The sequence below is a fragment of the Myxocyprinus asiaticus genome, chromosome 25, assembly GCF_019703515.2.
Source record: "Myxocyprinus asiaticus isolate MX2 ecotype Aquarium Trade chromosome 25, UBuf_Myxa_2, whole genome shotgun sequence".
In the NCBI taxonomy this organism is placed as follows: Eukaryota; Metazoa; Chordata; class Actinopteri; order Cypriniformes; family Catostomidae; genus Myxocyprinus; species Myxocyprinus asiaticus.
The window spans coordinates 2,230,831-2,302,919 of NC_059368.1; the positions used below are offsets into that span (position 1 = coordinate 2,230,831).

The window sequence follows — 72,089 nt, forward strand, 5'->3', positions numbered from 1 at the left end:
GGAGTTATGGCACTGTTTTGGTTCAGTTCTGGCAAAAAAGATATGTACCAGATTTTGGCCGTCATTCACTTCTGAGCTGGGCCACATTCCAGCTGATTCATCCTCCGCCACCCGGATTGAGGTGAGTCACTACGCCACCACGAGGACTTAGAGCGCATTGGGAATTGGGCATTCCAAATTGGGGAGAAAAGGGGAGAAAATCAAAAAATGCAGAGATGTAGAAATGTACATGTAGAGATGAACATTATATTAAACATTGATTGTATTTAATTGCATACATCGATAACAGATCTAGTTTGACATACTGTATGTAAACGATGGGGTATGGGGGTATTAATATAAACAGCCCTTTAATATAAATATAACTTTCATGAATGAATGCTTTGGGAATGCATATGCTTTTTAAAGCTGAAACAAATCTTCTTGAATCTGAGAAAGAGACACAATAAACTGACAGAGAGAGAGAGAGAGAGGCCTAGTTTAACAAGAGTATCAGGTGAATTGTAACACGATCAGTTTAGACTTGGGAGCAAAACACAAACACACAGCCTCGCTCTCTCTCTCTCTCTCTCTCTCTCTTTCTCTTTCTCCTTTTCCCAGAATAACTGTGAGGCTCTTTCTGGATTCACTTCCTGCTAAACGTAAAGCACAACTGCATCCTGAGTTTCCTGCACTGAATCAGAACAGACTGGTCTCACTTCCAGAGGATATCTCCTCTTTTAACATTGTACCGTTGAGGTGTATTTGCTCTGGGTGAGGATTGTGTGATTACAGGTGTCTGGTGGTTGTGGAACAGATGTAAATCATGTTAGGGTTTATATAGAGCGTAACAGTCTGGTTCCAGATTTAAAAATCCCATTCATTTTCTCCATATTAGAATGAATGCGGTCTCTAGGGCGTTGTTAACCAGGTCCCTGGCTAGATATTCTGGCTCTAGTTCCTTTTTCAATGTAAGTGCTTAGTTTCCATTTCACTAACTTGTTTGGTGTGAATTATCGTATGGGGAGTGTCATTGTGGTAATTTGCTGAATAGGCCCATTTTAATTGGGATCATTTGCATATTAGATCTGCGCTGTCATTGTTTCTCAAAACACCATATATGCAAGAATGCATATTTAACTAAGAGAAACAGAGCATGACTTCCATGCAGGCACGTAATGCTACTTGGTTCACATGTATTGTATTTTGCATTCAGTTTGTACACTCACATTTTAGTGCACTGTGACACATTAGAACTAAACTGAATATAAACATCAATTGAATGGATGTATAATCTAGTAATGTTTTCAGATGAATTCTCTCTGAGGTTGTGTTGGTCTAGAAATCCTATTCAAATCCATTCAAACGGCAGACGCAGCCAATCAAGACACAAGCAATGCTTCTCTTGAGTCCATGTAATCCTTTTACAACTTAGATTACTCTACACAATGGGAAGGGATTTGTAACCAGCATTGCAGATTAATAACTAAGCGTCATGTCTGGAGGAAACCAGGCACCTCTCATCACCTGCACAATACCATCCCAACGGTGAAGTATGGTGGTGGCAGCATTATGCTGTGGGGGTGTTTTTCAGCAGCAGGGACTGGGGGACTGGTCAGGGTTGAAGGAAAGCTGAACGCAGAAAAATACAGAGATATCCTTAATGAAAATCTGGTCCAGAGCGCTCAGGACCTCAGATTGGGCCGAAGGTTCACCTTCCAACAGGACAATGACCTTAAGCACAAAGCCAAGACAACACAAGAGTGGCTTAGGGACAACTCGGTGAATGTCCTTGAGTTGACCAGTCAGAGCCCAGACTTGAACCCAATCGAACATCTCTGGAGAGATCTGAAAATGTCTGTCCACTGACGGTCCCCATTCAACCTGAGAGAGCTTGAGAGGATCTGCAGAGAAGAATGGCAGAAAATCCCCAAATCCAGGCATGCGAAGTTTGTCGCATCATACCCAAAAAGACTTAAGGCTGTAATCGCTGCCAAAGATGCCTCAACTAAGTACAGAGCTAAAGGTCTGAATACTTACGTCAATGCGATATTTCAGTTTTTTCGTTTTAATAAATTTGCAGAGTTATCAAAAATCTGTTTTTTGCTTTGTAATTATGGGGTATGGAGTGTAGATTGATGTGAAAAAAAAAAGAACATTTAAAGCATTTTAGCATAAAGCTGCAACATAACAAAATGTGAAAGAAAATGAAGGGGTCTGAATACTTTCTGAATTAACTGTATCTCCTTTTAAATGGGTCATGACATACTCTTTTGTTTTTTATAATTCTATTATCTTCCATGATGTCCACTTACAATGTTAGTAAAGTTTGTTTTGCACCAAAATTGCACAAACATAATTTAGTAATATATAATAATTTTCCACCCTGTCTCTGGCCCTCTGTCTAAAACGCTCGGTTTTAAGCACTCTGGCCCTTTAAAACTTCAAAGTAAACACCCACTGTTATGATTGGCTAACATCGTGCAGCCTCTCAAATACAGCCATATTTGAAACTCAATCGGAAGAATATGAACAAGCTCCACAACATTATAAAACTAAATTTCAGGGTTTACACATAACGTACACCAATACATTGCATCCGAATAAATTAAACTGTTCAGTCAAGTACAGTGGTGCCATAAACTATCATACAGTCATGACATTTGAAATATTCGTGAATTAAACTGTTTACCTATGGTTATGCGTTGGGTCCAATAGAGTTTTTAACTGCCCCATCTTTAATAATGCTCATTCAATAACAGTTCCTTTGTAAAGCTTGATTCATGAACTGATTGGTTCACAAGCAATCCACTCTGATATCAGACGAAAAAAAAACATACAACCCATGCTGAAATGTTCTGAAAATGCAAATGTAATACAATCCACGGTGACGTTGAGTGCTTCAACAGGCCAAAGCAGAGACGCTGGTCTTCACATCTCACATCTTCGTGTTTGTTTACAAACGGCATGTTTTTCTCCTAGTGGCGGTAGCAGAAGAATGAGACACGTTTTTAAAAGTTGCACTTGTACCGCTCCTAAAACGTGGCGCACATCGCAGGAAATGTTGCATTAGCAAATACATAAAAAGCATAAGCACATGTTGAAATTAATATGAACCAAGATTAATAAATACTGTAAAAGTATTGTTCGTTGTTAGTTCATGTTAACTAATGTTAACAAAAACAACCTTATTGTAAAGTGTTACCCATGTTCTCAATGCAATACATCAATTCTTATTTCTTTCTTTTGATTTTGGGGTGAAACATGACCTGAACATGTTCTTGACAGGTTTCGTCAGATTCACGTATGTACATTATGTGAAGCAAAATCTGCAAATTTGAAGCTAAAGTCTATGTTTGTGTTTGTGCATTTAAAAAGGAAAGGGAAGTGAGTCTGTTAGGCTGCGTTCAACTCCTCTCCTCCCTCGCCACAGGCGACACAGGAAAAAACAGAACATGGTTGTTGTAAAAGTGTGCTGGGAAACTTCTGAAAAAATCAGAAAAATCTGATATGTGAATTTAGACCTCTGAAAATCATTTACCCTAAAACATGCATTCAGTTACAGTATGAAACTAACACCACACAGAGGTCTTTTAAGTTTCAACTTAAAATGTGTTGGGTGGAAATATAAAATAGACTCAAATGTGTAGATCGTTGACATACAGTAAGAGTATAGAGCTATAAAATGAGTGTGGATGTAATAGCTCGAGATCATATGCTCTTGGAAGAATTTGATGGGAAATATTTGAGTTCATAAGGATATTTCTAGTTTTTGATTGCAGACTTTATATCGTGAGCTAATGTGAGCATAGTTTGAGACATTGTTGAGATCTTCACTCACAAGCTACGTTTGCTGCCCATTTAATTTCATTGTGATAGGAGAAACAGTTCAGATATTGAAGAGAACTAATTTGTGATTTTTCTTTCTTTCTTAGGCAATAATGAAATGCATTTCTTATAGGCTCAGAAAGAGTTTTGCATATAGTTCTGATTCTGTTTGGTGACACTGAGAAGTTATCGGTGGTAAGATCTGTGTGTTTGATGTATATCATGCTGGGGCATGCAGTAATTGCGTTCAGAAATGTCCCCAGAGCACTTTCTCTCTCTCTTCTGTCAGAGTGTGCAATCGGTCAGATCCTCATTCACACAGCTAGATGTGAAATACTGCAGCTGGATATGCAAAACTATGCACTGCACATGGTCCAAAATTAACTTTCTGCATCACCTGCCAATGAGGGGAGAATTAAAGGAATAGTGCTGCCAAAAATGATAATTCACAAACGAAGATTTTTTTGCTGGATATACAATGTTTGTTAGTCTATACAATGCAAGTGAATGGAGTCCAGCACTTTCAAGCTCCAAAAAGAACATAAAGGCAGCATATAAAGGTAATCCATACAACTCCAGTGGTTTAATCCATGTCTTCTGAAGAATTACAATCGGTCTGGGTGAGAAACAGACAAAAATGTAAGTCCATATTCACTATAAACTTTGACATCCGCAGGTCTCCTCAGCACGTTCATAAGAGAGGCTCGTTCTCACACTTCCTCGCATTTGACCCATTTGATGCAGCATTGCCAGATTTGCAGTATTCATGCCCAGTTGGGTTATTTTGAAAATGCGGACATGAGTTAAAGGATCATTTACTCACCCTCATGCCATCCCAGATGTACACTATATTGCCAAAAGTATTCGCTCATTTGCCTTTAGACGCATATGAACTTAAGTGACATCTCATTCTTAATCCATAGGGTTTAATATGACGTCGGCCCACCCTTTGCAGCTATAACAGCTTCAACTCTACTGGGAAGGCTTTCCACAAGGTTTAGGAGTGTGTTTATGGGAATTTTTGACCATTCTTCCAGAAGCGCATTTGTGAGGTCAGACACTGATGTTGGACGAGAAGGCCTGGCTCACAGTCTTCGCTCTAATTCATCCCAAAGGTGCTCTATCGGGTTGAGGTCAGGACTCTGTGCAGGCCAGTCAAGTTCTTCCACACCAAACTCGCTCATCCATGTCTTTATGGACCTTGCTTTGTGCACTGGTGCGCAGTCATGTTGGAACAGGAAGGGGCCATCCCCAAACTGTTCTCACAAAGTTGGGAGCATGGAATTGTCCAAAATCTCTTGGTATGCTGAAGCATTCAGAGTTCCTTTCACTGGAACTAAGGGGCCAAGCCCAGCTCCTGAAAAACAACCCCGCACCATAATCCCCCTCCACCAAACTTCACAGTTGGCACAATGCAGTCAGACAAGTACCGTTCTCCTGGCAACCGCCAAACCCAGACTCGTCCATCAGATTGCCAGATGGAGAAGCGTGATTCGTCACTCCAGAGAACGCGTCTCCACTGCTCTAGAGTCCAGTGGCAGCGTGCTTTACACCACTGCATCCGACGCTTTGCATTGCACTTGGTGATGTATGGCTTGGATGCAGCTGCTCGGCCATGGAAACCCATTCCATGAAGCTCTCTACGCACTGTTCTTGAGCTAATCTGAAGGCCACATGAACTTTGGAGGTCTGTAGCGATTGACTCTGCAGAAAGTTGGCGACCTCTGCGCACTATGCGCCTCAGCATCCGCTGACCCCGCTCTGTCATTTTACGTGGCCTACCACTTCGTGGCTGAGTTGCTGTCATTCCCAATCGCTTCCACTTTGTTACAATACCACTGACAGTTGACTGTGGAATATTTAGTAGCGAGGAAATTGCACAGGTGGCATCCTATCACAGTACCACGCTGGAATTCACTGAGCTCCTGAGAGCGGCCCATTCTTTCACAAATGTTTGTAGAAGTAGTCTGCATGCCTAGGTGCTTCATTTTATACACCTGTGGCCATGGAAGTGATTGGAACACCTGAATTCAATTATTTGGATGGGTGAGCGAATACTTTTGGCAATATAGTGTATATGACTTTCTTTCTTCTGCAGAACACAAATGAAGATTTTTAGGAGAATATTTAATCTCTGTAGGTCCATACAATGCAAGTGAATGGTGATCTGAACTTTGAAGCTCCATAAAGGCAGCATAAAAGTAATCTATAAGACTCTAGTGGTTTAATCCATGTCTTCAGAAGTGATATGATAGGTGTGGGTGAGAAACGGATCAACTTTGAATTCCTTTTTCACTATAAATGTCCACTTTTAATTTCACATTCTTTTGTTTTTGGCAATTCGCATTCTTCGTGCATATCGCCACCTACTGGTCAGGGAGGAGAATTTATAGTTTGTGTTCAGCAGAAGAAAGAAAGTCATACACATCCGGCATGGCATGAGGGTGAGTAAATGATGAGAGAATTTTCATTTGTAGGTGAACTATCCTTTTAGATGAGAGTCACGGGTTGAGTTTTTTCATAAACTTATCAAATGTTCTGCCGTCATCAAAAACGTTGATGGTAAACACTAGAAAATGAATGTGCAACATCTCATTGATTCACCATGATACCAGGATTGAAGACCTGAAATATGTAGTAATATTTGCATGATGCGGGATGAGGCGAGACTTTGCCACTTGGTAAAAATGCACCTGTCACAAAAACATGAAGAGATGTAATTGTTTATTTTTATTTATATTTTGCTGGCTTAATGCAAAGAAAATTTAACGTTTCAAAACAGTTCTGAGGAAAAAAAACTTAGACATTAGATTAACCACTGATATTAAAATTTCCACTTAGGGTAAAAGTCATTCAAAGATGTATGAGTCATTTGTCTTTGCTTCCAGGTGCAGTTTGCATGATCGAATACCCTTATGTAGCACGCAAGAGTGTCTGTATTTACTACAACCAGAATGCAGTTTATGACCTCTTGTTCCAGATAGATCTTCAAGAGCCACAACACACCCCACCCCACCCCACAAGAGGGCAACTTAAAAGTGCACTCATTTCAGAAGACAAAAAGACATGTTGTTCATTAAGATTACAGGCTGTACCTGTATTGATATTTGAAGCATAATGTGCATGCATTAATGTCCTTTATAAACATGTTTAACCTCTCACATATCTTTCTACTGCAGCTACTGCACAAGTGCCAGAGGTGCTTCAAGCTCAGCATTCAGAGCATCTCCGATTGTAAGACAGAAACTGACTGCAGGGGTATTTAGACAGACAGACTTGTAGACCCAGAACTAACAGTGATGGCACACACAATTCAGTGCTTCACATTCATTTAGAGTCTCAACAGTGTTTGAGCTCTGGAGTGTGCAGAGAAAAAGCAAAGCACCTGCAGGCATGTACAGTAGGAAGTGTATACAAACAGTGTGCTATAAACATTAGTGCAGCTCTGAGCTGGAGATTCATGACAAGAAAAAAATGTCATATATTTGTTTTTATTGTAAAAACAGATGAATCTCATGACAACATGTCCAGGTTACATTTCACCCCAAACAAGTCACAAAAAGAGAATAACATTTTACATTTTGATTTCTGGTTGCAATTGTGTGTTTGCATGCACACCAATACACTGAGAACTACCATACAGTGTGTACTGTGTGTATATACAGTATATATATATATATACAGTATACAGGTGCATCCCAATAAATTAGAATGTCGTGGAAAAGTTCATTTATTTCAGTAATTCAACTCAAATTGTGAAACTCGTGTATTAAATAAATTCAATGCACACAGACTGAAGTAGTTTAAGTCTTTGGTTCTTTTAATTGTGATGATTTTGGCTCACATTTAACAAAAACCCACCAATTCACTATCTCAAAAAATTAGAATATGGTGACATGCCAATCAGCTAATCAACTCAAAACACCTGCAAAGGTTTCCTGAGCCTTCAAAATGGTCTCTCAGTTTGGTTCACTAGGCTACACAATCATGGGGAAGACTGCTGATCTGACAGTTGTCCAGAAGACAATCATTGACACCCTTCACAAGGAGGGTAAGCCACAAACATTCATTGCCAAAGAAGCTGGCTGTTCACAGAGTGCTGTACCCAAGCATGTTAACAGAAAGTTGAGTGGAAGGAAAAAGTGTGGAAGAAAAAGATGCACAACAAACCGAGAGAACCGCAGCCTTATGATTGTCAAGCAAAATCGATTCAAGAATTTGGGTGAACTTCACAAGGAATGGACTGAGGCTGGGGTCAAGGCATCAAGAGCCACCACACACAGACATGTCAAGGAATTTGGCTACAGTTGTCGTATTCCTCTTGTTAAGCCACTCCTGAACCGCAGACAACGTCAGAGGCGTCTTACCTGGGCTAAGGAGAAGAAGAACTGGACTGTTGCCCAGTGGTCCAAAGTCCTCTTTTCAGATGAGAGCAAGTTTTGTATTTCATTTGGAAACCAAGGTCCTAGAGTCTGGAGGAAGGGTGGAGAAGCTCATAGCCCAAGTTGCTTGAAGTCCAGTGTTAAGTTTCCACAGTCTGTGATGATTTGGGGTGCAATGTCATCTGCTGGTGTTGGTCCATTGTGTTTTTTGAAAACCAAAGTCACTGCACCCGTTTACCAAGAAATTTTGGAGCACTTCATGCTTCCTTCTGCTGACCAGCTTTTTAAAGATGCTGATTTCATTTTCCAGCAGGATTTGGCACCTGCCCACACTGCCAAAAGCACCAAAAGTTGGTTAAATGACCATGGTGTTGGTGTGCTTGACTGGCCAGCAAACTCACCAGACCTGAACCCCATAGAGAATCTATGGGGTATTGTCAAGAGGAAAATGAGAAACAAGGGACCAAAAAATGCAGATGAGCTGAAGGCCACTGTCTAAGAAACCTGGGCTTCCATACCACCTCAGCAGTGCCACAAACTGGTCACCTCCATGCCACGCCGAATTGAGGCAGTAATTAAAGCAAAAGGAGCCCCTACCAAGTATTGAGTACATATTCAGTAAATGAACATACTTTCCAGAAGGCCAACAATTCACTAAAAATGTTTTTTTTATTGGTCTTATGATGTATTCTAATTTTTTGAGATAGTGAATTGGTGGGTTTTTGTTAAATGTGAGCCAAAATCATCACAATTAAAAGAACCAAAGACTTAAACTACTTCAGTCTGTGTGCATTGAATTTATTTAATACACGAGTTTCACAATTTGAGTTGAATTACTGAAATAAATGAACTTTTCCACAACATTCTAATTTATTGAGATGCACCTGTATATACTCAAAAGTAAAGCATCGGATGCCATATACAGTAGCCTATTGAGAATATGAGAGGAAAATATTTTGCATATCAAAATGCAAAACATCTTAATAGTCCTAAAAACAGTCTTAATTTTCTTAATGCGAAATGTGAAATCTTATTCTCTTCTTGATATATAAATTCAGCAAAAAAAGAAACGTCCTCTCACTTTCAACTGCTTTTATTTTCAGCAAACTTAACATGTGTAAATATATGTATGAACATAAAAGATTCAACAACTAAGACATAAACTGAACAAGTTTCACAGACATGTGACTAACAGAAATGGAATAATGTGTCCCTGAACAAAGGGGGGGTCAAAATCAAAAGTAACAGTCAGTATCTGGTGTGGCCACCAGCTGCATTAAGTACTGCAGTGCATCTCCTCCTCATGGACTGCACCAGATTTGCTAGTTCTTGCTGTGAGATGTTACCCCACTCTTCAAGGCACTTGCAAGTTCCCGGACATTTCTGGGGGGAATGGCCCTAGCCCTCACCCTCCGATCCAACAGGTCCCAGACGTGCTCAATGGGATTGAGATCCGGGCTCTTCGCTGGCCATGGCAGAACACTGACATTCCTGTCTTGCAGGAAATCACGCACAGAACGAGCAGTATCGCTGGTGGCATTGTCATGCTGGAGGGTCATGTCAGGATGAGCCTGCAGGAAGGGTACCACATGAGGGAGGAGGATGTCTTCCCTGTAACACACAGCGTTGAGATTGCCTTCAAACTCAATGACAACAAGCTCAGTCCGATGATGCTGCGACACACCGCCCCAGACCATGACGGATCCTCCACCTCCAAATCGATCCCGCACCGGAGTACAGGCCTCATGGTAACGCTCATTCCTTCGATGATAAACGCGAGTCCGACCATCACCCCTGGTGAGACAAAACCACGACTCGTCAGTGACGAGCACTTTTTGCCAGTCCTGTCTGGTCCAGTGAAGGTGGGTTTATGCCCATAGGCGACGTTGCTGCCGGTGATGTCTGGTAAGGACCTGCCTTACAACAGGCCTACAAGCCCTCAGTCCAGCCTCTCTCAGCCTATTGCGGACAGTCTGAGCACTGATGGAGGGATTGTGCGTTCCTGGTGTAACTCGGGCAGTTGTTGTTGCCATCCTGTACCTGTCCCGCAGGTGTGATAGTCGGATGTACCGATCCTGAGCAGGTGTTGTTACACGTGGTCTGCCACTGCGAGGACGATCAGCTGTCCTTCCTGTCTCCCTGTAGCGCTGTCTTAGGTGTCTCACAGTACGGACATTGCAATTTATTGCCCTGGCCACATCTGCAGTCCTCATACCTCCATGCAGCATGCCTAAGGCACGTTCACGCAGATGAGCAGAGACGCTGGGTATCTTTCTTTTGGTGTTTTTCAGAGTCAGTAGAAAGGTCTCTTTACCGATTAATCTATAAGATTACACTTTTTTTTACATGCAAATGTGAACTGCTTTTTTTAAATGATACTTAAATAATTTGTGACCTTACCCCGATAAAAGCATTTGAGGCGTTTTCATTGACTTACATGCTTATTAACCCTCCAATACGGTTTGGTAATTTTTTTTATCTAAATCACTTTTTCTGATGTGGTTCCTTTATCTGAGCAGTACAAGACTTGAACAAATAAAAAAAAAATTATGGACTTGATAAGTCGAAGTAGTCGCAAAAAAAAGCCTTTACTCTTCGCGGTCAAAATTGACCGACCTAAGGTAATGTATGCAAGACTGAAAAACAGAGCAATTTTTAACATTTGGTTTTTTATTTATATAATAGGCCACAGTGTTGGGTTAGTTACTCAAAAAAGTAATTAATTACTAACTACTAATTGCATCTTCTACAGTGTAATTAGATTGCAGTCTTATTACTAATTACTTTCTAAAACCCAATCTCGACCAGATGAAAAATACAAGGATAGACATGAAACTGTTCTTTGAATTCTTTCAAATAAATCATATAAAATCAAATTAATTATTCATGAACTGGTCAAAGAATTTAAAGGGTCAGCGTTAAATTAGAAAACATTTTAACATTCACTATTGTTTTATATAGAATTGTTCTAGAGTCTCTATACAGTATTTATCACAATTATATCAGAAGTAACTGTAATTAAATTACTGAAAAATTAATTGTAATCCCTTACTTTACTAATTACTTAGTAATGCATTACACCCAACACTGCTAGGCTATATATATGTCAGCCACACTGCAGAACAAACAGACACAGAAATGAAGGTGTGAGACTATAAAACATGAAGAATGCAAAACATATATACACACACACAGAAATGAATGAACTGGTGACACTATTACAAAGAGCAATATTTTTTTTAATTTTGTCAAATACAATCTATCAATCAGCCACAATGCTGAACACACACACACACACACACACACACACATAAGAGGGTAAGACCTTAACACACCCACACATACAGAAATAAATGGGTGAGACTAACACAGCCAGAAAGCAATAAAGTAAGCGGACCTTCTTTAACAGAGTAGGAGGGTTAAGCATAATTAGTGTAAGATCGTGCATGTAAAAGCACTCAATTGTCAAAAGTGATTTTCATTACAGTAATATTTTTAGTTAAATCATCATAAACTGAAGCTAGAACAACAAATACAACCATGATGTTTAAATACGCTATATGGACAAAAGTATGCACACTCAAACTCCACACCAATATGTGCTTGTTGAACATTTGATTTCAGAGTAATTGGTATCAAGAGAGATTTAGTCCTCCCTAATACATTTCTGAGAAGGTTTTCAACTAGATGTTGGACCATGTCTGCAGAGATTTGATCTCATTTAGATGCAAAATCATCAGTGAGGTCAGGTGAGGACTTCCTCAAGTGGTTGGCACAAATTTGAAAGCACAAAATTCTCTAGAATATCATTGTATGAACTTGCATAAAGATTTGACTTCTCTGGAATAAAGAGCTTGAGCCAAATGCATTCATTAGAAGGGAGTGTCCACATACTGGCTTTGTAGAATATACAATAGAAATAAAAAAAATAGCCTATATCAATATATTTTTTGTACTACTGTAATGAGAATTTGGGTTGAAATTGTGCTTAATTGTCATTTAAATGATGTCAGAATGCAAACAATCCTAATGCTCTTAAAAATAGTCTTCATTATCTTAATGGAAAAAAATAACATTTCTTTTTATTGTGACCCGGATGCATTCTTGACAATGAGTAACCTGCCTTGTGCCCCTGTCTCTAGTATATGCTCAATATTTACAATAATGGCCTTATTTAGATTTTTAATCTTTGTCCCTTTGATAAAATTTAGAAGAATGTTAACGCCTCTCTTTTTTTCCCATACAATGATAGTGAATGGTGACTAAAGGCTAACATTCTGACTAATTTCTCCTTTTTCGGGTTTGGAACGACATGAGGATGAGTAAATGATTACAGAATTTTCAGTAATACCTTTCAGTAAGGTTCTGTTCGTTAATGTGTTATGTTTGGATCATGAACTTATAATGAATACGATTTATTTCCCAGCATTTATTAATCTTGTTGAATGTTAATTTATGAAAAATAATATTGTTTGTTCGTGTTAGTTTATATTGCATCAACTAATGTAAACATATACAACTTCGAATTTTAAAAATATATTAGTATGTTTTGAAATTGAATTAATGTGTTGTAAAAGTAAACTTAATTTTCTAAGATTTACGCATTTAAATTTCATAACAAAATTCCATCAAATTGAATTGAGCACTCTTTAAGAAAAATACAATAATTATTTAAAAACGTAAATATCTGGGGGCCTGGGTAGCTCAGCGAGTAAAGACGCTGACTATCACCCCTTGAGTCGTGAGTTTGAATCCAGGGTGTGCTGAGTGACTCCAGCCAGGTCTCCTAAGCAACCAAATTGGCCCGGTTGCTAGGGAAGGTAGAGTCACATGGGGTAACCTCCTCGTGGTCACAATTAGTGGTTTTTGCATTCAATGGGGCGTGTGGTAATTTGTGTGTGGATCGCAGAGAGTAGCATGAGCCTCCACATGCTGTGAGTCTCCGCGGTGTCATGCACAACGAGTCACGTGATAAGATGCGCGGATTGAGGTAAGTAACAGCGCCACCACGAGGACCTACTAAGTAGTGGGAATTGGACATTCCAAATTGGGGAGAATAGGGGATAAAAAAATAAATAAGTAAATATTTTAGAATTTATTAATTTAATTTGATGGAATTTTGTTCTGAAATTTAAATGCGTAAATCCTTTTATAGGCTACATTTGTGTGTGTGTGTGTGTGTGTGTGTGTGTGTGTGTGTGTGTGTGTATTGTTCTTTGTTAGTTCATGTTAATTAATGAAGTTAACAAATACAACCTTACTGTAAAGTGTCAAATTTTTTATATTTATTTTGTGGTGAAATATGACCTGGAGTGATCTACAATCACTCATACAATAATAGCCATATTTTTTAATTAATCCCTTTGATTTTTTGTTTTTTGTTTTTTGGAAGAATGTTGATGCTGCTCTTTTTCCATACAGTGCCTAACATCTCTTTTTGTATTCCAAGAAGGAATAAAAGTCCGACGGGTTTGGAACAACATCAGGGTGAGTAAATGAAGACAGAATTTATTTAATTTATTTTTTCATTCTATGCCTTTTACCTCTGTTTTTTACTCTGTATTTTTATTTTATTTTACACAGTTTGATTTCATAGTTAAAAGTACTTGTTTACTCCATTTGCACGATAGTTATTTTACAGTATTATATGTATTGCGCTACTTTTTTGTCACTGTAATAAAACGCACTGAATTGAAAATGCCTCAAGGGATGCAAGACGTAGTGTTGTGCCAAAAACATTTGGAGCTGATCGGTAGGCGTGGACTTCAGATCTCCAAAACGAGCGCTCTTCCTAGTTGAGTTTCACTCCAGTGCGTTCGCTCGGAGTCGCGGATATCCACGTCGTTACGCACGGATTCACCCGGACCTGCGTATCAGTTCTCGAGTTTGCTCGGTTTCCACGTCAGCCTTGCAAACTTTGCCATTTTATCTGGATAACTCGAGCGCAGTCATGAGTATGTACGGCTCGCAGCGCGGACTCAACATGACGGTTCGCCGCACCGGATCCCGGAGCGATGTGAACGCGCCCGCGTATCCGTATGCGCGCAACGAGGTGGTGGTGCAGCGGGGGAAGAATGAATACGTGCAGGAATTTGTGGAGACAGGACAAAGCCACAATTTCTCCAGACAGTCCATAAGCGCCGGTCAAGTGTGAGTATTCATCCTTGTTAGACGTCATGGTGTCCATGTTGCGCATTCAACATGTTCATACAATTAAGTCCAGATGAACAACGAATTAGTTTAAGATAGCCTATTTCACAACACCATTCACCTACAGAACAAGTGCACTTAGTAGTTTTGTTTACGAAAATGATGGCTGCCTGATTTAGGCCTCTTCATTTCAGCTCTAATGGCACTTTTAACTAAAGTTGAGAAATAAGGGTCATGCAGAACTGGGGACAGACAGAATAGGCGCTTAATGAAGTTTGAGCTTTTCTCTAAAATAAATTCTGTTTAGTGGTGTAGCCAGGTGTATTGTGCTCTGTGCATGTAACATAATCCCTGCTGATACTCAGTAGCGCCTTTGTTTTCCTTTCCACAAGAGTTGACAGTGTACTTTTGGTTCTTCAGGTATCATGCAAGGGTGAAAAACTCCCATGAACTCTCTGCAAATCTATTGAGAAATGATTTCACAATCTCATGTGAGAAGTTAATGCCTGCGTATCCAGGCGCTCTGCTTCTGTTCTTGAGTCATCTGGCAGCTACTGGCCATAAAAGTGAATTATTACTCTCTCTAGTGCATTCATTTGCATGTTCTTGATTCCAGTGAGACACATTTGCACATCTGAGATCATTTAGATCTATCTGCTTTCTGTTTATTTACTGTTGTAATTTTATGTGTGCTGCCGGTGCACCAAAACATTCATTCTGGTCCAACTTAATGTCACTAAGAAATTCTGTACTCAAGATCTTAAACCTTTCATACATGATTCAGATTAAAATAGTTCACATTAATAATGGCTCCAATATTATGTCATATTTCTCTGGTTGTCTTCTTATAATACACATTGTTTCTGAATGATTATTTTTCCACAGTTGTTTTGTTGCAGGTTCACAGTTTTCCAAATTTTTACTGTACACTTCTCGGCTGCAGTTGTAACTATTTAAGTCATTTTATTACTTTAAAATCACTTTATCGCTTGTTTAAAGAACACTAAACCTTTTAAAGGTATAATACAGTACTTTAATGAATATAAATTCATATAGATAAAAAAATAATCTGAAAACCAGTTGCTTTTAAATTAAATGCACCAGGTAAAGTAAAAGTTAAAATAAAAGTGCATTTGCTTTATATTGTTATACATTTTGCTCAGCTGGTGAATCGAGTGAATGTCATAATTGTCTTTGATTGTTGCTTAGTAAAATATCTGTAACTATAACCTGACAAAAGTTTGTCAGAAATAAAAAATAGCTGAAAATTTTTATTGAATCTGCAGAGCTCAATTCCGGCATTTTATACCTCTTTTTTTGTTTTGGGTACATTTCTTTAAAAATTAATCCACTACAAATTACTTTAAAAATTGCAGTTAAAAATTGTAATTAAATAACATTACATTTTTGCCTATGTAATTAGTAATCTAATTACTTTACCTTTAAGATACCGTCTGAAACTTTTCACAGAAAAGTTTGTTTTTTGCTCAGCGAGGTCTATATTTCCTCGCACACCCTTCAGCTGTCACAGAAATGCAAACAGACACAGGTTAACAATTCATATTTCAAATGTATTATACATAAATAATCTTAAGTAAATGAGTACCTTAATTGCAAGTCAGTAACTGTAATGTAATTATAAGAATTTAAAATGAAATGTATTACACTACTTTTGACCAAAAAGTAATTAGATTACAGTACAGTAACTAATTACTTTGTAATCAGATTACACCCAACACTGCCTTGGACAGTTTACTCAAGCACAGCTACTTGAGTACAAATAATTTACCACTTTAAATACCACTACAGTTAAAGCACATTTTTACTGTGTAGACAGCAGTATACTTGAGATTTATTTGAGACAACATCTGTAAGATCAGGTGCAAAAAGTTGAGATACGAGAATCATATTCTGTGGTGTTTGTGCACTGGAGATCTGCACCGGCTGGTTTTGCGTCTTTGCAGTCAGAGCTCGAGAGGTGGAATGCATTGCCGTAAATCAGCGAAGAAAAAGCTGTTAGTACTGTAACCACAATGAATCATCTGTTGTTCCAATAGATTTATTTTTACTGAAATTTGCAGCATCATGCCCTCGGATTGGGTCAAAGTGTAGCAGGGCTTTTTTATGGATGTCAAATGCACTGAAATATTTTCAATCAACATGAAATGCCTTTTGAAACCCATTTTACTTCTGTAATCTGATGTATTGTGATGAAGCAGGATATTCAACAGGATAAGTGCAGGGTGGGACTTGATTTTGTCCATTAGGACTTGATTGGATGGTGTAAAGCGTCTATAACGGGGTTGAAAATTAAGAGGGAAAAGGAAAGTCGTTTCCAAGGTGGAGCACGTTATATTTTGATGAGAGCTCACAAAGACAAACATGTTCTTCTTTAGAATTACATGCACTGATGCATCATGCACAATAACACCAGGAATGTGTATTAAGAAATTAAATGGGGTCACAATGATTTCACGATGTCTGTTACTCCCTAATGCACTTTATAGCAGGGGCGGACTGGCCATCGGGAGCACCGGCGTTTTCCCAGAGGGCCGCTGGGTAATGTGGGCCGGCCTGCTGCTGTGCAAGTACCGGCCCGTCCTACAGGCGATATAGGCGGCCGCCCTGGGCTCCAACATGCCCGTGCGGACCTCATAACAAGCAAAAATATAATAAACTCTGAAAAACAAGCCAATACAATAACTTGTATTTTGAAATAATGTAAGGGCTTTTATTTTGAAATTGCTTGAGTGCATCTACTCTGTACCTCATGTGGATTTTATTTTATATACAATTATTTGAGATGCATTATTTGACATACAAATCACAATAATGGTGACAACCAAAAACAACATATTAAGTATAAGATGAGCTCTGAATAATCACTAAATGACAAATAACTGCAAGTTACAACAACTACAATAACAGGAGCGTAAATAAAATTGGCAAACAGTAAAGCTATGAGCAGTATATAGTCATTTGCATAATTTATTCATCCCGCAGGGAGCTGAAACGCGGCTTGCTGAATAATGCTCACATCTGATAAAAATGCAGAAAATAAGTCATGAAAAATATTACTTTTTGGCTAATTGAGTCTTTGAAGCTTACTTTGTTTAGCGCTTGTCAAAGCATTGGGCTTTTCACTTTTTCTCAAGAATAATCTGGGGAATTAAAACACTGCAGATATAAAGACGCAAGAAACTCACATAGAGTGAAAATATGAGCAATTAATCTGCAAAATATCTGCAAAGATCTACTCTTTAAGAGGTATGTTTATTATTACTTTTACATATATTTATATTTGTTTATATTTATATATGTACATATTCTGGCCAACTTTGTTTTCACTGATATTTTAAAATAAATATTTACACATTATTATGGGTAACTGACATGAAATTTTAAACATTGTCATCAGTGTCCTGCTGTGTGACACTTTCTTCATCTAACTATTTTAAACAACATTTTATGATCTTGTATAGCTATATATACATGTATAATATATGATTATTATACTTGTTTTTTCCATAACCTCAAATTAACTAAGACAATAGTTTATTTGCACTTCTATTTGCAAGATCTTTAAAAACTTTGAAGAAATGCTGACTTGTCACAGTTCCTAAAATACACACGTTCCCTTGTAATTTCATGTACATTTTAACCTAACATCTGTATGTTGGGAAAAAAGTTTTCAGACATGCTAACTGTCTGATCTATAAAGTGCTTATTTTTAGTGTTTCCTCTAAAAAAAAATCCACTCATCACATTTACGGTGGTTTTATATGTTTTAAAGTTATGACAATTTTTGCACTGGTGGAAAATGAAATCATTGAGACGGTGTGTTATTGTGTGGTTTGTTGTGGGCCGGGTTTGCTGGACCGCTCTGGGCCATAAAGTCCACGCCCACTTTTTAGTCCCAGTCCGCCCCTGCTTTATAGTGTTCGGTCGAGCCATAATCCCTTTTATAAAAGTGCATATTACTTGGGAATACTAGTAATCCCATACATGTTTCCATAAAAGTTGTATGCAAATTGACAAAATGATCTTGATTCAGGGTTCTAATATCAGGTTGAACTGATATAATCACATGATCTTGTTGTCTATCAGAAGACATCGCTGACTCTATGAACAACTCTTCTCACTAGATCCAACATGAGTTCCATGCAACAGCAGGTATCATTGCTACAGAGCCGGTGTCAAGAGTTCCTGGAGAAGACAGCATATATTTTACAGAATGTGAGTGTGATGCATGCATATTTAATTTTGACTGCATAGTCTGGATTTAGTGCAGTGTGAAAGGCCAGTGGTAGCGTTCACACGGTCCTAAATGTTGGGTAGAATTCATGAGAATTTTACTTCGAGCGCAACAGGAATGTGAGTCTGTTTGCATTGCACACAAACATGGACACACACACACACACACAAATGTAATTAAAATTTCTCAGATAATAAAATGCTTGTGTTCCTCACCACTTAAGAAAAAACAAATGTGAGACTAAACGTGTTTACTGCATGCCCAGAAACTTTTCACACACTGCATGATGCCAAAATCGAGTTATAAGGAGTCTGCTAGTGTGATGCCAGCTTTACACTTTAAAATAGCAAGTACTTGGCAAAATAGCAATTGCTATGCAATTATCAGGCATCAGGATGCGTGGGTTTCTATCAGTCTGTCTGGAAATTAAAACCAAAGTGTGCCATTTTTTGCATGTTTTTATACTTATAACCCAACTTAACATTCAGAGTCAACTGTACTGTAAGTAAGCCATTAAAGGTTGATTTCCAAACGTCAAAACATTCTTCTGTTTGAGTGTCTCGAACTGCCCGAAACAGCAACATTGACTCAACCAATGGCGTGAGTTTGGGGCGGGACCATTTGTTTGGTCGACCGATTGCAGACGGGTAGTGCTCAGTAAACATGTTTGCAAACGTCGATATTTTTTGCATTGGTGCAGAAAAAGCGTTGTCGCTACAGAGGGGCTTCTGGGGTCTGTGCCCCCTCACTTCGACCACACGTGTTTTCTGTTCAATACCCACGATGTGCAACTCCATAAGCACTTGCGGATGGCCGTGCATTCTAGTGTTCAGCGTTCTTTAGAGCGGCGTCATGTGCATTGACGCTCTATATTTGGGCAGATTGACAGAGGTCACTACATTTGCCACATTTTGCAAAATAAAATTGCATCCGATCACTGAAAGTTATTCTGTTTTGTTTGAGCCAGTGACTCACATGTAACTTTTTGATTGTGTCAGTGAAATAATCAGCACGCATCAGTTTTCGGAGGACAGAAATTCTAACTACAAAGTCTGCACACATTTTCCGTTAATTTCGTCAGTGTTGTCTGTACATCCGCCTATCGAGACTGTGGCACCGTTAATTGAATGATCATCATTTTATTGCTTACAGGCATATGATTGAGGTATCATTGAGTTAAGATTTCTTGCACTTAAGCGGCACATAAAAACAAACTAATCTGTGGTTGGTTACTTACGGTAACATTATCAATCAGACCAACGTAGTCTAAAGGCTACTCGTAATTATTCATCCAAAATGGCGAAATCGTTAGCTATTGAACGACTTCATTTTTATTCTGGAGTATCTGTTTACACTAAATGCAAATAGCCTATCTGGTTGGCAAAGGCAATTTACACTAACTCCGCCCACCATTGCTGAGACCAAGCTGAAGACAGCCACGAAAAATTTCTTAGGGGTCAACTGCTGGTCAAATGATAGCGGGCATATCTGAATTTTAGGTAGAGAGAGACATGGAACAGGTTAATGTTTAGTGGGTTAATAGATCTGAGAATGGAGTGATTATTTGCACTCCAATAGTCTGGTGGAAACACACAAGTTTATGAGAAATTGCACCCTCATGTGCCACCGTAGTAGCTCAGAGTGATACAACGCTGTGAAAATTCACTTTCACACAAATCACGACTACAAGGTCTGACTTTTGACTGTATAAACACTTATTTTTCGCTCTATAACTCACACACTGTTATGTTATGTTAGCGAAGCACTTTTACTATAATGCATCATTTAAAAACGATACATTTTAACGCTTGTATTGCAGACTCACCTACATATACACACTTATTCCAATGTGATTAGCTTCCACGGCTCACCTGATAAAGTGTTAGACTTTGGACTCGAAAGACCGCGGTTCGAGCTCAGCCAAAACACGCATTTGCTTTTACGACACTTTCGGTTAGGTTTAGGTTAAAGTTTTAGTTTAGGGAAGTGCTTTTCACATATTAAAACCTTTATCTAATATGCACATTAAAATCCTTGTCTGATTACGACACCATTTCACTCGCTTGTGGCGCACCCCGCTGGACATTTCACTGGCAAACTGTAGCGAAACGTATAATTCTTTGATTCAAACCTTCGCGCAAACAAGGCCTAAGGTGGGCCTGCACTGACATGAGCAAATGTTTGGATATACTGGTCCTGTGTTTATCTGACTGGCAATTTCCATTGTTCTGTGTGTGTGTGTTTCTGTAGGGGAATGATCAGCGTGCTTTCGCTGAAGCTGAAAACAGTCTGGCATTTGCTGCTGATATCAACGAGCAGCTCAGAAGTTTTGCATTTGACCTCGGTCAACAGAACATGCCATCTGAAAAAATCATGCGGAGGTGAGACTCACACACATGTGCAGGAGTTTTCTGACTTGTTACACACACACTTGTTTTTATGCAATGATTGGAACTACCCACTGACTTCTATTGTTATTAAATTAAGGCAATTAATTTGCACAGAAGCACTGAAGATAGTCCGTATGCACAGAAACGTTTGCTTTATTTTTCTTTTCTTTGTTGTGCACATATTCACTTATTTGCTGTTCTGTTTTGTACACTGTCCTTGGACTTCAAGCATCATTCTTTTTTTAATCTAAAGTGGTTTGAAGTGTGGATTCTATTTCATTTTTTGAATTAATTTACACACAAATGCAAAATCAAGTATGTTCAATGTGAGTGCATGCTTACAATGCATTGTCCAAGCATTTGTGTTTTTTTTTGTGTAATTGTCTATATAATTTTTCTCTGGCCTGAATGTCTTGTCAAGGCATACTTTTTACTGTAACGAGCAAAATTATCATATGTAACTCCTCTAAGAGCTTTCAAGCGACATCCATCAAACTTGGCACGTACCTTTAGACTGTTCTGACTCACATTGGTATGACTTTTCTAATTTATTGGAATAACGGTTTTCACACTGCGGACCATCAAATATCCCAAAAATCCCATAGAATTACTACTTATTTTCTCTCTCTCTTACATCAAACTGTTTAAGGGTCAATGACATGACAGGTATTTATTTGTCCTGATCTATGAAGTTATTAAAAAATACATTAAATAATGTCATTTTTTGTAAATGCAATATACACAAAACTCGAAGACACCATTACTATGATGAACATTTTTAAAATTTCTGAGTTCAAAGTGATTTTATAATTTTTTTGATGCAGCTTAAAGTCAAAAGTGTCTAAGTGGTGTAACTGTCCAGAGTCCAGACACTGTCCAAAACAAAATAACAACACCTTTTTATGAAAAGGTCAGTTTTGTTCATGTCTAATGGAGAAGCCTGTATTTATAATGCATTATAAGGGTGATATTAATGCATTATAATGCATGCATAATGCCTTATAACATACCTTATAATATGTTGTATTGTCTCATAAATAATTGTAACAACAGTTATAATATCATATAGTACTTACCTATTTGTGGTTATAACTTTTAAGATTTCAATGCATTATAACACACGATGAAACCTCTATTTATAATGCATTATAAGGGTGTTCTTAACACATTATACTGCATGCATAATGCCTTATAACATACCTTATAATATGTTGTATGTCTCATAAATAATTGTAACAACAGTTATAATATCATATAGTACTTTCCTATTTGTGGTTATAACTTTTAAGATTACGATGTATTAAAACACACGATGAAACCTCTATTTATAATGCATAATAAAGGTGTTCTTAACACATTATACTGCATGCATAATGCCTTATAACATACCTTATAATATGTTGTATGTCTCATAAATAATTGTAACAACAGTTATAATATCATATAGTACTTACCTATTTGTGGTTATATCTTTTAAGATTTCAATGCATTATAACACACGATGAAACCTCTATTTATAATGCATTATAAGGGTGTTCTTAACACATTATACTGCATGCATAATGCCTTATACCCTGTAATATGTGTATTTTCTCATAAATAATTGCTAGAAATAGTTTTCAAAAATTTATGAAACAAGCATGGACAGAAATATTACATTTCTACAAACTTGATACATGTGTTTAAAACCGTATTTCTACTTTTTATCACCTCGGACAACCTTATTTGTTAATGACCCATAATTGTGTTATGATATCCTGTGCATCATCTACAGCTACTTTTGTGTTTAATTTCATATGTAACATTTATTTAGTATAAAGGTAAGGTAAAAAAAAAAGAAAAGAAAAAAAGTTCCTTACAATGCATTCAAGTTTGCGAATGTTGCCCCTTAATAAAAAGGTCAATTTCTGACACTAGTAGATTGTGTCTGTATCTTCAGTGTGCGCGTCTAGGCATACTTCCACCATAACATGATATTCTCTTGCTCTCTCTGTGTGTTTGCAGTGTGAATATATTTACTGATCAGATCAGAGATCTCAGCATTGCTCTAAACAGCCCTCCTCAACAGAAATGGACCAGCAGATCCATCAGACGCAGCGTGAGCCGAGAGGAACCCAACAGATACTTCACTGAGGCCATGGGCTGGATCGCACATCAGAAGGTACACAGCATTTCACCAGCAACATCGGCGAGCTTATGAACGTGTCGTATAGCCTAACTGAGGCACGACGTGGCAAGTTCCTGGAGCATATTTGAGGTTTAGGGGAATGTTTCACCCAGTCATGGTAAATGCAGTACGAGTATGTGTTGTTTAAAGACTTAATAACCTGTATTTCCACCTTTAGAAGTGCGCGGCTGTGCACGCACACAGTTTAGAGAGAACATTAGGACTTATTTTGTTGAGCTCCAGTTGCTATATTCCAAATCTTCTGAAGCCATGTGACAGCTTTGCGTGAGAAAAAGGCAGATAGTTAAGTTGTTATTCACTGAAAATCTTCACTGCTGCAGCTCTCAATTTAAATATGGCGGCATTAAGGCCTGTTCACACCAAGTCAGTTTTTTTCGGTGCGATTGTTCATTCTGAACAAGCTTTTTAACGGGAACAATGGATTCCGACAGCCTGATCTCATGAAATTTACGTAAGCATTGCAACATTTTGGCAAAACTGAAATTATGTGCTTCATTACACGTTTGGCTGCAGTTTTAAAGTGAAATGTCCAGCGGGGGGCGCCAAAACCAAGCGACATGAGGTTGGTTTTTAAGGTGAATTTTTAGATGGAGGTTTTAATAAGTAAACTTTCACTTTCATGCGTCTTTGGCTGGACTCGAAGTGTGGTTGTCGAGTCCAAAGTCCAACGCTATATCAGGTAAGCTACTGCGCAAGCTAATAATATAGGAATAAGTGTGTATGTGTAGGTGTGCCTGTAATATAATCATGCATTAAAGTAAAAACGTTTTGATATCATAACATAGTGGGGAGTGGGTAATAGAGTGAAAAATAAGTTTTTATAAAGTCATAATCAGCAACTGTCCTTGTGATTTGTGTGAAAGTGAATAAAATGCGCAGTTGTTGTAGCGCCTCTAGTGTTCATTACACCAGGAAACTGCAACGAAATGTAGAAAGTGGCACGTAAAAGTCAGTTTGCAAAAATGTATATAGAGTAACGCTCATTCTATGGGACCAGGTTGAATTCCGATGGCGCTATTCAGAATGAGTCTGACAAATTGTCTGCCGACAATCTGAAGGGATATTCCAGGTTCAAAACAAGCAGCATTTGTGTCATAATGTTGATTACCACAAATATTAATTTCGACTCGTCCCACCTTTTCTTTAAATAAGCAAAAATCTGTGTTCCATTGAGGCACTTACAATGGAAGTCAATGGGGCCAATATTTTGAGTCAAAACTCATGTATTATTTGAGCTGTAAAGTTGTTTAAATCGTCATTTTTACAGTCGTATTATGGTTTGCAGAGGTATGTTGCCATGGCAAGTAAGTGATTTTATAATGGTTTGAAAAACAATGCCCCTAAAATCAAACCCAGTGGGCAAATATTGCCCCTTAATGTATAAAGTTACTTTTTGACACTTATGCCAAAATTCGCATTTTGGATGCACTAACCTTTTAGTTTTGTGGCATTTTGAATCTATAAAATTTCACTGTGGGCATGGCTACCCAGCACAACAAAAACCCACGAAATATCTTGTTTGTTAGGATAAAAACTCAGTTTGTTATTTGGGATGAACAGGCTGAGAGAAAACGAAAGAAAAACGGTGACCAAAGACCAAACGAAAGGAATCCCGGCAAGCATACAACAGAGATTAGACTGTGGCGTCCTGCCAAAATCACTTTAAGTCCTTCACAGTAAAACCTCAGCTGACAGTAAATCAGATTCAACACGCCCCTGAAACACTGTTTGCCCAACTCAAACTACAGACCGTCCATTACTGAGATGTTCTGCTCTCTGTCTCGCTCTGTTTTCACAAACACAAAAGTCGCAAAACCCCAGAATTCCTCAAACTCTCACAGAGGTCAATAACATTATGCTCACAGCAGAGAGGTCAGAGGTCACACACACACACACACACACACACAAACTCACTCACTCACACACACACACACACCTCCTGTCAGTGAGGTCACAGAGTTAATGAACAACAGAGAAGAACTGAGAGAAGATATGAGAACCCAAACGGTGTGAGATATTTCACCCTTGTCTGTCTCACTCTAGCGACAGTTTCCTGTGCACCACCAAACAACCTTCAGTGGGGGTTTTAAAAGGATAGTTCAGCCAAAATAAAATTCTGTTATGTTTTTTCAGCCTCATGTTACTTCAAACCCGTTTGACTTACGTGCATAGGCATATTCATACTTGGCATGGGTTTGGGTTCAACTATGTCAAACTTGACACAAAGTGTCTTCACATGGCATATTTGAATATACACGCAAATGCAAATGAGTTGCCGAAGACTATTGTGTATCATGTCACCAGTTCAGTTGTTGCAGGACAAGTTTCACTATGCATAGGCGCGAATGAGATTTGAGAGTTTTTAGTTTTTTTTAGTTTTCATATTTGGGTGAACTACTAATTTATTGTAAATGTTAGGGTTAGATTAACATTTCTGTATATTTAGTAGCCTGTTACCTATATCTATGACTGTCGATGTCACGTATGAAACTGCTGTCGTGCATGTTGCTTTACCAAAGTTGGGCGGATTACTTTAAGAAAGTATTCTGGAGGGGGCCTGGGTAGCTCAGCGAATAAAGACGCTGACTACCACCCCTGGAGTTGCGAGTTTGAATCCAGGGCATGCTGAGTGACTCCAGCCAGGTCTCCTAAGCAACCAAATTGGCCCGGTTGCTAGGGAGGGTAGAGTCACATGGGGTAACCTCCTCGTGGTCGTTATAATGTGGTTCTCGCTCTCGGTGGGGTGAGTTGTGCGTGGATGCCGCGGAGAATAGCGTGAAGCCTCCACACATGCTATGTCTCCGCGGTAACGCGCTCAACAAGCCACGTGATAACATGCGCGGACTGACGGTCTCAGACGCGGAGGCAACTGAGATTCGTCCTCCGCCACCCGGATTGAGCCAAGTCACTACGCCACCACGAGGACTTAGAGCGCATTGGGAATTGGGCATAACAAATTGGGGAGAAATGACTTATCTGTTCAAATGTGTTTGTACAGCAGCAAAGCAGCATCTACTCATCTGTCAATCAGCTGATATGCTAAAACAAGAGTTTGCCGATTACGTGTGGTTTTAAAAGGAAATAACCGTGCGATCAGAAAATGTGAAAAAATGTACCACATTTACAAAAGTAACTGAGAATTCAGCTCTGCGCTTAGATAATGCAGGTGTAATTGGGACTTGGAGAAATGATGCAACATATATGTTTTTAGCACTTTTTCTTATTTTGCTTTTTTGCACTTTATTATCATGCAGTAACAGACCGACATAACGATCATGAATGTCTACACTGTATTTTTTTTAACAATGCTCTGTCAAATGTGTGTGTGTGCAGCGATTGATTGAGATGTCGTCATGGGGAGAAGACATGTCGGCCATTGAGCAGCAGATAGCCAATCACATCACCTTTCAAGGCTCTCTCCAGGGGAGTGTGGAGGTTGATAGAGCTCGAGCAGAACTGGTGAGTGAATCGCATCAGTAATCATACAAAATTTCAGTGCTTTCAAATGCACTCAGACAAGGGCGTTGATTGGGCGGGTTTGCAGCGTGAAGCACTTACATGTTTCCATTGATCATGGTATAAATAACTGGGGGGAGGTTGTACTCCCATCTCCCCCGTGCTCATATATGAATTCATCTTCTTACTCTAGATGCGACCCAAAGATCAAAACGCAGACATAAACAAATCCCATCTGAACAAACTGGAACAAGAATGGGACAATCTGCAGGTAAGAACAGTTCAAATGAACGTAATCCAAACGTAAAAAAATATCCAGCTAAACAGTACTTTTGCAATGCTTTAAAACTATGGAAGCTGCATATCGCAGTGTGTGAGTAAAAACAAGCTCTGAAGCTGAAGGCTTCGTGATTTGCTTCTCTTCAGAAAATGTCGTACCAGAGAGGCAATCAGCTGCAGGAACTGAGGAACATCATAGAGGAGATATCCAATCAGATCATGTGGGTGAACGACAGAGAGGAAGAGGAGCTGATGTTCGACTGGGGCGATAAAAACATAGATGTCTACATCCCGAAAAAAGAGGAGAGCTTTTCCGTAAGACCAAACTCAGACTCATACAAACTGCCTCACAGTTGAAGTAAATATTTCAGGTTATTTTTAACCTGATGTCTATGTGCCGTGTCCAATGCATGTCAACGTTAACCACAGAAAATCATTTTGACTATAAACGAACAGGAAACGTTTTTACAGTGATGCACTTCCAATTAAAGTCTATGCTGCAAGTGTTCCAGAGGGTTTAAAAGCAGAAAGGTGAAGCTTGTTTTTTAGTTAAAGTGCTTCTATGAATTCTTCAGTAAAAAAGTTTTTTTGAGGTGCATGAACTTCTGAGTTTGCTTCGTGTAAACAGTGTCTCAGAATGAAATACAAGCTAAGTACTTACTGAATCCTGCGCAGTATAATTTTTTTTTTTATTCCTCTGCGTTGCCCGCGAAATGTTCTAACATGTATTATGTTACAGTGGCTCAATGGTTAGCACTGTCGCCTTACAGCAAGAAGGTCCTGGGATTGAGTCCCGGCTCAACTTGACCTTTCTGTGTGGAGTTTGCATGTTCTCCCCATGTTTGCATGGGTTTCCTCCAGGTGCTTCAGTTTCCAAGTCCAAAATCATGCTGGTTAAGTGAATTGGAGGCTCTGAAATTGCCCTGTAGGTGTGAGTGAGAATCCCTCAGCCACTGGGGGTCAGGAAGGGCATCTGGCATAAAACCTGTGCCAAGTCAAAAATACAGAGCACGGGTGGTCTGCTGTGGCAACCCCTAACAGGAGCAGCCGAATAAAGAAGCAGAAGAAGTTATTTTGATTAAATAATCAGGTGTGAAGTCTGAAGTGAAGGCATGCAAAGAAAAATGCGACTATACTGAAATATGCACCGTCAGCACATACACCTTATCTTGTGAATGATAAGAAACCTTATTTCTCATTAAACCACATCTGGTGAAATATATAGGATATAACTATTGAATTTGGTTAATACTTAATATAAAGCAACGTAACATGGCCAAATCTCTGTCATTTCAAAATAAGAGTCCCTGGTATGTTTTGGGCTTGTTTATTGTTTAAAGTCTAGTTTAAATCAGCCTTTCCCACCACCTTATTTATCGCTATCGCAAAACTCACAATCGGTCGACCTCTAATTGGTCGATTCCATTGCAGTGAATCCAGCACAAATAAAGATACACTAAAACTGAACTGAGTGTTTATATTTGTCATTTAGAAACTGATGAGTGAACTGGAGCTGAAGGAAATTGATCTGAATGTTCTTAAAGTGAAGGTGGACACTCTGCTGAAGAACAAACACCCTGCGTCTGATAAGATCCAGGTAAATGTGTTTCTGATCCACTTGTGTTGCGTTTACCCGTTCTGTTGTGTTACTGACTCTGAGAGCTGATGTGTGTTTTTTCAAAGGCGTATATGGAGACGCTACAGACGCAGTGGAGCTGGCTTCTACAGATCACCAAATGCATTAACGTCCATCTGAAGGAAAATGCACGATACAGCCAGGTAACACACACACACACACACACACACAGATACACATTCACACACTTATAGACACGAGGGTTGTGCATTTGGTCACTTTACCTCTCAAACAGTTTATGGATAAATTAGTCAAGTTTTTGCAATGGTGCAATGTTTTTTGTGCTGGATCAAGTTCTATTTTCACTTTCTTTATTTTATGATGGAGCAAGTTCTATCTTGTTTGCATTGGTGTAAGTTTAATTAGTTTGACAAAACGGGTTGTACATTTTCTGCCGTGCTTTATTTTTTTTCATCAAAATATTGTAACGCTTGGTACTTTTCCTTGCTATTATCGCTTTTGGCTTACTCAGTGTGGGTCTTTGTAAAGCTGCTTTGGAACCATATGTACTGTAATACAAATGACAAAAATAAAAATAAAGATGCTCCGTCTGTTTCCCTCGTGAGTTCCCTCAGTGTGTTTTGGAACTGAGTGAGTTCTGTCAACGCCTTGTTGTGTTTTGTTGTTGTTTTTTTGCAGTTATGTGAGTTCTGTCTGCACTTTTTGTGTTATTTTGAAGCGAGTTCTGTGCATAAGTTCTATCGAGGATTATTTGCTGTATTTTTTTATTTAATTAAAAAAAATTAGTTCTGTCTGCACTTTTTGTGATAGAAAGAGTTGCATTTTTTATTTTTTATTATTGAGTGAGTTATGTGCAGGCTTTTTTTTTTCTACGTGTTTTGGATTTTTTTTTTCTTTTTTTTGTTGCTATAATGCGAGTTCTGCATGCACTTTTTTAAAGGTAGTTCTGTACATTTTTTAGAATTTATTACGTTTTGTCTACACTTCTTTTTAATGATGCGAGTTTTGTATTACCTTTTTGTGATTGAGTGAGTTACAGTTGCGTTTTCTTTTTTTTTAATTTAGTGATTTTTTTTTTTTTTTTTTACAATTACTTTAGTCCTGTCTACGCTTCTTGTATATCTGCATGAGTTTCAGGGGTATAACTAGAGGGTGGGCAGGGTGGGCAGCTGCCCTAGGCCCCGGGGTGAGAGGGGCCCTGCAACGGTTGACCAGAAGAAACCATAAAAATGGCCGCGGACCCGAGGGGTGATGAAAAATGACCAAGGCCCCCCAAGGAGGGGGCCAGACAGTTTCTTTGCACTGGGGCCCACAAGATCCAAGTTACACCATTGATTAGTTTGTTTTTTTGTTTTGTTTTTGTAATCGATTGAGTTCTGTGCGCACTTTTTTTGTTGCATTCTGCGAGTTCCGTCTGCGTTTTTTGGAATTGAGTGAGTTTTATATATATATATATATATATATATATATATATATATTGTTTTATTTATTGTTACTTTTTGTGATGGAACGAGTTACATCTGTGTTTTATTTTAGGGACTGAGTTAGCTAAGTGAGTTTATTTTATTTTTATTTATTTTTTTAGTTCTGTTTGCACTATTTGCGATGGAACGGTTCCATTTGTGTTCTCTTTTTTCTCTTTTTTTTTAAATTTTTTTTTACGTAAAGTTAATTCTATCATGATTTTTTAAAATACTGTGCCAAGTTTAAAATAGTTCAACTTTTAAAAACGAGTCTCAAGACATTCCATTCCATCAGTTGGGCTCCGTCGAGCTGTTCATGAACACACAAAATTAAATTTACGCAGTTGTTGTGCTTTCATGATCACATATTTGTTGTTGCCCATCGCGAGACATACGACTGCATTCGTGGTTATTCTTGTTTACATTTATACAAGTTGGAAATGTTAATGTTAACCATGCATTTTTTTCTGTAGTTCTTCAAGGAGACGACTGACATGAACAGCAAACTCAAGAATGAGCACGACAACATCCGCAAGAACTTTTCCTGCGATAAGTCGACACCGCTGCACAGCTTACTAGAACTTTTACAGGGTCTGGAGGTAACACATATTCAAACCTTTATTTACCAAGATTCCCAAGTATGAGTGTTAACAGAGAGATGGATGCAGGTGTTTTTAACCTGTGATGTGTGTGTGCTTAACAGAGAGAGCGTGAGCGTTTGACAGAGCAGAGGGAGATGGTCCAACAGCTGGTGATAAAATCCAAAAACATTATCAGACTGAAGCTGAGAAACCCCGAGGAGAAAATCACCAGCCAATCACATGTGCTTGTGCGCGCGCTGTGTGACTTCAGACAAGACGAGGTGACATATCAGCAAACATACATACTTTTAAAACACACATACATGCCTACATGAACTTGCGATGGTTCATTTTCCACTGAGGTGAAAGTAATTTGAAAGCGTGACAGGTGTTTTCTTGATTTGAATCACGCACAGTAAAAAAAATTAAAAATTTCATTATAATAATAAAAAGAATATTTTTGTCTTGTTTTCCTGTAAAAATGTCTTAACATTAATAATAATAATAAAAAAAATAAAAAAAAATAAACCAAAATTAAATTAGAAATATATTCTTATTTTCAGGGAAATGCAACACAATTTATCGACGTTAATGCTTAAAAAAATACAAATAAATTTTCCAATTTTAAAGTGAAAGCTAGTGTATTTTTCATACCCCATTGACAAATAGTTCTCTTTTTTTTGCAGGGCATTAGTGAGGATCGTATTGCATAATTCTTATGATAAAGTTTCAGCTCATAGTTCATATAAGTGGAAATTATTTGTAAAACTATTAAACTATTAAACATACTGAAATCTATGAATGGTTTTATGGTTTTCTCAACGATTTATGCAGAAGTGATGCTTGTGTTTCACGAATGAGGATTAATGTCTGTGAAAAACATCCTGGAATTAAATCCTGCTCCCTCCTAACATTCCCAACAAAAGTCAGAAAATCTCAGGATATGAAAATCAAGATCTGTTTCGTCACTGTGTATCTTGTGTGTTGTCTGTGTGTAGAGGGTGATCCGTAAGGGAGATGAAGGGATTCTGAAGGACAACACTGAACGGACCACATGGCAGGTGACGGGACCTGGAGGAATGGACATGCAGGTGCCTTCAGTCTGTCTGCTGTTGCCGCCACCAAATCCACTCGCCATCAGCCTGGCACAAAAGTAATTTTTTATGTATATATATTTTTTTCCATATGATTCTAGGGGTTGATTTTTATTAAAACTTTTTTTTTCTGTCATTAAAACTGAATTGGAAACTTTTTATCTGGCATTCATATTTCATTTTCATGTCTTTTATAAACAGATTTGGCTGTTTAAACCTTGTCCCAGACCCAGACGCTTAATATTAAACTATCAAATTCCATTATAAAAATAAAAATAATTATTACATGTTTAAAACAACGATCATCTAAACAAACTGTGAAAATTATTTCTATCAACTGATCAAAAATTACGACTGTCTACCACCCCTGGAGTCACGAGATCAAATCCAGGGTGACTCCAGCCAGGTCTCCTAAGCAACCAAATTGGCCCGGTTGCTAGGGAGGGTAGAGTCACATGGGGTAACCTCCTCGTGGTCGCTATAATGTGGTTCTCGCTCTCGGTGGGGTGCGTGGTGAGTTGTGCGTGGATGCTGCGGAGAATAGCGTGAAGCCTCCACACACACTACGTCCCCGCGGTAACGCGCCCAACAAGTCACGTGATAAGATGCACGGATTGACGGTCTCAGACACGGAGGCAACTGAGATTCCTCCTCCACCACCCGGATTGAGGCGAGTCACTACGCCACCACGAGGGCTTGGAGCGCATTGGGAATTGGGCGTTCCAAATTGAGGAGAAAATATTATTTAACCCTCCTATTGCGTTCGGGTCATTTTTGACCCGGGAGAGGTAGATAATAATTTTTAAACACCACATAGTTTTTAATACGGAAACCAAACTTTGTGACTTTGTCAAGACTATCAAAATACACATAATAATTTGTTTTGTTTTTTCAGATTTTTTAATAAACTTGTTTAAGAGATATAACCATTACTACTTTTGTGTTCACGGGTCGATTTTGACCTGGGCATCAACAGTGGCTTTACACATAACATTATTTAGATTTGTTTGTACATTTATGAATTAGATTGTTTCTTATAAACACTTCACTTACATATAGCATCTTTCCCATACTCTCTCACACACACACTGGGACTGCATCTTGTTTACAAACACACACACACACACACAAATTCCTGTACAAAACAGACATGACAGATGTAACACATAACTAATGAACTAAATCAAAGGTACTGCTGTCTAAAGAGGGTGTGGCGAGAGCAAAAGTTCATGCACACATTAGTCTAAATAGGGCTTGAAAGAGGAAATTGTCCACATTTTACTCTGCAGCCATCTGATGATAAACCAGCTTCATAACATTCGGCAGTTCATGAGATTAAATAGAATAGATTTTGTTTAAAACATAGTAAAGACGTATTAATGTTGCATGCTTGAGTTATACAGTTTTTTTATGTTGTTTAGTTGAAAAATAATACATTGGCTCAATAAGTTTTAACTTTAACATTCAAATTACTATTAATTGTCACATTTGATGTTAATATAAATCTACAGTTGAAGTCAGAAGTTTACATACACTTATGTTGAAGTCATTAAAACTCATTTTTTAACCACTCCACAGATTTAATATTAGCAAACCATAGTTTTGGCAAGTCGTTTAGGACATCTACTTTGTGCATGACACAAGTAATTTTTTCCAACAATTGTTTACAGACAGATTGTTTCATTTTTAATCGACTATATCACAATTCCAGTGGGTCAGAAGTTTACATACACTAAGTTAACTGTGCCTTTAAGCAACTTGGAAAATTCCAGAAAATTATGTCAAGCCTTTAGGCAATTAGCCAATTAGCTTCTGATAGGAGGTGTACTGAATTGGAGGTGTACCTGTGGATGTATTTTAAGGCCTACCTTCAAACTCAGTGCCTCTTTGCTTGACATCATGGGAAAAAAAATGAAATCAGCCAAGACCTCAGAAAAAAAACTGTGGACCTCCACAAGTCTGGTTCATCCTTGGGAGCAATTTCCAAACGCCTGAAGGTACCACGTTCATCTGTACAAACAATAGTACGCAAGTATAAACACCATGGGACCACACAGCCATCATACCGCTCAGGAAGAAGACGCATTCTGTCTCCTAGAGATGAACGTAGTTTGGTGCGTAAAGTGCAAATCAATCCCAGAACAACAGCAAAGGACCTTGTGAAGATGCTGGAGGAAACAGGTAGACAAGTATCTATATCCACAGTAAAACGAGTCCTATATCGACATAACTTGAAAGGCTGCTCAGCAAGGAAGAAGCCGCTGCTCCAAAACCACCATAAAAAAGCCAGACTACAGTTTGTAAGTGCACATGGGGACAAAGATCTTACTTTTTGGAGAAATGTCCTCTGGTCTGATGAAACAAAATGGCCATAATGACCATTGTTATGTTTGGAGGAAAAAGGGTGAGGCTTGCACGCCAAAGAACACCATCCCAACTGTGAAGCATGGGGGTGGCAGCATCATGTTGTGGGGGTGCTTTACTGCAGGAGGGACTGGTGCACTTCACAAAATAGATGGCATCATGAGGAAGGAAAATTATGTGGATATATTGAAGCAACATCTCAAGACATTAACCATGAAGTTAAAGCTCAGTCACAAATGGGTCTTCCAAATGGACAATGACCCCCCAAGCATACCTCCAAAGTTGTGGCAAAATGGCTTAAGGACAACAAAGTCAAGGTATTGGAGTGGCCATCACAAATCTTTTTTTGGGCAGAACTGAAAAAGCGGCCTACAAACCTGTCTCAGTTACACCAGTTCTGTCTGGAGGAATGGGCCAAAATTCCAGCAACTTATTGTGAGAAGCTTGTGGAAGGCTACCCAAAACATTTGACCCAAGTTAAACAATTTAAAGGCAATGCTACCAAATACTAACAAAGTGTATGTAAACTTCTGACCCACTGGGAATGTGATGAAAGAAATAAAAGGTGAAATAAATAATTTTCTCCACTATTATTCTGACATTTCACATTCTTAAAATAAAGTAGTGATCCTAACTGACCTAAGACAGGGAATGTTTTTTATGAGTAAATGTCAGGAATTGTGAAAAACTGAGTTTAAATGTATTTGACTAAGGTGAATGTGAACTTCTGACTGTAACTGTAATTTATATCACAGAAAAGTTGATAAAAAAAATGTCTTCACACTTGTTTTGATGTATATTTTGAAATGTTAAAGAATTTCTAAATGTTATTATTTAAAAAAAAATAAAAAATGGCATGTTTATTAGTAACTTATATTTGTAAGGTAACATGCCAAAAATATCAATCTTTTTACATGTATGAACAACTAAGAAGCTGTTAATGACTTACAATATAGTTTTAGATGAAAACCATCAGTATTTATAAGCTTAAAATTGACCCGCAGATGCAAAATGTGTATTTGTGTGTATTTAGGATACATCAAATGTTAGCTATGAAATTTTGCTTTAGTGTGACACAAATGAACTATTAAACACATTACAGAATTTGAGATGGAAATGAATTTTCATGACTTGAATGCCATAAATCTCCTGTGATGCATGAACACACGCTGTTGGACATTGTTAGTCGACAAATTAAATAAACTAGTGAGAGTGTGAATAGTGTTTAACAAGACTACTCTCTAGAAGTCCACAGTGATAAAAGTGGTGCACGAAATGGAAGAAACACCCATAAATACTGTATTATATTATCAGCGTAAAAAAAAGTCAAACTGAAAAATTTCATTTGGACTGTGCCAAACTTTCAGTGTGTTTTTTTTTAGACTTTTGGACGTGTGTTGTGTTGAAATGTTCGTGTTTGTGTGTGCTGGCAGGAATTCCCAGTATTATGAAGCCATTCTCTCAGTGTGGAATCAGCTGTACATCAACATTAAGAGTATGATCTCATGGCAGTACTGTCTGCTGGACATCAACCGCATCAATTCCCTCACCATCAACGTGGTAACTAGCTCAGTCTGTTGTAGTTATTAGTTTTGCATTTTTACCACATACAATTAACATTTATTCAGTTAGCGAATACTTTTATTCAAAGCAGCTTGCAAAAATAAATGCATTTTGGTTGCATTGTGCTAAGATGCATATTAATTTATCTTAATGTGTGTTTGTGTAGCTGGCCAAAATGGGTCCAGACGAGTCGATGAGGATCATCAAAAGTTTGGAGATGCACTTTCAGGAGTTTAAGAAGCACGCTCAGGGTTCAGAGCTGTTCGGGGCAGAAGATCAGAAGAATTTAGAGAGTCAATTCAGCAGTGCACAGCAACACTACGGCAAACTGGCCGTTCAGCTGCCCACATACAGTCAGTATATATATCAACACGTACAGACAGGGGCACAACTACACATTTCCGAGCGGGTATACAAAACGAAAAAAATTTAGAGGGGAGGGGAGTGTCATCCATTATAAGCGTTGGGCGGAGGGGGGAGGGGGTAGGCGATGGGGGGAGTGTCATCCATTATAAGCGTTGGGGGGAGGGGGGAGGGGGTAGGCGATGGGGAGTGTCATCCATTATAAGCGTTGGGGGGAGGGGGTAGGCGAGGGGGAGTGTCATCCATTATAAGCGTTGGGGGGAGGGGGGAGGGGGTAGGCGATGGGGGAGTGTCATCCATTATAAGCGTTGGGGGGAGGGGGTAGGCGAGGGGGGAGTGTCATCCATTATAAGCGTTGGGGGGAGGGGGAGGGGGTAGGCGATGGGGGAGTGTCATCCATTATAAGCGTTGGGGGGAGGGGGTAGGCGATGGGGGGAGTGTCATCCATTATAAGCGTTGGGGGGAGGGGGTAGGCAAGGGGGGAGTGTCATCCATTATAAGCGTTGGGGGGAGGGGGAGGCGAGGGGGGGAGTGTCATCCATTATAAGCGTTGGGGGGAGGGGGGAGGGGGTAGGCGAGGGGGGAGTGTCATCCATTATAAGCGTTTGGGGGGGGTGATGTTGGAGGGGTCGAGGAGGCCGATTGCACCACCTTTAGTGAGCCTCCGAGACCCCCCTTTTCATGGTGCCCCTCTGCATTGCATACCTTGCGTACAGATACACATATATATCACAATACAGACATGCCTCGACCATCTATATGAGCACTCGGTTTGGGGAAGATACTTTGTAGCTTATCAAGCCATTCACTTTTTAAAATTTATAGCAGTTCAACTGCAGTCAACTACTCTTGAAAAAGTGATTAGAAACAAAGTAACAGGGTCATATTTCACTCCAAAATCTAAAGAAATAAAAACAATGAAGCCTGTTTTTTTTAGGATCATTATGATTGTTTTGACCCTAATTTCAATTAAGCACATTTTCTACCCAAATGATCTGAACTGTAATGTGAAAAAATGCTAATATTAAATATAATATAATATTAGAATTTTTAAAATAAAATAATATCATATTTAATATAATAAATTAATTAATTAATTCATATTAATAATATTATTTCAGTGCAAATAATACTGACATGAATGTATACAGTATAATTTAAATATAATAATGATTATAAAAAAATTATAATTTGGAATTATAATTAAAAAAATTCACAAAGACACAAATTAACAGCAATGCAACAAATAAAAACAACAGAACAAGAGATGCAAATGAAGTAATCAAATGTAAAACGATTCAATAATAGTAATAGTAATTCCCACGTGTGTTTATATTGCTATCATCACCTTTCTAAGTCGAACGGCATCATTTTGGTTCAACTCGCAGGTCAAAATGTAAAAAACAACTTAAGTTAGTGGTTAGTAAGTTAGTAGTATCACCACATGCAGTTTCTCCCCAGCACTGATGTACACATACACACATACAGGGCCGTTTCTGTCCATTTTGGCACCATAGGTGAAATTGCAATTGTCGGACAAATGGTGGCGGATGCAGTGGTGTATTAGAACGGGGTTGGGGAGGACTGGCTTTTGATTTGCCGCCCCCCAAGCTGGTGGTGCCCTTGGCGACCGCCTTAGTTCGCCTATGCCTAGAAACGGCTCTGCACACATACACTATGTCTTTAGAGATGCTGATCACAGTCATGCTCATTAATATTTTGTGTGTGTTGTAGCTGTGAGAGGAGAGGGATCAGAGTATTCTGCCGCAGTGAGTGTGAAACTGTTGAATGAGATCTATGTTCTGAGATTAAAGCTGGACGGGGCCGAATCATCCCTCGTTTCATTCCTATACATCTCCATAGGAGAGAACACGCCTGAGGAGTGTTCTCGCCACATCATCAACACACAGGTATTTGCCACAAACACATAAGTGGCCATAACGTGACAAAAATGAACACTAAAATGCTAGTCATACACACTGACATGCATGAGTTCTGGTTAGTCACAAACCGACAGCATTTGTGGCATAATATTGATTACCACAAAAATGAATTTCGACTCGTCCCTCCTTTTCTTAAAAAAAAGCACAAATCTGTGTTCCAGTGAGACACTTACAATGGAAGTCAATGGGGCCAATTTTTAGAGGGTTTAAAGGCAGAAATGTGAAGCTTATAATTTTATAAAAGCACTTACATTAATTATTCTGTTAAAACTCATGTATTATCTGAGCTGTAAAGTTATTTAAATTGTCATTTTTACAGTCATTTTATGGTTTTAGCGTTTGCGGCGTTACATCGTCATGGCAACGAAGTTGTAAAATTGTCTATAACTTTACACAGATGCAGTTAGTAAGTGTATCACACTAAAATCGTGTTAACACACATGTTGTTTATGTCTTGTGTCTTTTGAAACAGTGAGTATTTTAATGTTTACAGATTATTGGCCCCATTGACTTCCATTGTAAGTGTCTCACTGGAACACACATTTAAAGAAAAGGAGGGATGAGTTGAAATTAATTTTTGTGGTAATTAACATTATGCCACAAATGCTTTTGATTAAGATGAACTTGTACTGAACCCGGAATATTCCTTTAAATATACTACATTATATAGGGATGGTTATTTTTAATTAGTTTGATTATAATATCAAATATATCATCAATATCAACAATCCTCATTAATTCTAAATAGTCACATTTTTTAACTTTTAACAAATCTACCCTTACTACAATAATAAATCATTCTTCATATAAGTTTGTGTTGAATTGTGTTGTGAACAGTGTTATTTTTGTTAATGAAAACTAATTGAAAACAGTTTTGTGTACTGAAATAAAAATAAAAACTAACATGGTTGGAATTTTTTTTTTTTTTAACTAAACTAAAGTGCTTTGGTTTAACTCCCAAACTAACTAAAATAAAATAAAAAATATTTAATCTAATTAGTTTTAGTTTTTAAAAAAATAAATAAATAGAAATACAAACTAAATAAAAAATTATAAACATTACCTCTGGAGTCGTGAGTTCGAATCCAGGGTGTGCTGAGTGACTCCAGACAGGTCTCCTAAGCAACCAAATTGGCCCGGTTGCTAGGGAGGGTAGAGTCACATGGGGTAACCTCCTCGTGGTCACGATTAGTGGTTCTCGCTCACGGTGGGGCTTGTGGTAAGTTGTGCATGGATTGTGGAGAGTAGCATGAGCCTCCAGATGCTGTGAGTCTCCGCGGTGTCGTGCACAACGAGTCATGTGATAAGATGCGCAGATTGACGGTCTCAGAAGCGGAGGCAACTGGGACTTGTCCTCTGCCACCCGGATTGAGGCGAGTAACCACGCCACCACAAGGAAGTAGTGGGAATTGGGCATTCCAAATTGGGGAGAAAAGGGGATAAAATAAAATTAAAATAAAAACATTTTTATTCAAAACTATAATAACCCTTGATGTGAAATCAGACCTTCCACTTACTGGCTAAATAAACAGTGGTGAAATTTCCCTAAGTTTTTCCAAAATTCATCCAAAACAAAATATGCACAAAAATCACAATTTTTATAACCAGGGGTTTCCTAAAAACACTTTCAGGGGGAGACTTGTGCCGACCACAGTGTGGTGAATAATTGGCTGCTGAGAACACGAATCCATTAAAATTCAACATTTACTGTAGAAAAATAAGTTTTCCATTTTCCTATTCAGCCTGTCATGGACATTTTTATTTGCTTTTGTATGATCATTATGGTACTGTGTCGGGTCGTCATGTGATGTGTTGTGAACCACTGCTCTTTGCGACTGTGACTGTGTGTGCAGGTCTTTCAGAAAGACGTGGAGTCTCTGAGAGGAGAGTTTTTGAGGCTGCGAGACTCCATACAGGCTGAACTGAAGGATGCAACGGACACCAATAAAGCCAAATACCTGAGTGGTCAACTAGATTTCATTAATCAGGGACTAGTTAACCTGGAGAACTACACTGGGACTCATCTGCAGAGGTACAGCATGCACAAACATATGCCTGTGAAACACTGTTTAACATAAATGCTGATCTTGACTTGTTCTTTCTGCGTTTAAGGTTGAATTCATTGCAGTCCCTGCTGAAGACAGTACTGAGAGCTGAGGACGTGGTGAAAGTTTACGAAGCTCGACTCGTTGAGAAAGAAACGGCTTCTCTGGATCCAGAAGAGATTCGGAAATACCAGAATGTGCTCAGGGTAATCTTTATTTTACAGGAGTTTATCTGCCACCTAGAATTGAGTTTCACTCAGAGCATTAAAAAGTCACGATCAGATCTTTATACCAGGGCATGCAATAAATGTTTTAGAATAGATAAAACATAGTTTGAAGAAGTTTCATTGTTCAATAGTCAAATGTTCCCTTTCATTACAGAATTATCCTGTGAGACAAAATATGCAATGCACAGTATACCAGTAAAGAGCTGCATGATTCTTGTTTTGTTGTAGGCTTTGCTTTATTCAACATTTCTGTGTTGACAGTATTTCAGTTTTATGCTGTTTCAAAGTCTGCAGTCTGACCTCACCTGTTCTTTTTCTCTGCATCTAGAATATGCGCAGCGACTTGGAGCAGAAACAGGATGTGCTGAATTCACTGATGGCTGAGTTAAGCAACGTTCATCAGTTTAATAAGCAGGCGGATCAGGGCAGGTACAGGTGTATTATCAACCTCTCTCAGTATGCTGAACATGTGAACCAGTTGTCAGACCGCTGGAAACGCATTCAGACACAGATCAAAAGCAGGTGAGATACTCGCTCTAGCTTTAAATAAACATGAAACTCTGTTTTCTTCATTGATGATGTATTTTGTTCTTCCTCAGGTTGGATGATCTGGATGTTTACCTGCCTCAGCTGCAGCAATACCTGAACTCTAGTTCTAGTCTCAGTGGTTGGATCAAAGAGACTCAACGGCATATTGATGCTCAGCAGACGATGAAGACCAGTGACATCATAGTTTACACCCAACTTCTCAACCAACAGAAGGTATGCCGTTTTTTATTTTGTTTTCAATTTCATTTTAGTGTTAAAAGTCTTTAGTAGTTTTTGGTTAATTTTTTTTTTTTTTTATTTTTCACTTAACTGTTTTATGAAAACTGTTGAATCATTGTACAATCATTTTTTTCCCTGATAATTTCCATCATTATTTCGTTTTTGTGAATGATAATAACCTTGCCAAGTAATCCCAAAAGAATCTTGGGATTTATAAAGCCCTTTTTGTTTGAGTTTTAAATCATTGTACCTGTGCACACCAAATAATTCCCTTAGAAAAGTGGCACAAAAATTTCACTAGTTTTTATCTGTAGTTTTAGTTATTTTTGTTTTCGATTTTAGTTAAGTTTTAATTCGTTTTAATAGTCTTTAGTATTAAAGTTGTTTTATTTTGTTTGCATTTTTAAAAAATACTTTTAATTTTTTTATTTTTTTATTCTGTATTATTAGCTTTTATTTCCTTTTCTCTTTTTTTTTTATTTTTATTTTCGTTAACAAAAGTATTTTTCCACTTTTAGTTTTCATAAATGTATTCATTCATTTATTTAACAATAATAACTTATATATAATATATAGTAATTTTAGTTTTGAAATGTTATTTTTATTTCATTCTCTGTTTTTGTTTTCAGTGTCACTTTAATAAATGCATAAATATTTTTTAAATTATTCCGTTTTTATGTTTTTGTTTTTAAGTTTCAGTATTATTATTTTTTTTGTGTGTGTTGTGCCCATTTATAGTTTTAATTTAGCTTTTTAGCTTTTAAAATCTCACGTTTTTGTTTTTGTTTTTATTTTTATTTTCTTCAACACAAATGTTTTTTCACTGATAATTTTTGTCATAATTTCATTTTTGTGAATAATACATAATTGCTAAAAAATCTACATACCCCAGTTTGTTGAGTTTATTAATTTGTTTGTTAAATTAAACGTCTAATGTGTGCAGGCATTAAACTCTGATATAAAGGCAAAGAGAGAGCTGTTGGAGACTGTACAGAACGATGGAGACTCCTGCATAAAAGCTATCAAGGTATTATTTCAATTTATATTTGTATGTTATAGGATTATGTAGTGCAACATTAAATAGGAATTTGTAACTTATAAAAGCAGTAAATGATGGCATATATTAATTACAACATTAAAGTCAACATGAAATCTAAATACTCTATTTACTTTAAGTGCACATTCCTGGTCTTATTGTGCAAAATTCATCAGTGCATGTTATTACAAAGAAAAAAACTTTACAGATGTAAAATGGTTGTTTAATGGTGTTTCATGTTGACTTTGACTTTACAGTTTATTTGATTAGACATTGATTAACAAATGAGTGTGAACTGTGTCTCTCTTTAGAATTATGAGCTGGAGTTAGCATCTTACGGTGCTGGACTAGAAACATTACTAAACATCCCCATCAAGAGAGCTGTCCTGCAGTCACCATCTTCTGCTATTTCAGAAGAGGTACTCCAAATAACACACACTTGCACAACCAACTCACAAACATTAATTTTATTGCAATGTTGTTTTATTGTAATATTACTGATTTGTACTTGTATTTGTACCCTAGGTCTCTTCTTTAAATGCACACTACTTAGAATTACTTACCCGTTCAAGTGATTACTACAAACTTCTTGTGGCCTCATTGAAGAACATAGAAGAACTGAAGGTATAAAAGGCACCTCCATTTTGGCACAGCACTCTTACACGTTACCCTTGACCTTACAACACTGATTGTTTCTTGTGTGATTTCTGCAGATCCGTAATACCAGGATTGAACTTCTCGAGGAGGAACTTCAGCAGCTGAGAGACACCATCAAGGACCACAATGCCACGAATGCCTCTTTGCAAGAGGCTCTGTTAAAATACCAGCAGGAGCTGAGTGACTCGCAGCAACACCTGCTTTCTCTGGAGGAAGTCAAGAGGAGCCAAACTTTAAAGTGCATGGTCACGCAGGAGAGCCTAGACTCCTCAGAGAACCGTCTACAAGAGCTTATGGAGCAAATACGTCACCTCAAAATCCAGTTGGAAGATGTGGAGAGGAAGAAGAAGATTGTGGAAGAACGCTATACGTTTTTGCAAGAAGAATACAATGAGACCATGCGCAAGAAGCTCAAGGAACTGGAGCAGGCCAGCTGGGCCAAGATGGAGTTGGAGAAGACAGTGTCCGATCGGACCCGAGAGGTGGAACGTCTGCGCAGGGAGTTGGAGGAGGAGGCGCGGCGAGTGAAGGAGGCACAAGCGGAGATGGCAAAGGTAAGGCAGGAGCACAGCATTGAGATACGAGAGGTGAAACAGTCCTATGAGTCTCAAATCCTCATTACACAAACCAGCATGGAGAGGCTTTCGCAGCAGCAGGAGAGTGATTCGGCCTCCATGCATCTGGAGTACGAAAGATTGGAAGGAGAGTCTAGAGAGTTGAAAGAGCAACTGAAAAGGCTTCGTCTTTCCCTCATCCAGGAGGAGGCACAGAGGAAGAACCTGGAAGAGGAGGTAAAGAGACTCAGCAGTGTTGGCACTGAGGAAGGCCAGAAGCGGCATGAGCTGGAAGCTCAGCTCCAGTTGATGCTTAGCCAGAAACGAGAAGCAGACAACAAATGGAAGGAGGTGCAAGAAAGCTCCAATCGGATGCTGCAGGAGAAGAGCAGTGAGATCAACCATCTTACGCGCTGTCTTGAGGAGGAGCGACGTATGAAAAGAGCTTCGGAGACGGAGACAAGGCGACTGGAAGGCGATTTGGCTGACCTCAAAGCCAAGAACGAAACCTCAAACGAGGAGCTGATGCAGCTTCGTTCCTCCCATTGCGAATTGAGCCTCATCCGTGTTGAGTTGGAGGCCCATGCCCTTGAGAAGAGTCGGTCTGAACAGAATATAGCACGGCTACAAAGCCGCATTCAAGAGCTTCAAGAGGAGCTGAAGCGACTGGAAAGTGAATTGGAGAAGCAGCGACGAGTGGCAGAAGAGGAGGCTGGAAAACGCAGAAGAACAGAGATGCAACTTGAAAAGTCTAGCCAGGCCATGCGCGAGTACACATCTACCATCACCACACTGCGTAAGAGCCAGGAAGAGACCAGTCTTGAGGCCAAACAGGTGGATAAAGAATTCAAGCAGCTGCAGGAGACCCTGGACCACACCTTGAAGGAGCACAAAGCGTCGTCTCAGAGTCTGGCCGCTTTGAAAGCTGAGGTGAATACTCTGAGACTACAGTTGATGCAAGAGCAGGGTCGCGTCCAAGACGCCAATAAGCGCTATGAGGCCCTTCATCGTAGCATGGAAGAGAAGACAATTGCACTGAACACAAACACTGCTGGGACCGAGCGCCTGCAGAGGCTTAATGAAACACTTACTAAAGAGCGCCTCTGGCTGGAGGAGGAGTTACGTGCTGTGCGTCTACAGCACGAGGAGCTGCTTAATGGCAAAAAGAATGAAGACCGGGAAATGACAGAGCAAATCACAGCTTTGCAAAAACAGCTTGACGCCAGTCAGCGTGCCAGTGCGGAGCATGACCGCCTTATACGGCAGCTCTCACGAGAGAGAGAAAAACTGCAACAGGAGATAGAAAATGTGCAAAAGCAAGCCAGCGAGGTACTAGGCTGCAATAAGATCTCTCGGAATCTAGAGTTCTCAAGTTCCATCGTTGAAGTAGATTTAGATGTAGCTAGCTGCATGCTTCTCTCTGTCGCACTGCATGCTTAAGCGTAATGTTCTGACATGCAAAATATCTCCCACTAATCATCTGCCTCAATTTTGCATTTCATTTTCATTTTTGCACCACACCCCAGAATGATCAGATTTGCATCTTAAAGCAAGTGCTCACATCTGTGCTTTGTTCTTCCCAAGCTTCAATGCTGTGTGCTTTTTTGCTTTTGCATATTCATCAACAGCATCCATCACATCCACATTCAGATGAAATTATCTTGATGTGTTTGTCTGATTGTGTCCACAGATGCCATTCTGATCTGATCCACATGAAGTCATGTGCTTAGCTTGAAAACAAATCAGTTATATTAGTTACATCGTCATCGATTGCAACAAATCATATCTGAAAAATCATACATAGTTACTTTATTTGATTTGTGTTGTGCTCTCTGTTTAAAGCTGAAGTGTATAATTTTGTATCACCAAACAAAACTGCAAAAAATTATTATTTTTCAAATAGGTCTCCTTAACACTCCCCCATCTTCCACTGGTTGGCTAAACAGATACAGTCCTGTCTTTAACTCGTGCCAGTGTTTGAAATAATGTTGCTGTGTCTGGCTGATTGGGATGCCTATACATAGAAATGTTTTGAAACTGCCACAGACACAGTGTTTACATTTTTTGAGGAAATTGACCTACAAATGGCTTACAAATAGTTTGTAATTAATAGTTCGATAAAAGAGTAACTAGCAATAGTAACTAACTATAGTTAATAGTTAGTTACTCTGCATATTAAATAGGAATATGACAAAGTATTTAAACATATAAATATACACTTTAGCTTTAAATACTATAAAAATATGTTTAAATTGATATGGCTATTCATGCCATTCTCTCCCTTTTTCCCTTTCATTGCAGACTTCCTCTGTGATCCAGATTTCTCAATCTCAGTGCACTGAACTGCAGCAAGAGCGCGATGCCCTCATCAAGAAAATGAAAATGATGGAACAGGATGTGATGCGTTTGAAAAATCTGGAGGAGGATCTTGCCCGTATCAAACTCTCACTGGAGTCAGAACTGCGACTGAAATCACAGCTACAGGAAGAGAATGACAGGATCAACAAGGACTTTACCCAGTGGAAGAGAAAATGTGACATTCACGAAGAGAGAATACGGAAGCACAGCTCAGAGCGTTCTGCTCTGGAAAGCCAGTTTAACTCTGTCAAGAGTGAGGTGGAAAGGCTGAGGTCCCTACTAAAGGAGACTGAAGAACGCTACAGGCTGCAGTTGCAGACCTTGGAACGAGAGAGGACTGAGATCCAGTTACTGAGAAGCTCACAGCAGAAGCCAGATGATGCTAACAAATACACCCAGACAGACCAACCTGACTCTTCCTCTCTGGTCTTCGATGGTGTGCGCAAGAAGGTCACCGCGCAGCAGCTGCTGGACTGTGGCGTGATTGATAAAGTGAAATTTGAACAGTTAATAAAGGGTGAGCGGACTGTACAGGATGTAGCGGTCGATATCAGGCTCAATCTTAAAGGCACAGGAGCAATTGCAGGGCTTGCAGGTGGGCCTAAAGGTAAAATGACATTCATAGAGGCCAAAAAACAACATTTGCTCTCAGATGAGAGTGCAAACATGTTGCTGGAGGCTCAAGCTGCCACAGGGTATATGATAGACCCCCGAGCTAATGTGAAAATGACAGTTGAGGAGGCTTGTCAAAATGGACTTGTGGATGAAACGGACAGGAAGCAGCTTTTGATTGCAGAGTCTGCCTGCACTGGGTTTCGGGATCCCAAAACTGCAAAACTCCTGTCAGCTTGGCAAGCCATGAGGAAGGGAATTATCAACCGGGACACAGCTCTGCGTCTACTGCAAGCACAAGAGGCAGCAGGAGGGATCCTAGATCCCATCCTTAGCGTCTATCTCTCGAAAGATACTGCTATGGACCGTGACCTCATCGATGATGATCTTTACCATGCTCTAAACACTAGACCAGAGTGCTACATTGATCCCGACACTGGTCTACGTGCCAACTACGTTACCCTGAAAAAGCGATGCAAGGCTGACCTCACCACCAGCTTGCTCCTGCTTCCAGCTCCAGAGAAACCCATGACTGTGCAGGGACTCCGTGCTGAAGTTAGTATCTCAGACCTTGTGGATGCAAAATTGCTGGAACCCTCAGACGTGGAAAGTCTAAGAGAGGGCAAGATTACCAGCCAAGACATCGAACACAGGCTTCGGGCTTATCTAAGAGGATCAAACTGCATTGCTGGGGTTTATGATGAAGCCAATGACTGCACTTTGCCCATCTATCAGGCTATGAAGAATGGACTTTTGCGACCAGGCACTACCTTGGAGCTTCTGGAGGCCCAGGCCGCCTCAGGCTTCATGATAGATCCTATAAACAATGAGTACTACACAGTAGAGGAGGCCTGCAAGAAAGGGCTTGTAGGTGTGGAATTCAAAGACAAGCTTCTTTCTGCCGAGAGAGCAGTCACTGGGTACAAAGACCCTGGAACCAACAAGATCATCTCACTTTTTGAAGCCATTGAGCGTGGAATCATTGAGAAAGGTCACGGCATTCGCCTGTTGGAGGCTCAGATTGCAAGTGGTGGAATTATTGACCCTAAACACAGTCACAGAATTGATGTCGATGTGGCATATCAGAAAGGCTACTTTGGTGAGGAGATGAACCAGATTCTGAAAGATGAAGGAGATGACACAAAGGGTTTCTTTGACCCCAACACAGAGGATAATCTAACATACCTGCAGCTGAAGAGCCGCTGCATCACGGATAAGAAGACAGGACTGGTGCTGCTGCCTCTACACGATAAAAGAAAAAGCCAGCAAAAGAACACCTCAAGAAAGAGAAGGGTGTTGATTGTTGATCCAGAAAGTAATAAAGAGATGACAGTACGAGAAGCCTACGAGAAAAAACTCATAGACTACCAGACATTCATGGAATTGTCTCAGCAAGAGTGCGAATGGGAGGAAACAGTCATCACTGCCCCTGATGGCTCTAACAGAACAGCCATAATGGACATGCAAACAGGCATTCAGTATGACTTGAAAGAACTGCTTGATAAGGGTGTCATTGACCAAGATGTATTTGACAAGTATCGCTCAGGAGATATCACAGTCACACAGCTTGCTGACATGATCACTAACAAGGCGAAGACCCTCAACAAACCTCTGAGCTCCACTGCCTCCTCATCGTCATTCACATCCCAAATGACACTGACAAACCAGACAATCAAAAGTGAAATCATACAAACTGAGCAAAGTGTTTCTACGCAGCAAGATCCATCCTCAATTAACAGTGCCAAGCTTATTTCCAGCATGTCAATAAAACTGGCCCCATTAGTAGAAACGATAGAGGAGCAGAATCCAGTTGGTGCAATTTTTGACACTGAGAAGCTGGAGAAGATCAGTGTGTGTGATGCCCTGAAGCGAGGAATACTTGATTCTATCACTGCACAACGATTGCTCGAGGCACAAGCATGCACCGGTGGGGTCGTCAATCCTGAAAATGGCCGCCGTATGTCCATTCAGGAAGCAACCCGTCTTGGCGTACTTGATGACGAGATGGCTAACAGGCTAAAACCTGCCCAGAAGGCATATATTGGCTTTGAAGATGTGAAAACAAAGCGCAAGATGTCTGCCGCCGAGGCAGTCAAAGAAAAATGGCTTCCATATGAGGCTGGGCAACGCTTTCTTGAGTTCCAGTATTTAACTGGTGGTTTGTTTGACCCAGAGCTTGGATACAGACGTACACTTGAGGAGGCCTTGCAGCTCGGCTGGCTTGACGTGAGAGGAGCTCAGAGGCTCCAAGATACACGCCACCATCCCAAAACTCTAACCTGCCCCAAGACCAAGCTGAGGATATCCTACAAGGAGGCTCTGGAGGGTTGCATGAGCGAGGAGAACACAGGTGTCCGCATGCTTCCTGCAGCCACAGTTTCATCACGTGGAATCAGCAGCCCCTACAACCTTTCCAATCCAGGATCTGCTTCAGGGTCTAGGAGCGGTTCTCGAAGTGGATCCCGTAGGGGCAGTGTGGACTACAGTTTGTCCCCTTCTTCCTCTACCAGATACAGCAGCTTTAGCTACAGCAGAACCTCCTTTAGCTCAAGATCGCCCTCCTAAACACAATTTTTTTAACTGTGCTTCCATTTTAACACAAATATCCACCAAATTGTTTTTCAGAACACAGCATCAGAACATGAATCAAATCATATCAGTCAAATTTATCACTCTAAAGCAGTAACAAGCCTATTAATAATCACAGGAAAAATGAAAGGTGTTTAAATAAATCAGCATTTTCTACAACCAAGAACTAAAGAAAAACCAATACCATTTGATGTTTCTTAAATATGTCTTTATATGTAGTTATGTGGAATGTATTAGTACAGAAATTGCCTTTTATTCATTCCTGTTTACTAACTGTCTGGGCTTCAGAATTTTATGATACAGATTTGAAAGTTGTTTACAATCCCAATTCCAAAAAAATTTGGACAGTATGAAAAATGATAATAAAAACAAAAAGGAGTGATTTGTAAATTATATTCACCCTTTGCTAAATTGAAAACACTACAACTACACATTATATGATGTTTTACCTTGTGAATTTAATTTTTTTATTTTTTTATGTACAATCATTTCAAATCAGATGATTGCAACATGCTCCAGAAAAGGGCAATTTAAGACTAATAACAATTTGACAAGTTAAAATAACAACGCGATGTGAAACAGGAGATGTTAAACAGGTGAGGCAATCATGTTATAGTATATAAGGAGCCTCCAAAAACAGCCAAGTCCTTCAAGAGCAGGGATCATCACTTGTCAATTTACCAACAGTTGTTTCAGCAAATAATCCAGCACTTTGACAATGCCCCCCAAAGACAAAGTGGAAGGATTTTGGGCATTTCACCCTCTACAGTGCACAATATAGTTAAAAGATTCAAGGAATCTGGTCAAATCTCAGTGCGTAAACCACTTCTGAATGTGCGTGATCTCTGATCCCTCAATCATAACTGTCTTAAAAAACATCATTCATCTGTAATGGATATCATGAACATGGGCTTGGGATTACTTTAGTAAACCTTTGTTAGTCAACACCATTCAACGCTGCATCCACAGATGCAAGTTAAGACTTTAATATGTAAAGGAGAAGCCATACATCAACACTGTCCTGAAGCGCCGCCGACTTCTCTGGGCTCTGTCTCATCTTAGATGGAAAGTAGAACAGTGGAGCCATGTTTTTTGGTCTGATGAGTCCACATTTCAAATAGTTTTTGAAAAACACAGCCGTCGTGTTCTCCAGGCCAAAGAGGAAAAAGACCATCCAAGCTGTTATCAGCACCAGGTCCAAAAGCTAATGTCTGTATGGGCCAGGGGTGTGTCAGCGCCCATGGCATGGGTAACTCGCACATCTGTGAGGGCACTATTAGTGCAGACAGATATGTACAAATTTTGGAGCAGCATATACTGCCATCCAGCACCGACTTTTACAGGGACGTCCCGGCATTTTTAGCAGGACAACTTCAAACCACATACTGGCCGAATAAATAGAGAGTGCGGGTGCTAGATTGGCCTGCCTGCAGTCCTGACCGTCTCCAATTGAGAACGTGTGGTGCATTATGAAGCACACAATACAGCAACGAAGACCCCGTACAATTGAGCAGCTGAAGACCTGCATAATGGATGAATGGGGGATAATTCCACTTTTTAAACTTAACAAACTTGTGTCTTTAGTGCCTAATTGCTTAATAAGTGTTATTAGAAGAAATAGTGATGTTTCACAGTGGTAAACACTCGACTGTCACAACTTTTTTAGAATTGGGGCTGAATAACATGGCTAGGATATAATTTTCTTGTTTTCACACCACTAAGAAGAGTGTTGAATTGCTGTAGTTTTTCCCCAGTGCCTTCACGTTATTGCCTTTGTACTAGCCTGACTTACTCTGTGACATTTACATCTATGCAGTTTCTGATGTTTTTATCTTACAGTCTTATTACTCAAATAAAGACCATATAAAATGTATCGCTCCAATTATACAGGGTGATTTATTTTTCACTGTATATTACCACTGTTTCTTTTTTTAGAGGAAAAGGAGTATTATTCCCTGTCAAAAAGCAATATCAACCCAAGCCTGACCTCACAATTGTACATTCAATCAAGTATGAATTTACAAACGCCAAACACAAATACCTTTAAATCTATTAATTACTTGTGTGGTTATAACCAAACAATAGTTGGCACGAGGCACCCACACAGACACCAACCCACGGTCAACAACTTTGGGGGCGTGTTGAAGCGGGTTTCGCCAAAAATACATATTAAATTTCAGTATAATTCATAGTTGAATTCAAAAAATTATTTTCTCAGTATTTTTGTCTTGTTTTATATATATATATATATATATATATATATATATATATATATATATATAAAAACAGTAGCGGATTTAGGCAAGGGCGACATGTGCAGTTGCCCAGGGTGGCATCTTGCAGGGGGGAGGGGGGGTGGCGGCACGAGGCACCCACACAGACACCAACCCCCGGTCAACAACTTTGGGGGCGTGTTGAAGCGGGTTTCGCCAAAAATACATATTAAATTTCAGTATAATTCATAGTTATGAATTATACTATATTATACTATATTAGTTGAATTCAAAAAATTATTTTATAAGTATTTTTGTCTTGTTTTATATATATATATATATAAACAGTAGCGGATTTAGGCAAGGGCGACATGTGCAGTTGCCCAGGGTGGCATCTTGCGGGGGGCATGAGGCACCCACACAGACACCAACCCCCTGATTTTCTGAAAATGTTGACTCAGAATTTTTTTTTTTTTTTTTTTTTTAGTGCACTGAAACAAATTATTTTATAAACACAAAGGAGATAGGGTATTCATTTGCTTAAAATTGACATTATAAAGCAGACATTTGTACAGTTAATTCCTTGTCACAGAGTTTCCGCTGACTTCCTGATTTTTTCCCAGTGTTCCAGACATTTTAATTATATGTTCCCAGTGCAATGCAATGCACATGTCCTGTCCACTTGGCGTCATCATTGGAATGCTCCCGTGCACCTTTCTATGGATACAAGCAGCCAGGGGTATAGATTCCAGGAGGGAAGGTGGGGAGGTAACCCCCCAAATAATAAAAACAAGCAAGTAAACCCCCCCCCCCCCCTCCACCCCTCCCCAATATTTATACCATGATGAATGTAAATTCTTCACACTGCAACCCCCCCAGTGTTCAAGCCCTTGCAAGCGGCATAAAAGTGCAGCTCCTATCTGCTTGAACTGGGAAAGACCAAAATCTCCACAACAGTTGGTCAAGACTACGATCAAAGGACATTTATCAGCAGTTAAAATCTGACAAAAATGGTATCATAAATTGTGCTTAATTAGCTCAGATCACGCTAAAAAGCACAGTTTTTCAGGCTGGTCCAGCTAATGCGCTTGCGCGTTCTTGAGTTGACTGACAGGCGATGTCCGTATCTAAAAGGTGACTCTTTTACCTGCAAACTGGGACTTACTTCTGTACATCCGCCATATTTGTCGTTCCAATGTCTCCCATTAATTTGAATACAAGTGGGACGTCTTGGGCTAAACAGTTTTTGGTAATGTCAGTCAAATATTCTGGCAATATTAGTGCAGAAACCAATCACTTGTCTTTGCAAAATCATTTTAAGATCATCCAGAAAAGAAAAACAAATGAACTGATAGTTCACACAGAAAGGAATACTGTCATCATTTAAAAGATGTCCAGGAAGAATGTTAGAGTCAGTCCCCGTTCACTTTGGCCACATTTGTTTTTGCATATAATAAAAGTGGATGGCGACTGAGGCTGCCATTCTGCCTAAACATTTCCTTTTGTGTTCGATAGAAGAAAGAGTCACGCCTCACGATCGGTATTGTTTTCATTTAATGCATGTACATTGCCAAATTTATTTTTTAATTGTGGCAATCTGTATATCATTAGAAAGGTGCACTACAGCTTTGATATTTGCCCACAGATTTACCATGTATAGTTAATGTTATAGTAACAGGGACTGCCTTATAATCCTTGTAACATCCGCGTAAAGCATTGAAATATCTTATTGACTGATGGAACGTGGTAAATAAATAAATGATTATGACAAGAAATGGTTTGTCTACGTTTTCCATGCAGACTGTTGTATATTAACATGTTTTTATTTATTTATTTATTTTATTTATTTTTTGAGAAATGACACAGATGTCCAGGTGTCATTTGCTCTATGCATAGAAAGAACATGCCTTCTGTCTCATTCTATGAATGGAATCCACATGAAATCAGTAAAAGTAACTTGTAACCACTTGATGATGATTGAACATTTAAATACTGCATGCATGTGTCATTTGTAGTGTTTACTTTCTGCATCAATGGTAAAGATTGGTGGCGCTAATGCTTATGGGTTATTGAAAAATAAGGTTGTCTGAGGTGTTAAAAATTAGAAATCTTATAAAAATCTAGATTTAAACTCTTGTGACATGTTCTTAGAAATTTAATCTTTGTGCCCAATTTGGTTTCATACATTTTTGAAAAACCTTATAGCATTTTCTACAAAAATAAATAAATAAAATAATAATAATAATTAAATAAATAATTATTAATTTTTTTTTTTTTTAAATGTCATGTGGTGTAACCATCACATAAAAATTATTAAAATACTTTCCTTGCACCTTGAATACATGAGAGCATAACAACTTAATTATTAATTTCAAAAAAATATTTTTTATTAATTTTTGAGTCACAGATATCAAATAAGTTTTCTCAGAGTTACACCACATGACCTGAACAAATTGTCCCTTTTCATAAAATTTCAAAATAAATGTCCGATTTTTTTTTTTTTTTTTTTACACCCTTGAGAGTCTAAATGGGCCCAATCTGTTTTATGCTTTTTGCCAACATAATCAACAGAATGCCAACCTACATGTTGGTTACACCACATGACTTTAGTTGACAAAAGTGTTTTTAAATAATCATAATCATCAAGAAATAATAATACAAGATTATTCTACACTAGTCATGCCAGCATTTCTATTTTCCAGAATTTCAGCCTTTAATGAGCCTTTGACTTTTTCACACCACATTACATGTTTTATAACGAGCCCTGGATATCGTCATCATACTTCTCTGCAGCAGTTGATGTAGTTTATGGTAGTATCTAGAAGGTAACCATACGGATGCCAAAAGTCTCGCGAGAGGCGCATGCGACGTTCACAAACTGTTCCTAATTTTTATTTGGAGTCCCACAGAAACCATACACATACATATACCCCTAAACCTAACCATAAACTTACCCCTACTCCTAAATCCAACCCTAACCCTCGCTCTAGTAACAACAAATGCAACTCTCGCGAGACTTTGGCATCCGGACGGTTACCTTCGAGACTTAGCTCTATTTGAGCGCCTCCTGCTGGTTTTATGTGGAAGTACAACAACAAGAGGACATGAATCACATCCGAGGACACAGAGCTGCCAAAATAACAGCCGCATTTACTGCATTTAAAGTTTTCTGTTTAAGAGCTAAGGAGAACAGTTCAGCATCTGTTGAATCTAAACCACAGTCAGATGTTTGAATGTTAAGCTATTAGAACAATAAATCGAAGATCGGATCTCGTCTGAGGAATTCACGCGGATGTGACAGAGGCCTGATAAAGGCTGTGCATTGAAGGTGAATAAACAGCTATTATTAAACTCTTAAACGTGTTAACATGTTTAAAATGAACAGTACAGACATATGTTTCAAACGTAATTGTTGCGCTACAGGCGTGATAATAGTTAAGAAACAATGTAACAGATATTAAAGGGCCAGTATGATTATGATGAACACTTTAAACCAATGTTATTATTTTTTACCCAACAGACATCAAAATAGATATTATAATAGCGAAGTTTATATAGAGAGAATATGCCATGAGAGCGGGTTTTCCTTACAGAAATTTACCATGGTTTTACCATAGTAACTCTTAAAGGGACAGTTCACCCAAAACTGAAAGTTCTCTCATCATTTACTCACCCTCATGCCATCCCAGATATGTGACTTTCTTTTTTGAGCAGAACACAAATGAAGATTTTTAGAATATTTCAGCTATGTAGGTCCATACAATGCAAGTGAATGGTGATCAAAAAGCACATAAAAGCAGCATAAAAGTAATCCATACGACTCCAGTGGTTTAATCCATGTCTTCAGAAATGGTATGATAGGTGTGGGTGAGAAACAGATCAATATTTAAGTAATTTCTTTACTATAAATCTGCACTTTCAAACAGTCCTCCTAAGAGTTCTTCTTCTTTTGTTTTTGGCGATCCGCATTCTTCGTGCATATCGCCACCTACTGGGCAGGAAGGAGAATTAATAGTAAAAAAGGACTTAAATATTGATCTGTTTCTCACCCGCACCTATCATATCGCTTCTGAATACATGAATTAAACCACTGGGTTTTATGGATTACTTTTATGCTGCTTTTATGAGCTTCAAAGTTTTGGTCACCATTCACTTGCATTGTAAGGCGTTGTACACATCTGGGATGGCATGAGGGTGAGTAAATGATGACAGAATTTTCATATTTGGGTGAACTATCCCTTTAAGGAAAATGTGCTTTTTTTTTTCTGGTCGCAATGTGTATCAAGATGAAAATAATAATAACGGAAGGTTGTTTTGATTTTTATTTGATTTTTATTTTTTTTCAAAAAAGGTGGCGAGGGAGCCTTTTACCCCAAACTATTTCTACATACTATAACTATAGTGGTATCATGTACAGTAGATATAATCTTTATAGTACCTTGGAGTTCCAGGGCAATACCATGGTACATGAATGTGGGAATCATCTAGTCCCGTGGTGTACATAAATGGCCATTTCTGTCTTTTAAATAACAAATACCATCATTTGTATAACATAAGGGCTGGGCAGACATGTATCTCAGATGTTCTGTGCTGTTCTTCTGTTCCAGCTTTACATCAGTGACCATGGCTGAAGATCCGCAGAGAAACTTCCGCTCGGCGTACTATGAGAAAGTGGGTTTCAGAGGCGTGGAGGAGAAGAAATCTCTGGAGATTCTACTGAAGGATAATCCACTGGGTAAGAAACATCTGCAATTAAGGAAGGTCACACATTCCTGATGTAAATATAATTTCGTTCTGTTAGTTCAATGCAAATGTTTCAAACATTCAGATGTGGAGAAGTTGAGCACCTTCAGTCAGAGGTTTCCTCTTCCGTCCATGTACAGGATACACGTGTGGAAAATCTTACTGGGTGAGAACATGAATTATTATTCACAAACACTGTTGCATTGTTGTATGATCTATTTCAGATAAATCCACCCCTACACAGCACATAAAAGCAGCATGTCAGATTGTCTCTTCCTGTCTAATCGGGCGTTTCTTGGCCAGAAAAATGGACCAGACTTTATACCAAGGGTCAAAACTCTAGGTCCCTGAACTCCATAGCGCTATATCATTATAATTTGAAAGTTTTACATTCACTTTAAAGCTCGACATTTCTTTCTTGTTAAATATATAGAAAAGTCAAACCAAGTGAAGTTCATTCTTTCTCTTCTGCATTTCTGTACGCAGGTATTTTACCTCCTCACAGCGACTCTCACGCTCTGGTGTCTCGATACCGTGCCGAGCAGTTCGATGACGTCACTGCCGCTTTAACAGCCATGCGGTTCATCCACGCGGCCACGCCCCCTACAGAGCTCTACCTGCGCATGTATCAGCTGGAGAGCCAACAGCTTCCCCGGAGGACTGAGCTGAGAGCACCGGTGAGGAGTGTTTTTGTGTTTGTTTGTGTTGTCATATCTGAGGTTCGTGTTTAATTGTTTTCTTTTAGGATGAGAATGATGAAATTTTCCTGGCTATCGCCCGGGCGATGGAGGAGATCGTCGATGACCCGGTGGACTGCTACTGGCTGATCAGATGCTTCGTCAACCAGTTTAATCACAAGTTTGGAGACTCCATCCCTCACCTGGTAAGTGTGACGTACTGATACAGACTGATACATGGCACAATTGTTGGTGTCCCATTTCTATTTTTAATGCATCAGAGCAATACGTTTTGCACGCAGCTCTTGTTACCTTGTGATTTTGCACTGGAACATGTTAAGAAATCTCTTTTCTCAGTATTTACACAAATGAAAGTGTTGACTCAAGCTCAACCGTTCCAACCTGTTACCACAATTATTGCAAGAAATATTTTTCTTTAATTTATGGGTAATATAAGATTGTCAATAACTACAAACTACAAACACTAGGTAGCTAGCTCCTAATCAGTGATAGCTTTTTTTTAATATAGCTACTTATTACTTTTTCTGTTTTAATTTTTTGTGTTAGAAATGTGCTTAATTTAGGATTCTTCTTCTTTTCAAGGGTGCTTTTGGGGCACTAAACATGCTTAAAAACTCATGAAATTTTGCACACACATCAGAGTTGTCAGCCATTAGGCCTGGGCAAAAGTTCACACATGGGCGTGTAGGGGGGCTCTGAAAACCTCCTTTTTCACCTACAGTCACCAAACTAGGTACATATATTGTTCTCATCAAGCCGGACAACTTTCATAATTGCAGTCATTAGCTCCGCCCAACAGGAAGTCAGACATTTTGGATTGTTTTTTTAATTGCAGGCTCTGAACTTTTAAATACGCCTCGTAGGGGATTCATGTGACTGTCACCAAATTTAGGCAACATTATGCCAAGAAATGGGAAACAGGAAGTGTTTCGTATCTTCTGTGAGCATTTTGTGATTTAGATCAAAATTGAGCTGTATGTTTGGTAATGATGGCTGATCACATGGATATCGCTACTGTGGGTCACAGTCATAGCGCCACCAACTGGCAGCAGGAAGCATGGCACCCATAACAGACTTTGAAATAGTCTTGTTATTTTTATCCAAAATGCTTCTTGATATCTTACATGATATTATCATAGCCACTAGGGTTGCAACGGTATACGGTGTTACCGGTTATAATCTGTACAAGGGACAACACCGGTGTGAAATTTAATACTGGGTAAATTCGTGCATTGTGTTCCAAAAGCCACCGATGGAAATTGACCCATGATGCTCAGGCCCGTCATCGCTGCTTGTAGCTATATTTTTGTTTTATAAATTCTTAATTTAGTTTTTTTAAATAGTTTAAATAGTACATTTATGTAGTGGATATTTTAAATGTAGCTTAATTTAGTTTTTAAAATAGTTTTTTTGGGTATACATTTTGTGTAAGACCTTATGTTAAATAAATAAACTGCTCATAATATTCAGTTTGACCTCCTGAGGTTAAAGAACCCAGCTAATAAATTTATGTTCTTAAAACATTTTCCAAACATTGCATTGTGGTTGTGGGAAGTGTAAAATGTCCAGTTTTCTTAAAGTGAGTAGAGCGTTATTTAAAGGTAGCAAAACATTCCTGAAAACGTGAAAATATCCTGTAAACATATATTTACAACTTCTTTATCAGTTGTTGCTGTCCAATGCTGCACTTAAAACATTTCTTCTAACATTGTGAGAAATGTTATTGGATACAAATGACATTATAAGGATATTACATTAATGTTAGTTTAAAAACATGTTCCTAACCTTTATATAAAAGCCAAAGTAGCCAATGGGAAGGTTTAGCACCTCCTTTCACTGACCATTTGTTAAAAAGCAAACACAATACTTCTACATTTCTCTTATTTGTTTATGAAGCTTTTTCAAGATTCAACCTCTGATTTTATTTCTCTCAGCCGAAGAGTCTGGAGCACTTCCTGTCTCAGGAGGACAGCTGTCTGTTGTCACATCTGAAGATGTCCGGTGGTCTGGACTCTCTGCCGTACTCTCTCTGGTTCAGACGCTGTTTTGCAGGCTGTTTACCAGAGTCCAGTTTACAGAGGTCACACTACAATCCATCACTTAGAGCTGTTCAATGTAGTTTAAACTGATAAACAGAGTCCAGTTATTTCTTTCTATGTTTGGAATATAACACTAGCATACTGCCTACTGTGCAGTATACACTGAAAACTGACCACTATACTGTATACCGCAGAACTAGTCATTATGGTAGTCTGCTTTTCCAGTCATAGCCCAAATGTTAGAATTCCTACTTTAATATTTTCTGTGTTGGCTGTTGGTCGTGTGATTGGTCGGCAGGGTCTGGGATAAGGTCATCAGTGGCTCCTGTAAGATCTTGGTGTTTGTTGCTGTGGAGATTCTGCTCAGCTACAAGATCATGCTGATGGGAATGAGTCAGCCGGAGGGAGTATTTGACTTCCTGTCTAATGTGAGTACACACTTGAACACAAACATCATTTATTCAGCAACATTTTTCCGTAATGGAATATTACAGATTCAATACAGATACACTATATTGCCAAAAGTATCGCTCACCCATCCAAATAATTGAATTCAGGTGTTCCAATCACTTCCATGGCCACAGGTGTATAAAATGAAGCACCTAGGCATGCAGACTGCTTCTACAAACATTTGTGAAAGAATGGGCCGCTCTCAGGAGCTCAGTGAATTCCAGCGTGGTACTGTGATAGGATGCCACCTGTGCAACAAGTCCAGTCGTGAAATTTCCTCGCTACTAAATATTCCACAGTCAACTGTCAGTGGTATTATAACAAAGTGGAAGCGATTGGGAATGACAGCAACTCAGCCACGAAGTGGTAGGCCACGTAAAATGACAGAGCGGGGTCAGCGGATGCTGAGGCGCATAGTGCGCAGAGGTCGCCAACTTTCTGCAGAGTCAATCGCTACAGACCTCCAAAGTTCATGTGGCCTTCAGATTAGCTCAAGAACAGTGCGTAGAGAGCTTCATGGAATGGGTTTCCATGGGCGAGCAGCTGCATCCAAGCCATACATCACCAAGTGCAATGCAAAGCGTCGGATGCAGTGGTGTAAAGCACGCCGCCACTGGACTCTAGAGCAGTGGAGACGCGTTCTCTGGAGTGACAAATCACGCTTCTCCATCTGGCAATCTGATGGACAAGTCTGGGTTTGGCGGTTGCCAGGAGAACGGTACTTGTCTGACTGCATTGTGCCAACTGTGAAGTTTGGTGGAGGGGGGATTATGGTGTGGGGTTGTTTTTCAGGAACTGGGCTTGGCCCCTTAGTTCCAGTGAAAGGAACTCTGAATGCTTCAGCATACCAAGAAATTTTGGACAATTCCATTCTCCCAACTTTGTGAGAACAGTTTGGGGATGGCCCCTTCCTGTTCCAACATGACTGCGCACCAGTGCACAAAGCAAGGTCCATAAAGACATGGATGAGCGAGTTTGGTGTGGAAGAACTTGACTGGCCTGCACAGAGTCCTGACCTCAACCCGATAGAGCACCTTTGGGATGAATTAGAGCGAAGACTGCGAGCCAGGCCTTCTCGTCCAACATCAGTGTCTGACCTCACAAATGCGCTTCTGGAAGAATGGTCAAAAATTCCCATAAACACACTCCTAAACCTTGTGGAAAGCCTTCCCAGAAGAGTTGAAGCTGTTATAGCTGCAAAGGGTGGGCCGACGTCATATTAAACCTTATGGATTAAGAATGGGATGTCACTTAAGTTCATATGCGTCTAAAGGCAGATGAGCGAATACTTTTGGCAATATAGTGTATGTTCCATTGAGAGCATTTGTGACAAAATGTCATTTACCACATTTAAAAAAATGATGATGACAAAAATGCGCTGACAGTAAGGCACTTACAATGGTAGTAAATGGTAAAACACTTTTCAAAAGTGTAGCCGTAACACTTCTCTGTGTTACTATAATTGAATCACTTACTAACCATGTCGGTGTAAAGTTATATCCAATCTATAAATTTAATTGGCATGACCATGTAGCTCAAACTGTTAAAATTATTAGATAAAAATTGTAATTATGATATAAAGTAAGAATTATGAGAATAAATCAATTATGAGATTAAATCATAATTTTAAGATGAAAAAAATCATATATATATATATATATATATATATATATATATATATATATATATATATATATATATACAAAAAATAATAATTCTGACATAGTCAAAATCATAAGCTAAAAAGTTAAAATGAGATTAAAAAGTCATAATTATTAAACAAATATCATATTTATGACAAAAAGGCATAATAATGAGATTAAAAAGGTCAAAATGATGAGATAATAAGTGTCAGTTAGGATATATAACCATAATAATGAGATAATAATAAGATATTAAGCCATAATTAAGAAAATTATGAAAAATCCTAATTATTATGAGAAAGTCAAAATTATAAAGTACTAAATCCTAATTATGAGACTGTCATAAAAGTCATATTTATAACAAAAATTCATAATAATAATAATGAGATTATCTCTCTGTTATGACCTTTGCCATAGTTATGAATTGTGAGATATTCAATTTTGAGATAACCAAATTTATAATTATAAGATGAAAATCCATATTTATGGCAAAAAGTAATAATTATGAGATTCAGTTGTGCTCAAAAGTTTGCATACCCTGGCATTGATTTTGAAAATATGTCTTTTATTTGAGGATAGTGATCATATGAAGCCATTTATCATCACATAGTTGTTTGGCTCCTTTTTAAATCATAATGATAACAGAAATCACCCAAATGGCCCTGATCAAAAGTTTACACACCCTTGAATGTTTGGCTTTGTTACAGACACGCAAGGTGACACACACAGGTTTAATTGGCAATTAAAGGTTAATTTCCCACACCTGTGGCTTTTTAAATTGCAATTAGTGTCTGTGTATAAATAGTCAATGAGTTTGTTAGCTCTCACGTGGATGCACTGAGCAGGCTATATACTGAGCCATGGGGAGCAGAAAAGAACTGTCAAAAGACCTGCGTAACAAGGTAATGGAACTTTATAAAGATGGAAAAGGATATAAAAAGATATCCAAAGCCATGAAAATGCCAGTCAGTACTGTTCAATCACTTATTAAGAAGTGGAAAATTCATGGATCTCTTGATACCAAGCCAAGGTCAGGTAGACCAAGAAAGATTTCAGCCACAACTGCCAGAAGAATTGTTTGGGATACAAAGAAAAATCCACAGGTAACCTCAGGAGAAATACAGGCTGCTCTGGAAAAAGACGGTGTGGTTGTTTCAAGGAGCACAATAAGACGATACTTGAACAAAAATGAGCTGCATGGTCGAGTTGCCAGAAAGAAGCCTTTACTGCGCCAATGCCACAAAAAAGCCCGGTTACAATATGCCCGACAACACCTTGACACGTCTCACAGCTTCTGGCACACTGTAATTTGGAGTGACGAGACCAAAATAGAGTTTTATGGTCACAACCATAAGCGCTATGTTTGGAGAGGGGTCAACAAGGCCTATAGTGAAAAGAATACCATCCCCACTGTGAAGCATGGTGGTGGCTCACTGATGTTTTGGGGGTGTATGAGCTCTAAAGGCACGGGGAATCTTGTGAAAATTGATGGCAAGATGAATGCAGCATGTTATCAGAAAATACAGGCAGACAATTTGCATTCTTCTGCACGAAAGCTGCGCATGGGACGCTCTTGGACATTCCAGCACGACAATGACCCTAAGCACAAGGACAAGTTGACCCTCCAGTGGTTACAGCAGAAAAAGGTGAAGGTTCTGGAGTGGCCATCACAGTCTCCTGACCTTAATATCATCGAGCCACTCTGGGGAGATCTCAAACGTGCGGTTCATGCAAGACGACCAAAGACTTTGCATGACCTGGAGGCATTTTGCCAAGACGAATGGGCAGCTATACCACCTGCAAGAATTCGGGGCCTCATAGACAACTATTACAAAAGACTGCACGCTGTCATTGATGCTAAAGGGGGCAATACACAGTATTAAGAACTAAGGGTATGCAGACTTTTGAACAGGGGTCATTTCATTTTTTTCTTTGTTGCCATGTTTTGTTTTATGATTGTGCCATTCTGTTATAACCTACAGCTGAATATGAATCCCATAAGAAATAAAAGAAATGTGTTTTGCCTGCTCACTCATGTTTTCTTTAAAAATATTACATATATTACCAATTCTCCAAGGGTATGCAAACTTTTGAGCACAACTGTACGTCAAAATTATATGATAGTAATAATTATGAGATAAAAGGTATATAACAAAATAATATGTTAGTTATTAGAAAAAATCATAATTACAAGATATATTATAGTCAAAATTATAAGATAGTAAGTGATAATTAAGAATTATGATTATGGGGGGGCCTGGGTAGCTCAGTGGTAAAATACACTGGCTACCACCCCTGGAGTTCGCTCCCCTTTTCTACCCAGTTTGGAATTCCCAATGCGCTCTAAGTCCTCATGGTGGCGTAGTGACTCGCCTCATCCGGGTGGCAGAGGATGAATCTCAGTTGCCTCCGCGTCTGAGACCATCAGTCCGCGCATCTTATCACGTGGCTTGTTGAGCGCGTTACCGCGGAGACGTAGCGCGTGTGGAGGCTTCACGCTATTCTCCGCAGCATCCACGCACAACTCACCATGCGCCCCACCGAGAGCGAGAACCACATTATAGCAACCACGAGGAGGCTACCCCATGTGACTCTACCCTCCCTAGCAACCGGGCCAATTTGGTTGCTTAGGAGACCTGGCTGGAATCACTCAGCACACCCTGGATTTGAACTCGCAACTCCAGGTGTGATAGTCAGCGTCTTTACTCGCTGAGATACCCAAGACCCCTTTATTTTATGTTATTGATAATTATAAACATTTAAACCTCTGGTCAATCTCATGATTATTGGCGGATGCACTAGAAATCTGGGTTGAACGGTATTGTAACTGATTATGAATTTTAATCTAATAATTCTCACTATATGTATCACATCAATATGACTTAGCATTTTATAATTGTCTCACCAAAGCAAATGTTTTGCTCATGTGGCAAAAACAAGCTTCCATACAATATTGACAACTTTACAGTTCAAATAATAAATGTGTTTTTCTGATTATTTGATTCACATTTCAGCTTATTAGGAAACCTATTGTTTTTGTTAGTATTCTTCTTCTTCTTATTATTCCTGTAGATCTAAATTGCCCAATAACTCAAGATCTCCGTGGTAAAAAGTTTTGAAATTTGGCACATTGATACTACAGGCCATGAGTAACTAACACACCAAAAATGGCCCACGTGAGCCTATAGGTGGCGCTACAGGCCACGCCCCAATTTGTCCATTTTCAAAGTGATGCCATTTCCACCCTATAAGTCCAAAATTTCTGAAACCTGGTATATATGCCTCAATTCTCATGAGGAACAAAAAAGCCTCTAGAACCCATAAAGTCCGCCATGATTCCTGTACAATACATATTTGTCCAAAACTACACAAATCTACTCCTCCTGAACCATAGCTCCAATTGACTTGACACTCGGTATGTATGTGTAGGATACATGTCTTTCAATTTGATATTTAACAAAAATTAATACAATAAAAATGGCTGAAAAATGCGCATTTATGTAAATGTCCACATTGTCTCAATATCCATATGTCCAAAAAAATCTAACGCCATTTGGACTAATGTTTTTTCCAACCTAACAGGCTTTAAGATGACATCACTCTGAAGTACTGTGCAAAATTTCACCTTGATATGTCAAAAGATGACAGAATTACAGTTTACTATTATTTATCGCTAACGCTAAAATAATGCTTTACAAATCCTCTAGTCATAAAACCGATACTTTGATACAATCACCAGTTCATATGAAGACTCTTGCGATGTTTAATAGCAAATTAATGAAATGTTGTGTACATGTGTGAAGTACATGTCTATATCATGTCAATTTTTACATAATTTGCAGTTTTGAGGAGGAATCCGCATTTCTGCTTACAGATTTAATTCTGCTATGTGTTTAGAAACCGAGGGAAAAGTAGAAATTATTTTCTGCTGTAATGGGCATTATGTCACAAATGCTGTCGATATGAGCTAAACTTGTACTGAACCCAAAAACAATCCCTTAAATATTTTTCTGTGATTTAGCTTTTTCTCTAAATTCTCCAACATGCATGTTTAAAACACTACTAAACCCCTGAACACTTTTGCAGTTACTCTTACATTGATCGCATTCTCTCTACAGATGCCGCAGGAAAACACAGACGCCATAGTCACAAAAGCCATAGACCTCTGGCACAAACACTGCGGGACGCCCATGCACTCTGTATGAGACCAGCACACTGTTTATGCTAATGAGGACATCAGTACTTTTTTGGCTTTTTTAAATGTGACTGAAACTTCAATTTCAACATCCTGACTTCGGAGGCCATTGCATTACAACTATACTTTGTAAACGCTGCTAGCAATCCGATTTCTGAACTGACAAGAAACACAAGCTGACAAATCGCGGTTTGTTTTTATTACGTTTCTTTACTCGAGGATCTGCATACATAATCCCAGAGTGACAGTCACATGACATGCACATGCGCTCTCTTTGCGGGTTTCTGAGCTAATAGCAGCAGCGCAAGAGAGCGACGTTAAAGAACTGTAAACGGAAAACACATCTTAATCATTCAAAACATGACTTTTGCTCTTCTGTGTGTTAAACACTTAAATTAAATGTGAAAATTCTGTCGTTATGTTCATGTCGTTTCAAACTCGTATGCACAAAAGGAGAAATTTCCTATAAAACTACAGCTCATAGTGACTTCAGCTGTTAAGCTCCAAAAGTCCAACACAAATGACAGCATATGGGTTTGGAACGACATTAATAATAACGTTAATTTTCATTTTGGTTTTTCCTTTAATGTTCAATGCCCTGCCAATGTGTTTAAGTATAAAAGTCATTTAAAAATATTTATAAATATTAACAAAACATTTTTGTCACATGTTGTTGCAATTTCTGTGTGATCACTGAGAATAAAATTATATATAAAAAAAAATAATAATAACACTGATTGTTTCGTCCCTCTTGAATATGAACGCCCGTTTTGGTTTCATTTTGGCAACATGACGCCCTGTAGATCAGGCAGAGTTTAAAGGGTGTGCTCCAAACAAAACGGCCTACACCCTACTTAGCAAACTTCAGCCAAACGCTTGTTTATCAGAGTGAAGGGTGTTTAACCGCAGAGACAAAAGAGCAATAAACAGACAAAAACATCAAGAATACAATCAAGGCTTTAACGCATTATTGCTTTGTCCTGTCACATCCGTCAAGATCTCCTCCACTGTGATTGGTCGGTGTAATGTGGGCGTGTCACGATAGAAGTTTTTGAAGTTGTAACATGGTTTTGTGACTCCAAAAATGCAGTAGAACAGAAAACTGTGAATTAAAAGACAGATATTTGTAATTTTGCTTGTAATAACACAAGTTGTACTCTGTATAAAAGTCTTTTCTGTTGTGTTTCTGTGTTTTGAGAGCAGAAATAAAAGATGAATTATTTAGAAAATCCACCACGTTATCTGTTGCATTAAAAACTGTAATTCGGGAAAATAAAAATTAATGGCGAAAACACATATAATTCAGTTTTTAAATGTTATGTTTTAGAATATACATGTATATCATCCGCACAAAACAGCTCTCTTTCTCGCACACACACACACACACACACACACACACACACACACACACACACACACACTGGCCCCATTGACGTCAATCTTAAAATCTTTCCACTGTGAATTGGCCGGTGTACGCAGGGCAATATTCCTGGAGGGTGAGCATGGGCTCAGTGAGACTTTCCTCCGTGGTGATTCCTGATCAAAATTCGCACTAGTCTCTCTTTAGTCTTAGATCAATGCATCTGATTAAAGTTTAACAGCTCCTAAAAAAAAGCGTTCACTGGTTCCATCATAGTTTCCGCTACGGTCGATGAAATCTGCAATGGAGGTAGAGAAAAAAAGATTGTCTGTTTTCAGCATAGCATTCTAGCATGCTTCTCATACTATTTCTGTAGTGTGTATAGTGTGGATAGTATGTACATTTGCTGTTTCATGAATAAAGTCTTAATCGTGGGTGTAAAAATGCATTAAAATATTCACACTTTGTGAGTAAATCATTCAAACTCATTCTTACGTAAATTGTGATATTTTTGAAAGATAGTTTTACAAACAATTTACACCAAATGGACAATTTACACAAAGTTTCTACCTTCGTAAAACTAGCCATGCGTAATTTATCACAATGTAAATTGTCCACAAATATTGGTGTAAATCGTTCGTAAAAATACTTTCATAAAATGCAAAAGCATGGTGCAATAATTTACTCAAGATCAGTTTTACAAACGTTTTACAAAGTAATTTTGCATAAATTGGTCACAAATTTCGGTGTAAAACTATTTTCATAAAACGCAGAATAAACATTTTACACAAATTTCGGTGTAAAACCATTTTCATAACGCAAAATAAACATTTTGCACAAATTTTGGTGTAAAACCATTTTCATAACGCAGAATAAACATTTTACACAAATTTTTGTGTAAAACTATTTTCATAAAACGTAGAATAAACATTTTACACAAATTTCGGTGTAAAACCATTTTCATAAAACGCAGAATAAACATTTTACACAAATTTCGGTGTAAAACTATTTTCATAAAACGCAGAATAAACATTTTACACAAATTTCGGTGTAAAACCATTTTCATAAAACGTAGAATAAACATTTTACACAAATTTCGGTGTAAAACCATTTTCATAACGCAGAATAAACATTTTACACAAATTTCGGTGTAAAACCATTTTCATAACGCAAAATAAACATTTTGCACAAATTTCGGTGTAAAACCATTTTCATAACGCAAAATAAACATTTTGCACAAATTTTGGTGTAAAACCATTTTCATAACGCAGAATAAACATTTTACACAAATTTCGGTGTAAAACTATTTTCATAAAACGCAGAATAAACATTTTGCACAAATTTCGGTGTAAAACTATTTTCATAAAACGTAGAATAAACATTTTACACAAATTTTGGTGTAAAACCATTTTCATAACGCAGAATAAACATTTTACACAAATTTTGGTGTAAAACTATTTTCATAAAACGTAGAATAAACATTTTACACAAATTTCGGTGTAAAACTATTTTCATAAAACGTAGAATAAACATTTTACACAAATTTCGGTGTAAAACTATTTTCATAAAACGCAGAATAAACATTTTACACAAATTTTGGTGTAAAACCATTTTCATAAAACATAGAATAAACATTTTGCACAAATTTCGGTGTAAAACTATTTTCATAAAACGCAGAATAAACATTTTGCACAAATTTCGGTGTAAAACTATTTTCATAAAACGCAGAATAAACATTTTACACAAATTTCGGTGTAAAACTATTTTCATAAAACATAGAATAAACATTTTGCACAAATTTCGGTGTAAAACTATTTTCATAAAACGTAGAATAAACATTTTGCACAAATTTCGGTGTAAAACTATTTTCATAAAACGTAGAATAAACATTTTGCAGGGTAAAACATTCGTAAAACTTTTCAAAAAACCTAAAAGCATGATGCAATTTACTCAAGACTACTTAAACAAGCATTTTACACAGACATTTTGCATAATTGTCCACAAATTTTGGTGTAAAAGATTCATAAAACTATTTTTATAAAACCCAAATGCATTATGCATTAATTTACGCACAGCTGGTTTTATGAATGTTTTACAAAGAAATATCACGTAAATTGTCCACAAAACTACTTTCATAAAATGCAAAAGCATGGTGCAATAAATTACGCAAAACTGGTTTTACACAGAAATTTTGCATAACTTGTTCACAAATTTAGGTGTAAAACATTTGTAAAATTATTTTCATAAAACGTAGAATAAACACAGAAATTTCAGTGTAAAACATTTGTAAAATTATTTTCATAAAACATAAATTAAATGTTTTACACCAAACTTTTTCATAAATTGTCAATAAATTTCAGTGTAAAACGCCCAAAAACTATTTTCATAAAATCATAGAACAAGACAGAAATATAACGTAAATTGTCCACAAATTTTGGTGTAAAACGTTCAGAAAACTATTTTCATGAAACATAAAAAGAACATTTACAAATAAATTTTTTGCGTAAATTGTCCACAGATTTCTCTGTAAAACTGTTTTCATAACGCAAAAAAGTATAGTGCAATAATTTACACAAGACTGCTTTTACGAACATTTTATACCGAAATTTTATGTAAATTGTCCATGATAAGTGTGTGGATTGTACATGAATGATTTAATACATTTGCCAATATTTGCACTGTACAACAGAGCACACTGCTCCGACAGAAACTGTATCCCACAACACAATGCGCTTGATCTTGCATTTGCATTGCAGCTTCATAAATAGTACTATGCAATTATGAACATACAAGATAGACTTGCAAGAATGTATGTGCTTGATCACCTGGTTAGATGTCGACTCGACTCGTGCACCTCCATCTCTGTGCTCTTAAACTCGTTGAGTTCTTTACGTATGGCAGCCTGCAAGAGACATAAACCCATGCAAAACAGTTTTTTTTTTTAGTACAAATGCCTAAGCATCCCTTAAAAACACTGAATTTACCCAAGAAGCAAAATTGTGTAAGATATTAAGGCTTGTTTTCAGAAAATAAATCTTGAATATATGTGTGTTTTGACTTGTTCCGCTGGCAGATTCTCAGATTCTCTCATCATTTACTCAGTCTTATAAGGTGGACAGTTTAAAGCAGGTGAACCTTGTCTGCAGCAGTGAGTCGTGTCCAGGGTTTGTCCGCTCGACGGTCGTAATCCTGAGCTTCCGCAACTTCTACATAATCGCTAAAGCGGATGAGAATCTTCGCCTCTCTGAGCTCCTCTACGGTCGGCCTCTGACTCAACTACACATACAGAATAGATAGGAAATGTAATTAAAGCTCTAAGAAGCAGAGCCCTGCCATTTCTACAGCAGTCTACAAGCATTTCACATATAACAGACATCACACACACACATACCTAAAGATGTTGCGTAACTCTAATCTAATCTGTGCCGTAACCCAAAATAGTGTTGCTATAGGAACACAGTCTGAAAACCCTCAAATCTCTCGTTTTAGCAAAATCTCTCTTCGTCTCACCTTCCGTGAGAGTCTTTTTTTTAATTCTCTTTTCTCTTCCAACTCCTCCTGTTCATTCCGAGCTGAAAGAGAGACACAGAGAGAATCAATGAAAGAGAAAAACTAATACGGTAATTGTGCAAAAAACGTTTTGAAAAATTTTGAAACTAAATAGGCATCTAAAAAATGCAATGCTCATGGAGTAAGATGCTAAAAAACAGCAAACCGCGATGCAATGACAAAAGATCGGACACAAGTACACAGACCAACAACTAAAAAATAGCACAGACGAACTTGCTCCATCTCCCTCTGTTCCACCTTGAGTACTTCCAAATAACCTTTGTTACCAGTTCAGTTCCTCTACTACTAATTTAGAAATGTACAAAATGCTATAACGAAGACTTTAACATCACTAAACGTCAGCTGGTGTAGATGTGTGAGGATGAATGTTAACTTACGTTTGAGGATGTTTCTCTGTTCTAGTTCTTCCGCTGATGGTCTCTGACTGAGTCGACTGCCGATAGACAGATAAACTTAATTTAGGAAAGTTAAAAAAAAGATAAACTACGCAAAATTACACAGTGAAAGTTCTGTGCAAAACATTTGTCAAACTATTTTCGTAAAACGTAAAAATTATGCAATAATTTACACAAGACCCAGACATTTTTTGTAAAGACAAATTTCCTAAAACTATTTTTGTAAAACGAGCACGTTACACTGAAATTTCACATAGATTGCCTACAAATGTTGATGTAAAATAAATAAATAAAACGTAAAATGACGAGGAAATGTCATGTTAATTGTCCATAAATTGCAGTATAAAACGTTCATAAAAAAAATTTCAGTGTTAAACATTCATAAAATTGTTTCCATTAAACGTAAAGCTTAAGTTGGCCACAATTTCAGTGTAAAACATTCACAAAACTAAATTTCATAGTAAAACATTCATAAAACTGTTTGCATAAAATGTTAAACAAACTTTTACACCGAAATTTCACATTTGTTGTGCACAAATTTCGGTTTAAAACATTTATAAAATGAAATTTTGGTGTAAAATGTTTGTAAAACTTTTTATAAAATGTAAAAACAAACATTTTACACAAATTTCACAAGAGTTGTCCACAAATTTTGGTTTGTGGACAATTTCTCTGTAAAACGTTCAAAAACTGTTTGCATTAAACGTAAAAGGAACGTTTTACACAGAAATTTCGCATACATTTTCCACAAATTTTGGTGTAAAATGCTCGGAAAACTTTTTTTATAAAACGTAAAATGACGTGGAAATGTCATGTAAAAGTTACATTTTATGCAAACAGTTTTATGAATTTTTTACACAAAAATTTTACAACAAAATTGGCAATTTATGAGCAATTTCTGGCTTCAACATTTGTTTTGAGTTTTATGAAAATAGTTTTATGAACATTTTACACAACAAAAGTTTGTTTAATTAACGTTTTACTCTGATTTGTGAAAAACATGAAATTTCTGTTTAAAATGTATTTTTTTAATGTTTGATGAAAATAGTTCTATGAATGTTTTACATAAAAAGTTTATTTTATGAACATTTTACACTGAAATTTGTGTGAAATTTATGCACAATTTCTGAGTAAAATGTTCATTTTACATTTTATGCAAACAGTTTTATTTACGTTTTACACCTAAATTGTCCACAAACCAAAATTTGTGGACAACTCTCGTGAAATTTGTGTAAAATGTTTGTTTTTACATTTTATAAAAAAGTTTTACGAACATTTCACACCACAAATTTTGGTTTGAGTTTGGTTTATAAACATTCATAAAATTGTTTCCATTAAACGTAAAGCTTAAGTTGGCCACAATTTCAGTGTAAAACATTCACAAAACTAAATTTCATAGTAAAACATTTATAAAACTGTTGGCATAAAATGTTAAACAAACTTTTACACCGAAATTTTGCATCAATTTCCCACAAATTTCAGAGTAAAATGCTCTTAATCTTTTTTTTATAAAACGTAAAATGACGTGGAAATGTCACGTTAATTGTCCATAAATTTCAGTATAAAACGTTCATAAAACATTTCTGTGTAAAATGTTCATAAAACAAAATTTCAGTGTTAAACATTCATAAAATTGTTTCCATTAAACGTAAAGCTTAAGTTGGCCACAATTTCAGTGTAAAACGTTCACAAAACTAAATTTCATAGTAAAACATTCATAAAACTGTTGGCATAAAATGTTAAACAAACTTTTACACCGAAATTTCACATTTGTTGTGCACAAATTTCAGTGTAAAATGTTCGTAAAACTTTTTTATAAAATGTAAAAACAAACATTTTACACAAATTTCACAAGAGTTGTCCACTAATTTTGGTTTGTGGATAATTTCTCTGTAAAACGTTCCTAAAACTGTTTGCGTTAAACGTAAAAGGAACGTTTACACAGAAATTTAGCATAAGTTGTCTACAATTTCAGTGTAAAACGTTCGTAAAACTGTTTGCATAAAACGTAAAGCAAACATTTAACAAAGACATTTCGCACTAATTGTCCACAAATTTTGGT

The 72,089-nt window shown here is 38.1% G+C and overlaps 3 protein-coding genes across 6 annotated transcripts in view; 2 read left to right on the plus strand and 1 right to left on the minus strand.

Moving 5' to 3' along the window:
• Positions 1-13,984: 13,984 nt before the first annotated feature.
• On the plus strand, positions 13,985-50,594 carry wu:fi04e12 (Desmoplakin-B). Of its 2 annotated transcripts, none has more exons than XM_051655557.1 (24): positions 13,985-14,339; positions 18,485-18,575; positions 20,845-20,975; positions 22,989-23,145; positions 26,506-26,631; positions 26,822-26,899; positions 27,055-27,222; positions 28,400-28,504; positions 28,591-28,686; positions 30,441-30,566; positions 30,671-30,829; positions 31,547-31,701; positions 35,440-35,566; positions 35,736-35,922; positions 37,667-37,842; positions 39,729-39,907; positions 39,988-40,126; positions 40,476-40,669; positions 40,747-40,909; positions 41,859-41,942; positions 42,263-42,370; positions 42,477-42,575; positions 42,665-44,491; positions 45,464-50,594. In XM_051655557.1, the coding sequence occupies exons 1-24, from the start codon at positions 14,140-14,142 to the stop codon at positions 48,695-48,697; spliced, it is 8,109 nt and encodes a 2,702-aa protein (XP_051511517.1). In that variant the 5' UTR covers positions 13,985-14,139; the 3' UTR covers positions 48,698-50,594. The 2 variants fall into 2 exon arrangements, with proteins under 2 accessions (XP_051511517.1, XP_051511518.1); XM_051655558.1 differs by having other exon boundaries at positions 13,986-14,339; positions 42,665-43,162.
• A 3,435-nt stretch (positions 50,595-54,029) lies between these two features.
• On the plus strand, positions 54,030-65,935 carry tbc1d7 (TBC1 domain family, member 7). Its single transcript, XM_051655655.1, has 8 exons — positions 54,030-54,262; positions 55,542-55,669; positions 55,763-55,843; positions 56,164-56,354; positions 56,423-56,560; positions 58,310-58,455; positions 58,713-58,842; positions 64,626-65,935. Exons 2-8 carry the CDS (start codon positions 55,558-55,560, stop codon positions 64,710-64,712), a joined length of 885 nt encoding a protein of 294 aa, XP_051511615.1. The 5' UTR covers positions 54,030-54,262; positions 55,542-55,557; the 3' UTR covers positions 64,713-65,935.
• Positions 64,887-72,089, minus strand: part of LOC127416315 (phosphatase and actin regulator 1-like) — a 29,120-nt gene continuing 21,917 nt past the window's right edge. For 2 of the 3 annotated variants that reach the window (XM_051655608.1, XM_051655607.1), the window contains exons 9-13: positions 70,010-70,065; positions 69,573-69,634; positions 69,198-69,338; positions 68,888-68,964; positions 64,887-66,360 (exon numbers count right to left, since the gene is read on the minus strand). In XM_051655608.1, the coding sequence (XP_051511568.1) occupies positions 66,345-66,360; positions 68,888-68,964; positions 69,198-69,338; positions 69,573-69,634; positions 70,010-70,065 (352 nt within the window). In that variant the 3' untranslated portion in view covers positions 64,887-66,344. The remainder of the gene's footprint in view (positions 66,361-68,887; positions 68,965-69,197; positions 69,339-69,572; positions 69,635-70,009; positions 70,066-72,089) is intronic. The other variant, XM_051655609.1, reaches the window with a different exon arrangement.

Bases quoted from the DNA above. Each gene is read 5' to 3' on its own strand.
- wu:fi04e12 (XM_051655557.1), top strand. From the start codon at position 14,140: ATGAGTATGTACGGCTCGCAGCGCGGACTCAACATGACGGTTCGCCGC. The intron at 14,340-18,484 runs GTGAGTATTCAT...TCTTCTCACTAG, and splicing joins TCCATAAGCGCCGGTCAAGT to ATCCAACATGAGTTCCATGC. The intron at 30,567-30,670 runs GTAACACATATT...TGTGCTTAACAG, and splicing joins AACTTTTACAGGGTCTGGAG to AGAGAGCGTGAGCGTTTGAC.
- tbc1d7 (XM_051655655.1), top strand. From the start codon at position 55,558: ATGGCTGAAGATCCGCAGAGAAACTTCCGCTCGGCGTACTATGAGAAA. The intron at 55,670-55,762 runs GTAAGAAACATC...TCAAACATTCAG, and splicing joins ACTGAAGGATAATCCACTGG to ATGTGGAGAAGTTGAGCACC. The intron at 56,561-58,309 runs GTAAGTGTGACG...TATTTCTCTCAG, and splicing joins GAGACTCCATCCCTCACCTG to CCGAAGAGTCTGGAGCACTT.